This window comes from Balaenoptera physalus, assembly GCF_965194825.1.
Source record: "Balaenoptera physalus genome assembly, chromosome: 2".
Taxonomy (NCBI): domain Eukaryota; kingdom Metazoa; phylum Chordata; class Mammalia; order Artiodactyla; family Balaenopteridae; genus Balaenoptera; species Balaenoptera physalus.
In genome coordinates, this window is record NC_138883.1 from 26,363,446 (window position 1) to 26,432,869 (window position 69,424).

Genomic DNA, 69,424 nt, shown 5'->3' on the forward strand with positions numbered 1-69,424 from the left:
ATGACCATTGCAAGTCACTTCCTCTCTACCCCTCAGTTTCCCCATGTGTAAAATAAAGAGGTTGAAATAATTAGTTCAGTTTAATTCTTCAAACATATATTGCACATGTATTGCCAGGTGTTTGTGCTTAGTACAGAATGATAATTTAGACCCAGCCCTTCCGGCGAGGGTATTAACCTAACTGTAATACACTCTGAGGATGGCTTATTATTGATATAGACAGAGTGCTCTGGGGCCACGAAGGATGTGCTTGACTTGGCCTTGGAGAAGACTTCATTGTAGAGGTAACGTGGAGCCTGGATCTTGAAAAATGAGGAGGGTTTTTCCTTGCAGAAAAAGTAGAAGAGGACATTTTAGTTAAAAAACGAATATGAGCAAAATTCCAAATTAAGAAAGCTCATATTGTGTTTGGAAAAGAGTAGTTCATGCTGCCTAGAGCTTAAAATGTAAGAGGGGAACGGATGGGCTACAGACTAGGAGAGGTTGGTGGGACCGATTACCATAGCTTTGAAAGCCATTCTGGGTTTTTGAGGCTTTCTCCTGCAGGAGAACCGGAAGCAGGAGGCTATGATGATCAGCCTTGCGTTTGGTGAGATCACATTTGTGAGCAAGAAGGACAGATTGCTGATGGGGAGAGACAGGAGGTGGAGGGACCACTCGGGAAGTTATCGCAGTTGTGGAGGTGAAAAATGAGGAGACTTAACCATGCATTCAGGACTAATTTGCAAAGTGTTATGTGCTGGATATACTGAACTGGCATAGGGTAGGTGCTCAAAAAATGTTTGTGGAATAACCATTGCTGAGTGATGAGAAGCATGTTGTGGGAGAGGATGGATTGATCATCTGAGGGTTATGAGTCGGGTGATGGGTGAAAGAGGGTAAAGAAGGGAGTTGGTGGAGGTGTCAAAGCCGAAAGAGCAGCCAAATTAGGACACCAGTGACTTTTACAAGAGTGATTGTAGTAGAGTGGCCGGATTGGAAACTGAATTGCAATGCATTGAGTAGTGAAGACAACAAATGTAATGTCTTCTTAAAGGAGATTAGGGGGCTGAGAAAAAAGAGAGAGAAAGCAGTAGCGGGGAGTGAGAAAAATGGAACAATGGACCTGTCGGTTGTCTTCCAAGCTTCTGTTCCCCCACTTCTTGCTTCCTGAGAGAACCCCAACTTTGTTAAGGCTTCCATCCTACCCCCATGCAACCTTTTTGACTCAGAGTCCCTGGGATGGATACTGATTAATCTAAGCCAATCACGGTAATCTCATTCCTTTCTGCCATTGACAGGCTCAAGAACATAAGCTTAAGTCCATCAGTGCAGGACATTCCCTTGGCCACTGTTATTTATTGTCCAGGGATGGGCACTTGACTTTGTGGTCCAATCAGACTGATCAAGGAATGGCCATGCCTGCTACCAGCAACCATATAACCACCTTGAGAGAAGCCAGTCTGAGGACAGAGAGCTGAACTCTGATCTTAATGATACCTGGAGACTGTCCCACCTGCAGACTTCTCATTAATGTGAGATAATACATTTTATGATTGTTTCAACCATTTTAGTTGAGTTTTCTATAATGGTGCTGAAAGCATCAATGATGGATATCACTGGATTTTATTTTATTTTAGGGTTGGCAGAAACTCAGCATAAAGGGAGAAATTTCAGAGAAAAGAAAGAAATTAAAGACCCAAAACAGAGAAAGGAGAATTGATGGGTCAAATTCCCAGGAGAAGTGGGAATGGTTGTGCTCAGGACTGTTGGTGGAAGAGCTGGCTTGGAAAGAAATAAGCAAACTTCTGCCTTATGTTACAGAAGGGAAAGAGGTATGAGAGTATGAGCAAATTTGGAGGTACAGGCGAGTTGACAGAAGGATCTATAAGGACCCTTAGAACTTTACTGTCTGCAACTGCTTCCCCTCTAGTCAAGGAGGTGAGTGGCATCATTTGATAAAATCAAGCACACCTGGTGGCATGTGCAGAGAAGAGAGGAATCACCTCCCCTTGGAGGAATCAGAGAGGCATCTCCATAGGGCAGGAGGACTCTGAGTCAGTGCGTGTGGAGTTGGTGTAGAGGCCAGAGGGGTAGAGTGTCGGTTCTATACTTTCATTTCTACCATCTCAGTTAAATGCCACATCCCTGAGAAATGTACTGAAGGGACAAGGAGAGACCAGTTTGGCTGCAGCAGGGAGTTCAAGATGGAGAAAGTCAGGTTGGGATCAGATCCTAGAGGACCTTGTGTGCCAGGCTGGGATTATTAACTTTAGTGGGCTTTGATCAGTGTTTTTCACACTTGAGTGAATAAAAAACTTCTTGCTACTACCTAGTTTTGACTTAAAACTTGTTATTAATATAATAGTACCTAAATATATACAGACATAAAACTAGGTGTACACTCCTTATGCGTATGTCTTTTACATGAATCATGAAAGTAAACCCAATTTACAAATTAACTACAAAAGGGCATAAAACCAATAAAATTCCACATTAAGTTAGTGGACTAGATAATGATGTTTGCTGAAACTAAATTGCCGCTCACAAGGCAAATATGAAATTGACTGTTACTGAGAGTGACGTGCTGATAAATTGGCTTCCACAAGAAAAGAAAGCCTGTTTCATGGTGTTTGCTGATTTCCATGGTGTAAATATTCTTACTTTGGCTGCCATCATAATCATTGTGTTTAACAACTGGCTCGCAAAATACCTGAAAATTTAACAATTGGCTCTTGTGAGCCACAACAGGCTGGTTCCAGCACACCATTGCTCTCTAGGTTCTTTTGAACTCACATGCCTATTTTTCTTTTTGTGCTGTAATAACTCAGTTGCTCCATCCCTTTCCTATTCTAATTCCTACAAACAACATGTTTGTTCAGGCCCAGTGAAGTAACACAATTTGATCTTTACTTAGATGAATGTATCATTTACATATTAAATTAGTCATTATTCTTTTTTCTTCAACCCAAGACAAAATGCAAGTATTCCTCACAATCCAAATCTATTCAGTTTCAAAATCCATAGAGTGAGATTTTATATAGTAAGTGATGCTGAATTATCCAAAGCTATTTGGTTTCTGAGTTTTGGATTACAAATACCAAGAGTTCAGATAGCAGAGGATATTAACCCCATTCTTAAAATTTTGGAGTTTATTCAATTCCTGAGTTCAAGTGGCAAGTATTTGGATAGCAAAGGATACCTGTACTTTTTGGCACCAAAAAATTGTTGATTAATATAAACATGAGTACTAAACTATCATGACAGTATTTTCTTATATAAGGTGGGCTTCTGGATGATCCAGGATATGCTTACATTAATTTTTAGATAATCATGGAAGTTATAGCACAAATTTAAGAATTTGTGTTTGGTGGGAATGCTTGTAGCTGCAGGTAATCAAAAACCAAAAGTGGCTTAAACCTTGGATATTTATTGCTTACTTATTAAGAAGTCCTAATGTAGACAGACTTCAGATTGGTCTGCAATCTCCAAATGACACCAGACATCCGGGTTCTTCTGCCTTTACCATCCAAGACTGTTGGCTTTTTAGCCTGATGTGTATTGCATCAAGGTCATAAAATAGATGCTGTGGTCATTCACATCAAAGATAAGCAGGAAGAGGTAGCTCCAGACCCATCTACCTCTGATGAAGATAGTTAGTTTCTCTAAGATCCCTCTAGCAGTTCACCCACCTCAACAGCCAAAAGTTGATCACATGGCCACCTCTAGCTACCAGAGAAATTGGGAAATATATGGCTTTCCATACTCTATAGTGGAAGGCAGCAAGGGGATCATAGGGGAGGTATGGGAATGACTTTTGCATGCCAGTGAAGACAATCTCAGTGAAATTTGTAGGACCTTTATTTGTAAGTCTGTGGAATACTCAGCACCCGGGGACCCAAGCTTGGGAATTTGTACCAGGCAACTACTCACAGTTCCAGTCACTGGTGTTTTGGGAGCATTTGTACAGGACATAGAGTAGATGCTCTGGGGGAGGGGATGACCAGGGAAGGGGACACACACACACACACACACACACACACACACACACACACACAGCCTCTGCCTTTGAAGGACTTAGCTGGGTCGTTACTAACACATCACTGTGTGGGGCTAAAGGTTTTAGGGGTGTCTGGATTCTTCATGGAAAACTTCCTTGTCTTGTGTGTAGTTTTCTGTCTTTGAATCATGAGGATCGACCACTGAAGGTAGCACAGAAGAGGTTCCAGGGGCTCAATTTCACTGGAATAAGAAATTCCGATGATGAGCCCAAATCATCTGTCAGATGTCAGATGTCCCACGTTGGAGAGCCAGCTGGAGGCCACGGAGCCGCAGGCCTGTGGTAGACTCTCTTGAGGCATGGGGATGGCCGGGAGATAAAGGAGCTCTGGGGGCGCTGTGGGTACCCTGGTCCCTTGCACTTAGGGGCAATGGAAGTCCCATTGGCCTGGGAGTTAGGAGACCCTGGTTCTAGAAGAAGTCCCAGATGAGTCCTTTCCCCTTATTGGATCTGAGTGACCTTGCACAGGGGCTGACGCGCAACTGGTGCTCAGTAATGCTGGCACAAGCTCACTGATCTGTAAACTCACACCTGTAATGCTCATCTCCTAGATTTTTGGTAGAATGCTATATATGGAAATAAGTTTAGAATTTAAAAGCACTATAGAATCTCAAGGTATTTTCACAGTTATAACAGGGGAAGAAGGAAGGAAAGAACTTGTCCTGGGCGGGCGGGGTCTTCTGTGGGCCTGGCACCATGCCAGACATTGTCACATAGCCTCTCTCTGAATTCTTACGGCAGTAATCCCAGCTCAGGAATATTATTCCTATCCTTGTAGCTGGGTTCGCTGGGCCTCAGACAGGTAAAGTAACTCTCCCCAAGTCTCATACCCTATGAGAGGCAGAGCTGGGGTTTTGGAAATTCTGACTAAGAGCCTGGCCTCAGGAGAGGATAGAGGATAGAGGAGGATAGAGGATAGAGGATAGAGATTTCAGGGAGAGTTAACATCAAGAAGGGATACCAAGAACTCAGAAGCTGGGGGAGGCTAAGCAGGAGCTGGATAGGCCCCAGAAAAGTGTGGGGACTGGTTATAATAAACTGAGATGGGTGCAAACACTGAACATGTTCCCCCAGAGCAATTTCTCCAAGCCTCCGCCCCTGTCCTCCGCCTTCCCCTCCCCGCAGCCCGAGGCTGGACTGGACTGGACAGAGCCAGCCGTCAGCTCGCTGCCCGCCTCACCTCTGGACTCCCCACTCCCCCCCGGCCCTTCTGATGGCTCCTCTTGCTTTTACTTCTCCTGCCAAGTTCTGTCATTTAAACCCCCCTAATTTAATAGGTTTGTCTCATTACTTTGATTAATCATATTAACTCATGTTAATTAAGAGAGAGATTTAAGCAATGACAGTGGTTAATGGAATCAGCCCGTGTTCTTCTCTGCCTTTTGTTGGGGCCACTGACAGGCATGGGGGGAAGAAGAGGGAAAAATGGGAAACGGCACATCAGCAGGACCAAGCCCGGGACGAGCCAGCAAGTCTGCAAAGTGGGAGGGGAGAGAAAGGTATCGAGGAGACGATCAGTTACCAATTGGAGTTTCCTGTTAATTGAATGTCTGATTTTATTAATGATTTTATTAATGTCTGAATTTATAAAAGTCCTTAAGAAAAGAAAAGAATTTAGTCAGTTCAGCAGTTAACTGTGAAAATTAATGCCGAGGATATAAGTTAACATGGCCATTTTATTTGTCTCCCTTTTTTTCCCTAGTTGTGGAGATGAAATTGAGCCCATCACCTCAGAGGTCTTTTCCATCTCTGGATTCTTTATTTGATGCTGAAGAAGCAGGCGGCTGGGCCCACAGCCTCAACCTGACTCTATTAGGAACAATAAACACACCTACTGTGTTCCAGGCTCTGTGCTGAACAGCTTAAATGCAGCTTTTCACTGAATTCTGTAACAACATGCCGAGGTCCCCTTTTCCAGTGGAGGAAGCTGAGTCAGAGATGCTGTGTCACTCGTCCAAGGTTTCAGAGTTTGAGAGCCTCGGATCTGGGTGAAAGTTTTGGGGTCAGGGGCCGCTTCTGTCTCATCATGATGACTTCAGGTCTTGGGAGGAGCTGTGACATCCTGGCACAGGCCCTGTTGGAAAGGACCTTATCTGGAGAACTTGGAAGGGGGTCGAGGCAGGTGCAGGTGCAGGGCTTCGCCTCAGCTGACAAGTACTTTTCTCCCTGTCTTCCAAGTTGTCCCAGGGCCAAGAAGGGTTGGTGTTATGGATTGAAGTGTGCCCCCCAGGAAGATATGTTGAAATCCCAAACCCCCAGAACCTGTAAATGAGACTTCATTTCTTCATATTCTGTTGGTCACATCTATTGTGGATAGACTATGGTAAGCAGAAGGTAATGTGACAAGAATAAAAGATAATTAAACTGTTTGTATTTGCAATCTTTCCTATTTTCTTTATTTCCCAAGAAGGAATTATTCTTTCTGTAAACAGTCAGTTATCTTTTAAATAAATAAAACTAGATAAAACAGAGTTCTATGTTTACCTAAATATTTACCACCTCCAGCAATCTTCTTTTTTTCCACGTAGTTCTGAGTTTTCATCTGATATCTGATATCATTTTCCTTTGGCCTGTACAAATTCATTTGACTTTTCTTGCAGTATAGATCAGTGTTTATTTGGGTGAAAAAGTATTTTTTTCTTCATTTTTGAAGGACATTTTCACTGAATATAGAATTTAAGTTACAGATTGACAATTTTTTTTTCAACATTTTAAATATGTCATACCATTGCCTTCTGACTTTTAGTGTTTCTGACAAGAAGTCTATAGTCATTCTTGTCTCTATACCCCTGTGTGTAATAGATCTTTTTTGTCTGACTACTTTTAAGATTTTCTCTTTATAGCTGATTTTCAGAAATTTGCTTACAGGTGTCCTAGTGTGCTATTTATTGTGTTTCTCCTGCTTGGGGCTTACTGAGTGTTATAGGCTGAATGCTTGTGTCTCCCCTGAATTCATATGTTGAAGCCCTAACCCCCAATATGATAGTATTAGGGAGTGGGGTCTTTGGGAAAGAATTAAGTTTAGATGAGGTCATGAGGCTGGAGCCCCAGTGATGGAATTAGCACCCTTGTAAGAGGAGGAAAAGACACCAGATCTTCTCTTTCCATACACACACAACAAGGAAAGGCTATATGAACACACAGCAAGAAGGCAGCTGTCTTCAAACCAGGAAGAGGGCCCTCACCAAGAATTGAGGCTGCCAGCATCTTGATTTTGGACTTTTCAGCCTCCAGAACTGTGAGAAATAAAGTTTATTGTTTAAGCCACCCAGTCTATGATATTCTGTTGTAGTGGCCTAAGCTGACTAAGACACTGAGCTTCTTGGATTAGTGGATGTATAATTTCCATCAAATTTGGAGAAATTTTGACCCCTGTTTCTTCAAATACATTTTCTCCCTCTTCCCACTTTTGGGATTTCAATTGCATACATTTTGACTGCAAATTATATTTTCCCACAGGTCACTAAGGCTCTGTGTGTGTGTATATATATAACTTTATTCTTTCTGTGCTTCAGTGAATATAGTTTCTACTCCTATATCTTTAAATCTTTAATTATTTAATTGCTATATTTTATACTCTTTTTTCTTCTGAAGTATCTAATCTGCTAAACAGGCCACCCAATGGAGTTTTAATTTCAAATATATTGTTTAGTTCTAGAGGTTCCATTTAGTTCATTTTTATATCTTCCATTTCTCTCTCCATTATTCATGTTTTCTTTTTAAATATTTGAGGATATTTATAATAGCTACTTTAAAGTCTTTTAAAACCCATCATCTCTTCATTTCTGTGTCTGTTTCTATTGGCTTTTTTCTTTTTCTTGGTTATGGGTCACATTCTTGCTTCTTTGAATGCCTAGTAATTTCTGAATGGCTACTGGACGTTTTGGATGTTACATGGTTTAGTGTCTGGATTTTATTGTCTTCCTTTGAAGAGAAGAGAAGTTTGTATTGGTAGATTTTTAAGTTACTTGTGGATCAACTTGTTTTTTCTAGACTTGTTTTTAAGCTTTGTTAGGACGGGTCTAAAGTAGCCGTTATTCTATTAGCTATATTTTTAAGCTATTACCCTTCTGGGGTCTTTATCGAATGTCCCTGATATTAATAGGACACCTCCCTGCCCTTTGTGATCAACAGTCTCAAGGAAGACCCTAAGATATCTAGAGCTCTTTCTCTGTATAGCTCCTTTATCTTTGGTACTCTGCCCTTCAAATTCCAGCCACTTCAACCTTCTTCAACTCCAACCTCAGTTTTCTCAATTCAACAAGATTGTTGTTCTCTGCTTGGGTTTTCCCTCTTTGAACTGTGGTCTGGAAAATACCTCCAGGCAGAAAAGTAGAGTGGTTGTTTCCTTCCTTGGTCCTGTGATACCTGTTATCTGAAGTCTGAAATCAGCCATTTCATATATTTTTTAAGTTTTTTAGCAGTTTTTAGCATAGGACAACTTCATCGTGGTCATTAAGGTCACTGAGCCTGCCTCTTCCACATCTGTAAAATGGGAATAGTGATCTCAGACAGTTGTTGTGAAGCTTAGAAACCTCTCTACAAAAATTCACCATATGAATCCTCCTTATTTAACCTCCTGACTTCCTAAAGCTATCCAAGGTCAGCCTGCATCTTCTCCAGCTCCACCTCTTGAGGGACTGGAAGTGAGAGACTGGCAATGTGGCAGAAATCACTGTAGTTTTCACGAGGACCTGTGAAGGCCCTAGCTTGAGGATATAATGCAGAAATGTCTCTCCAACTTCTTCAGGGCCCACACTACTTTATTTGACAAGAGACTATATGCCCCATTTGTCTACTTTATCCATATTTTCAGTGACGGCTAAAGGAGCTTAGAAGGAGAGATGGGAAGAAAGGCACTGAATCCCATGAAGTGCCATGTTATCAGCCATTTCAGAAACAGAAGTGTAGGTACTCTCATTTCATAGTCCTTGCTACTTCAGAGGATTAGTCTATCTGGAAGGCCCTTCTGGATCACTGGCAGCCCCCAAGACAGTATTTGAGAATGACTGCTCTATAGGATATATTCAGGGGCACAGATCCAGAGTATTCCTTCCATCATAGAGCCTGACCCCAAGGAAAAGCTTAGAAAATGCACATTGAATTATTTTCTACATCTCTCCCAAAGGTCCCACCCTTGTGGTGTAATTCTTGCCTACTTTATCTTAAAGATGACAGTGTTCTAAAACTTTTCCCTCAAATTATAGCCTTTTATAGATAGTATGGAAACTTCTCCACATCTGGGGGAGGCAGGGGGAACCAGCATCAACACATGGTGAAGAGCATATGAACAGATGGGACAGAGAAAAGGAGCTGATAGAGTTTCCAGTGACTTCAGTAGCGTCCACCAAGTTACAATATGTGACTAGGTGTCACAGTCTGGTTTAATAGGTAGAAATATGAACCCAGAGGAGAGCTGAAGGCCTTTCAGCCCCAATGGTCATGTTGTCCTGCTCATGATGTTCTCCACTTTTCCTTCACAGTACTTCTCAGTTGTAATTGTAGCAGGATGGTGGTCTCTGCCTCTTTTACCCTCTTCATCCCTGCCCATCCTCATCTGTCAGGATTAGTAAGAGAAAGGCTTTTCTGTCTTACAGCTGCTTCACACTGAAGACTCTAAAAGGTGAATTCATCTCCTTCTGTAAGGATGCACTTTAGCCCCCGGGGAAGGAGCCAGGGATTCTGACGGCAGGGGGCGGGGTGGGGGGGCGGGGGAGGGCGGGGAGTGTTGAGGTGGGGTGGGTAAGAGAAGAGAACAAAGACACAAGCTAGGAATAAGAGACTCCAAGGTATCCGTCTAGGGCAGAGTTTGCATGGGAGGAAAGGCAAGCTAATGCAGAAAGTGAAGACATGTTTTGCAGCATCCTCTGGGTCCCCTGTATGTTTGGGTTTGGCTAAATCACCCATCTATTTTCTGCTTCTGTAAATTTGACTGCTATAGGTACCTCATATAAGAGGAATCACACAATTTTTGTCTTTTTGTGACGGGCCTACTTCACTTACCATCATGTCCTCAAGGTTCATCCATGTTGTAACGTGTGACAAGATTTTTTCCGCAGGTTTTTAAGATCAGCTTACACATTTTATTATTCTATTTGTAAGTCATTTTACAAATCTTGTTATTCTTATTTTAGCAACCATTTTAAGGGGCTCTTGAATTCTATTTTACCCCATTTCAAAACCTAGTTTGTTAAATACTTCTGAGTATTTAAAAGTGCATTTGTAAATGTAATACGTTTTATTTCCTTCTTAAGTACTTCCATTCCTCACTTAACAAACAAAACCTTCCGAAGTACTCAAAATATCCAAAAACCTATGAAATTAAACTAATAAAATGAATATAGTTCCTCTTAAATATTCCAGCACTTAAAAATGTAAAATATTATATTTTTCACAATGTAAAATCCCAAGTCTTAAATCAATTATGTAATCACACATTTTAAATTGGAGTAGAAAGTTGTCACTCTAAAGGCAAAAATTCCTTAAATTTTGCAAATAGATAGGATATTAAATTTTTGAAGATTCCCTAATGCAAATATATTAAAATATAATTTTCATTTCCTTAAACGTTTCCCTACTTAACTACAAATTTTCCTGGAGTTGAACAAGGTGTGTCCCTTGGAAAGCAGTGACATCCCGTTAGCTGAGGTTATTGATGATTGAGATTTCGCCAGGATTCTACCTGGATTCCGATCCACGCCCCTTTTGGGGTGCACTAAATCTTATTTAGGGTTGATATAATGTCAATGCCACCACAACTCAAAGGGGATAGTGGTGAAGTCCGCTACCCATATATCCACATTACACGCATTCCAGAAAGCCAGCAACTCCCAATTAGGTGGTAGAGAGTGCATCTTCCTTTTTTTCCCCCCTTTGTCTCTCAATTTTGTATATGTTTTCTTTTCTAAGTAAGAACTTAATGAAATTCTGCATAATTTTTATATCCTTCCTATCTCTTTCATGTATACAGCTCATGTGTATTAATGTAATATCCTATTGAATGTTGAGTATTTTGGATATCTCATTTGGTTTCCTCTGCTTTGCAGTTACATTATGTGATGCTGTTTTACTGGCACAGATAAGGAAACTGAGGCCCAGAAAGCTTAGCTGGCCTCCTCTAGGTCTCACTATGAATCAGGCATATGGCCAAGATTTGGTCTGTGTTTTAACATGCCAGTGGTCTCTCTACTCCTCGTTGCAAATGACATAAGTTAGGCACTTACAGGTCAGGATAGAGAGTTTATATAACTCCTTTTAAAATAACTACTCCATCAGTCAATCAACAAATATTTATTGAGCTTGTGCTCTGAGACAGGCTCCTACCACCGTGGAGCTCATAGCCTGGAGGAAACCCATGTCGGCTGTTGGCAAAGAACAGGGAAAGGCACTCTGGGGAGTCGTAGTGAGGAGACATAACTCACTCAAAGGGGCCAAGAGGCTTCCCAGAGTGGACCTGAAGAAGGATAAAAATTCACTAGGCTGAGGTGTGTGGTCAAAAGCATGGCTGGAATGGGGCTGGGGGGAGGTCTGTGGAAGCTTTGTTCTCAATGACACTTTTCAAATTTTTCGGAAATATATTGATATGACAGTTAAGATCATGAAAAAGAAAGGTCAGAAGAAAGAGTGTGAAAACCTGTGTCTTACAGAGAGAAGCTAGTCAAATGGTGAGTGCTTTTTAACGTGCTCATTCACCTGCTAAGACGGCAGGGTCCTATTCCCGTCAACTCCACCTTCAGGTTGACCTTCCCAGATGTTAAAATGCTCAGTGCCGTCTCCTGCCTCAGGTTGGCAGGTGGAGAGAGACTTCCCTACAAAGGAAGAGCACCATGGACATCTCTCCCTCCCTTCCTTTCTTTCTCCTTCCCCTCTCTTTGGCATCACTTTTCTTGAGCTTCTACTAAGTGCCAGGCACTGTGCTAGGGGCTGGGTTACAACGATGAGCAAAAACACAAGTGGTCCTTATCCACCAAGAGCCCATGGCCAGGCCTCGATGAGATGGTTATTAAAATCCCTCTACAAAAGATCTTGGTGCAAGGGTTTTTTTGTTGGTTTTGTTGCTTTCTTGTGTACTCTCCTCGTGAACTTAAATACACATAAAACTCAAACTCACCTCCTCCATCAAATATAATTCTTTGACCTAAATACTCCTTTAAGAAGTTTCTTCTTATAAAGTTTCCATGTATTCTACCTTCAGATTTTAAGGCCTCATTCGTCAGATAGATAAACACACACACGAGAGCATGCATGTGTATTAAAGAGGCCACTGCATGGAAAATAGATGAGGAAGAAACGTCAAGAGAGCCTTATCAATCGGGGTATCTTATTATCTTTAGAGAGAATCCCAACCCCTGACTGCAAGCAGATAAGGGAGAGGAGAAGCAATGATAAAAGAGGAATCGTAATATTTTACTCTGTATAAGGCCAGGTGGTGAGTTGTATATCTACAATAGTTTCTGGGGTGGAATTCCTATATTCCATTTAGATGTCCTGACATGTGTGGACACGTGTGTACCCAGCGGTGTGTGCGGCTGCCCCTGGTCCCCGGTGAGTGTGTTGCCTGTCCTATCGGCACACAGCCCTGCTGTGCATGTGGATAGCATCCACTATCTTCTGAGCCCATCCATATGCATGTGTGTCTATATCCCAGCAGCGGTCGGCATCATTCATTTCCAAAACCAGCATGCATTCATTTTCATAACTTTTTGTTCCATTACAATATTAATGGGACTATCAATGGGAAAGGACAAGAGAAGCATTTTTAATGTTTATCTGACAGTTGCAAATTTCACTTGAGGTTGTTTACTGGGATCTGATTGTTGGCAGAGAGGAGCAGGAGAGGCGGCAAGATTAATGGGATCACAGGAAGAGGAGATGTATTTATGGGCCTTCTGAACGCCATCTAAGAGTAATAAAAAGTCCTGCCGCACCCTTCCCCAAGTGAGACTTAAGAAGTTTTAAGCGCTGAGAAATGAGGGATTGTTTTAATTAACTTCCATCTAATCCAGGTGGCCTGTTCAAAGTGAATCATGTTGCATTTATGTCTCCGTCTATTAAAAATTAGATGGCCCTCTCCCATCCCCCACCTCTCATCCCTCTCTTTCTGCCTCCACCCCCGGCCCCCCTCTGGCCTTGGATTGCTGTCACTCTGGCGTGCCATATTTTTTCCCTCTTTCTTAAACTCCTATGCAATCTCAAAGGGAGAGAGGGTCTGGCAGGGCCTTTGGCCAGAAGGACAGGAGAAAAGGAGAGGAGGATTCCAGAGGTTTCTAGGGAAGGGAGGTGATGCTCGGCCTTGGGCTGGAGAGAGGGGCTTCATGCTTCCCCCCATAGCTTTTCTCTCTGCTTCTGGCTGCTTGAGTCTGAAGCAACATGGCAATGGCCCCCGAGATACCCCAAGAACCTTGTGGAAGGTTTGTCCTTTGTGGGACAAAGAGATGCATGGGATGACCCATCCCCGAGCCTTCCAGGAAGAGACCTGGCTGTGGGGAGAGACCTTCCCAGGAACAGACCCCAGGGACACTGGTTTCTTCCCAGGCCTGGCTGAGCTCTCCTTCCTCCAAGGGTCCTCTGTGGGATTGCCAGCTGAAATACAGAAATCCAGTTAAATGTGGATTTCAGGTAAACAACGAATAGTTTTTTAATATAAGTATATCCCAAATATCTCATGGGCTATACTTACACTTTAAAAAAAGTGTTTGTTGTTTATCTGACATTCAAATTTCACAGGTATCCTACATTTTTATTTGTTAAACTTTGGTGACTGTACCAGGGAGAGAAGCCCCACCCCTTGTAGGTGTTATGATCCCAGATTCTGGCACTGCGTTGCCTACATTCAGAAATGAATTGCTAGTTATTTTGTCTCTCTGACCTGTTTTTCATCTATTAAAGGGGGACAACCACCACCTATTTCTAGGCATATGATAAGGATTAAATTAAATTAAGTGTGCCAAATTCTTAGAACAGGGGTGAGATATTTTGTTTCTGGGAAGGGCCAGATAGTACATATTTTAGGCTTTGCAGTCCAGATGATCTCTAGCGCAGCTACTCAACTCTGCCAATGTAGTGGGAGAGCAGCTGTGACTCTACGTAAATACACAAGTGTGACTGTGTGACTGTGTTTCGCTAAAGGTTACAGAAACAGATGGTGGGCCCCATTTGCCCAGGTCTGAAGTTTGCTGAACCTTGACCTTGAACAGTGCCAGCATAGTGGAAGTGCTTCTAAGTGCTAACCATTGTTATTACGCATAGTTACCCGTCTCCAGGCCAGGGCTGCTAAGCAGTGTGAATTGACTGTCACAAAAAGCTCTCCTTGCCTCTTACTTGCCTGCTTATGGATGCCTGAAATCCTGGTGAGACATTCCATCTTTTGGTCTAAATAGCTCTGGAAGAAGTCACTCTTTAGGTTTCACCCTTTAGTTCAAGAGCTCATACCAGCACTAACCAGCATTTAGAGAACACAGACTCTGCCAGCCCTGGGTGCCGTTCTCTGTCATTCACCCTCACACTCTTTCATAGAGGAAAGCGCTACTATTGCAGGCACACCTCTTTTTATTGCTCTTCACTTTACTGCACTTTGCAGATACTGTGTTTTTTCCAAGTGGAAGGTTTGTGCCAGCCCTTCATCAAGCAAGTCTATCGGCACCATTTTTCCAACAGCATTTGCTCACTTCCTGTCTCTGTGTCACATTTTGGTAATTCTCACAATATTTCAAATGGTTTCATTATTATTATATTTGTTGTGGTGATCTGGGATCAGTGATCTTTGATGCTACTCCCATGATCCTCTGAAGGCTCAGATGATGGTTAGCATTTTTTAGCAATAAAGTGTTTCCTTTTTTTTTTTTTAACATCTTTATTGGAGTATAATTGCTTTACAATGTGTTAGTTTCTGCTGTACAACAAAGTGAATCAGCTATACGTATACATATATCCCCATATCCCCTCCTTCTTGCGTCTCCCTCACACCCTCCCTATCCCACCCCTCTAGGTGGTCACAAAGCACCAAGCTGATCTCCCTGTGCTATGCAGCTGTTTCCCACTAGCTATCTATTTTACATTTGGTAGTGTATATATGTCAGTGCTACTCTCCCAATTAAAGTGTTTTCTAATGAAGGTACGTACATTGTTTTTTAAACACAATGCTATAGCACACTTAAGAGACTACAGTATAGTGTAAACATAACTTTTATGTACATGTACAGGGAAACCAAAAAATTCATGTGACTCCCTTTATTGCAGTATTCATTTTATTGTGGTGGTCAGAAACCGAACCCACAACATCTCTGAGGAGTGCCTGTATGTGCATCTTATAAAAAGCAAGCTGGAGTTTGGGGCTGTGAGTAACTCATCCTGGCCACACAGCCAGTCAGGACCAAAGTGGGCATTGGATCAAGGCCTCTGGCTCCTGCCCACTGTTCCTGGGCTGGGACAGAGCATGTCAGGGCCTGGCAGGGCTCGAAGCCCCTCAGTTTACCAATGTGGAGATTAACGATCATCACGTCCCAGTCAGGAATGAAATGGTTCGGGAAGACAAACCTGAGGTCGGCAGGAAGGGATGAGAGAGATGGAGCCAGAGGAAGAGAATGGGCTTAGAAAAATTGGAAGAAAGTGTTCAAAGAAGTCAGTTTTTCCCAGAGCAGTGCTACTACCCAGCCTCTGTTCCCCGAGTCAGGTGGCACCCAGGGCAATTTTTTTTTTTAATAAATTTATTTTATTTATTTATTTTTGGTTGTGTTGGGTCTTCGTTGATGTGCGCGGGCTTTCTCTAGTTGCGGCAAGGAGGGGCTACTCTTCGTTGTGCTGCGCAGGCTTCTCATTGTGGTGGCTTCTCTTGTTGTGGAGCACTGGCTCTAGGCACATGGGCTTCAGTTGTTATGGCACGTGAGCTCAGTAGTTGTGGCTCGCGGGCTCTAGAGCACAGGCTCAGTAGCTGTGGCACACGGGCTTAGTTGCTCCGTGGCATGTGGGATCTTCCCGGACCAGGGCTTGAACCCGTGTCCCCTGCATTGGCAGGTGGATTCTTAACCACTGCGCCACCAGGGAAGCCCACCTAGAGCAATTTTCATCACCTACCTTCTACCCCCTAGGGTCTGTCTGGAGGGCCAGGTCCACAGAGGGCACAATGCCAGGTTTTTCTCAAGTCTACATCCCTGGACTAGGATGCTTGTACCCAGAGCTTCTGCCTCTCTCCTGCTCGCCCCTCCTCCCCAAATCACACTTGTCTAAAGTTAAGAGCACCATGTGAAACCAGGAAAACAAATGGATGCTGCAGGTCTACAAAAGAGGTCTGCAGGCTGACCGCTCCCCAGCCCTGTGTCCCACACTGAGTCTGAACCTGCAGAAGGAGCCCTGTGCCGCGGAGGACGTGGACTCTGAAGTTGGACAGAGCTGCCAGTGCCCAAACCAGCTGCGGGCCTCTCCCTGTCCGTGTTCTTCTTTGTGAACAGATGTGAGAATTCATTAATTCTGAAGCTACTGGAGGTTTTAAATGAGAGGTACAGGGCCTAACCCACCCGGGAGCACAGAGCAGGAGCTGCGGGGCTGGTTCCATGCCTTTCCTTCTCTCACTATAGATGCCATCGGGTAATGACCTTGGATGAGGTAGCTCCAAACTTGCCGACCAGATGCCTGAGTCCACTCTGTGTGCCCCCACCCAGGAGCCCAGGGCAACAGGAAAGGAGGAGTCGAAAATCTCGTGGGGTATATCTCAGAAATAACTAAATTTCCTTGTCAATTGCATTATTATGAACTTTCATCAAATCTTTTAAAAAAAAAAAAAAAAGAAAATCTCGTGGGTAGTCCTTCCCTCTGTCATTAGGTAGCTGTATGACCATAGGCCACTCACTCAGCTTGTGCCTCAGCCTTTTCGTCTGTCAGTAGGTAATTAGAGGGACTTCCCTGGTTGTGCAGTGGTTAAGAATCCACCTGCCAATGCAGGGGACACTGGCCCTGGTCCAGGAAGATCCCACATGTCGTGGAGCAACTAAGCCCGTGTGCCACAACTACTGAGCCTGCGCTCTAGAGCCCGCAAGCCACAACTACTGAGCCCACGTTCCATAACTACTGAAGCCCATGCGCCTAGAGCCTGTGCTCCGCAACAAGAGAAGCCTCCACAAGGAGAAGCCCACGCAGCGCAACAGAGTAGCCCCCGCTCGCCACAACTAGAGAAAGCCCACATGCAGCAACGAAGACCCAGCACAGCCAAAAATTTAAAAAAAAAGGTAATTAGAATATCTTCTCAGGAGATCCCAACAAGAACAGAGGGGTTGAGGGAACCACAGGTTCTGAAATCAGACCAAAAGTTCACAGCCGGCTCCACCTGTAACCACACTGTGTGCTTCAATAGCCTCCGCTGTGAAATGGTCATAAGAACAGCACTGAACTCTCAGGCCGTTGCCAGGGTGATGTGTGCAAGGTGCTCAGCCCAGTGTCAAAGAGTAAACTCTCAGTATACGTTAGCCATTATCAGGATTTCACTCCTTCAATATCTATTTGTTGAGCACAGACCACCTGCCAGGCTTCGGGCCGTGTGTATGGGGTGAACATACACATGTTCTATCCTGGAGGGGTCCTCTTTGTGTGGCTCTCAAGTCGGCCCCCTTCCCCCATCCCCGCCACGCCAGCTGCCCCTGCTGGCCCCTGTTGCAACTTCCATGCTTCCATCCTTCCCTATGCAGCTCTATCCTGTCCACGACAGAGGAATCATCTTCCTCAAGACTCAGCCCCCTCTCTCGAAATACTCCTTTGGTGACTAGTGGATCAACACTCCTGGAATCAAAGGGCTGTTCAGGAAAGTGAGAGACCCCCCCAATCAGGGAGGTTCCTATTTACTAAACACTGCACCATCCCTGCCTTGGCAAACCTTCTTCATACCCTAATGGCAGCAAAGAGACCCACACCCCACTTTCCCTACAGATTTCCTACATCTGTGGTACTTCACAGACCTCTCGAGAATTTCATCCCTCCACATCCCCTCAAACTCTGCCACCGTCAATAATCTCTTCTTTGCCCAGATGCTGGCGTCAAGGTCAGGGTTCTAGTCTTGGTCAATATCCATCTCTGATGAAAACATGGGGGCATGTTGACTTTCTCCTTACATTTCTGTGCATTCAAAGTCATGCAAATAGGTATGCAATTAGGTTGAGAATCGAACTCCTAGCCTAGGTGTAAACAAATGATTTGCTAAATATGTATTGGGGTATTTAGCCCCAAATATGTAGGATCAAAATGTCTAAAGTAGGAAGGGACATTAATGGTAGCCCTTGTCCACTGTGTTCACTTGACACATGAGGAAACTGAGGCCCAGAGAAGTACGAATATTGTCTATAGTGCCTGTAGTCATCATCCGGGGACTTTTTCCAACTTCCAGACCATCAGCGCAGGTACACATCTCCACCTCCACCCCCACCCCCGCTCCCACACATAAGCAGAGCGCGATGTTTGTCACTCCTTGGTGTTTACTTTAATGGCTATTTTGACTGGGCACTTGATCTGCCTCATGATTAGATGATAATATGCACTGGGGTGGGGTTTGGCCATCAACTCTCCCTGGGCACCTAGTCCAGGGGTTTTCAGAAGGTGGCTGCTTGTTGACTGACTGATGCAGAGAGGGTCTCAAAAGGCCTGCAGATCATGGGCCATTTCCAACCCCCAGAGCCCTGTCTCTCAGCTGGAAATTGGCCACAGTGTCCACTCAGTGTTTGATATGGGTCCATTAAGCTATTTCAATAAGCTAAGGGGTGGATGTTTCCTATGGGAAAAAATGGTCACACTGGGCCACTTTCTTCGATAAACTTTGGGACAAGGAATAACGTTTATATAGTTGCAGATGTGGGGCACCACGGAGAACCAACAGTTCTTCTCCATTTTATATAAGGGACTTGAGCATTCTAGGGTTTGGTATCCACAGGGGTCCTGGAACCAATCACCTGTGGATACCGAGGGGCAACTGTAATATGAGGTTTTGCATGTGATTTTCCTTTTGTTTTCATTACAAATTTTTTAAATGAAATATATCGTATATATAAAGTAATAATAATAAAATGAACACCCATCTACCCACCTTAAGAAACAGAATAACTGTTATCTTTGAAACCCCCATGTGTGTATGAAATTCCCAACGCCATCTGAGCACTCCCACCCTTAGTCCATTACGGCTGCTATAACAAAATACCACACACTGGGTGACTTATAAATAACAGAAATTTGTTTCTCACCATTCTGAAGGCTGGGAAGTCCAAGATCAAGGTGCTGGCAGATTCCGTGTCTGATGAGGACCTGTTTCCTGGTTTGTAGACAGCCATCTTTTCACTGTGTCCTCACATGGTGGAAGGAGCAAAGCATTTCTCTGGGCTCCCTTTTATAAGGACACTAATCCCATTCACAAGGGCTCTGCCCTCATGCCCTAATCATCTTCTGAAAGCCCCCATCACTTTTCAGGTTAGAATTTCAACATAGGGATTTTGAGGGGAAACCAACATTCAGTCCATAGCACGCATCTCGTGGAAGTTTGTGTTAATCATTCCTTGCCTTTATTTACAATTTTACCACATTTGTAAGCATCCCTGAACAATGTATTATTTAGTTGGCATGTTTTTGAGCTTTATACCAATAGAACTATATTCTATGTATTCTGCAATTTGCAGTTTTCAGTCAACATTATGCTTTTGAATTTCAACCATGTTGATGTATGGCTATTTTTAGTTTCACAGTTGTGTGGTTTTCCATTTTATGATTATGCCAACATTTATTTACCCATGTTGCTGTCAATGAACATTTGGATTGTTTCCAATTTTTGCTATTATGGTCAAAGTTGCTGTGAAGATTCTCATTATATGCATCTCTGGGGCGCATGTGCAAGTTTCTTTACCAGAAGTACTGAGAGTTGAATGTTGGATGGTAGAGTTCAGCCTTAGTAAATATCACTGAATGGCTTTTCCAAAGTGGTTGTACCAATTTACACACCCAGTACCATCAACATCCTCATAACACTTGTTGTCAGACTTAAGTTTTGGCCAATTTAATGAGCGTAAAATGGTATCTTGTTATGGTTGTAATTTGCATTTTGTGGATTATGAATGATTTTTTTCTCTTATGCTTATAGAACGTTTCTTCTTTCCTTTAATGTGTGTTTCCTTTTCATATCCTTTGCCAGATTATTTCTTGGGTTGTTGTTTCCTATTGAGTCCTATGCCTTCTTTATGTATCCTAGATATTAATCCTCTATTAGTGACCTGTGTCACAAATATCTTCTAGTTTGTGGCTTGTCTTTTCATTCTCATTATGGCATATTTTGGTGAACAAAAGATCTTGATTTTAATGTAGGCAAATCTAACAATCATTTCCTTTATGATTTTTACTCCTGTGTCTTAAGAAATCATTCCCTCCGTTGGGGGCATACAGATATTCTCTTATTTCCTCTATTTGCTTCTTGTAGGAAGATGCCCCGAGGCTCCCACCAGCGGGTTCTCTCCCATCTCATGCTGAACGCACCTCCTTCACAGCTCTTCCCCTTCTCTGTTGCAGTGAGCAGTTTATTTACATTCATCCCACTGGGCCAGGAGCAGGAACCTTCTTTCACCAAGTTCCAGTTTTGCAGCTCTTTCAATGCCTGGCACACAGCTGTCTCTCTTCTCTATGGCTTCTTCATTTCTTGCCTTCTTAGCTCCTGTTTTGTCTTTGCCTCTGCAGCACTGGGTTCTCGGCCATACCTGCACACCTTGCCAAGCCCCTACTCCAGGCTTTCTGATTTAGTCATTCTGGGTGGGGCCCTGGCATTCATGTTTTTTAAAAGCTCTCCAGGTGATTTTATGGGCTGTCAGGGCCAAGAACCACTGCTCTGCAGTTTGTGAAGAAGGCAGCCTCCAGCATCTGCCCTCTGTGAAGCAGACCCACTTCTCACCCTCCTCTGGCTTCTGACCTCAGCCCCAATCCCAAATAACAAGCCAGGAAGGAATGCTGGAATACTGCACTGCAGGCCCTGGAAGCCCCCAGAAGGTGGTCTGCCAAGAGCCCACCCTGTCTCCAGCCCCTCAAGGCCGCCATATTGGTGGTTTCAGTTGCTGCTGATGGGAAAAGAATGAATGGGGGGGTGTGAGGAGGTTTGGAAGGGGCGAGAGGATATACGTACCATCTGCGAGAAAGGCAGAGGGAAAGAGGGAGAAGCAAAAGAAACACATTTTGGAAAGCGCCAAAGTTTTGACAGGAATCTGCCTCCTTCCCCCCACCCTTTCCCATCTGTTTTGGAGAAATGTAAATGTGCCTGTGTTCCCAGGTGACTGGCCGGCGGGTTGCCTCTTTGGAATTCTGTGAACTGGCCATCTGTCGTCCTGTAATAAATGATAGCTATAAAAGAAAGTGATTATGGTGCCGATAGGGGGAGAGGCATTTGTTTATATTCTTATAATATGTATCAGATTGAATAGAAATTATCACTTAAAATTGACAAATGGAGAGCAGGGTTCCTTGGAGAGGGAGTCAGGGACACAGCAGCAGTGACGGGACCATGGGCAAACTTTATTTGACCAAGTGTCAGGGACCAGCTCAGCCCCAGAGGCTCCCAGAATCACCAGGTCCCTGAGGGCTGGGACCCAGAGTTCAAATTTCTCTGGATGTCTTGGGTGTGCATTTGGCGGATGTGACTTGGCCGGTGCACATGAGGGTCATCCGTCCCCACCTGCTAGGGAAGGAGGAGGGGGTGTGTCTTTGAAACCAGCACAAAGCTAGAGTTGCTTCCCCTATGTCTGTGGGGGCTACTTGACCTTGTGACTCCTATGTATGCCCCCCAATGACTACCCCCTATTTGATTTTCTCCTTCCAGCCAAGATTTTCCAGTCTCAGGAGTGAAGCCTGCCAGCTGGGTCTCTAATCTTCTGACTTAGGCTTTCTCTTCCACCCATCCTTGTCCCCCAGCGTGCCTTGTTTTCTGTCCTTCAAGAGCAGCATGCTTCTTCAAAGGTCACTGGGGGGCTTACTTCCCTAGCGTGTGGCACCGCATTTCTGGTGCAGCCCAGAGCAGCCTAAGGAGTGGCCAGGGCTTGCATCTTCCAGAGAGAAGCAAAAGGCTTGAGTAGCTCAACTGCATCCTCATCTCCTCCCGCTCGCACACTTTGGCTAAAACCTCCAGTATCTTCGGCTCTTAAAAGCACTATTTTTTTCCAGGTCCTAAGTTAATAAAATTTGATGTTTATAGAATGTCAACCACTTTTTCATACCCTACAGGTTAGGCAAGGAAGGTTTTATTTCCCTCCATCTTCCAGTTGGGATAATTGAACATCAAAGAAGAAGTTACAGCACCAAGGTGACATATTAAGGAGGGCAGAATGACCCACTATTCTTTCCTTGCAATGGCTTTTTACTCCCGATTAAGACCTTTAAGGTAATCAGGTATCTTATTATGGTTTTCAAATGCTCTTCACATTCTTCCCTCTTTTTTGATAATTTGACTATATTTATATACATTTATATAAACATAAAATTACATTTGTATACTAAGCATATGTTTCTATATATTAAATATATTTACATTTTTAATGCTCATCTCCAGCCTTAGTCAATATTACTCCAATCATTTTTATTGTCTTAGTTCATTTTTAGTAAAGTCCTTAGGAGGGGTTCATGGGGATTTCTTGGATGTTCAAAAGTTTGTCTGTAGTCTTTATACTTGACTGTCAGTTTGTCTGGATAGAACATCCTTCACTCACTTTTACTTTCGTGGCATAGCTTTAATATACTGATCTATTTAAAAAAAATTTTTGGCACAAAGTATTGCTGTTGGAAAGTCTGATAACAATTTGATTTTCTTTCCCTTATAAGTGACTTGGCCTTTTGGGGGGCATTGGACTGCAGTCCTTTTCCTTTGCCCTTGTCTAAGGGAGCTGTGCGTTCCTGAACTGTTAGGAAGGGGATATGGGAAAGATAGCTTTTCTAGCTTTCTGCTCAAGACCTTGCTCTTTGGTTGTTTTCTTGAAATGAAAAAAAGATGACCTCTTTCTTTCTGAGACCTCTGCTTCCCTCCCCGACTTTTATCTCCAGTGCTGTCCAGTAGAACTCTCTATGATGATGGAAATGTTCTCTGTCCGCACTGTCCTATACAGTAACCATAAAATGGAAGCCACCAGCCACAGGTGGCTGTAAGAATTAGGAACATGATGGAACCCTTGTACATGGTTGGTGGGAATGGAAATTGGTGCAGTCACTGTGGAAAACAGTGTGGAGGTTTCTCAAAGAACTAAAAATGGAACTACCATACGACCCTGTAATTCCACTCCTGGGTATATATCCAAACCAAAACCAAAAACAAAAACATGAATTCAAAAAGATACATGCACCCCAACGTTCATAGCAGCATTATTTACAGTTGCCAAGATATGGAAACAACCTGTGTCCGTCAACAGATGAATGGATAAAAAAGATATGGTTGATCTATATATGAACAATGGAATACTACTCAGCCATAAAAAAGAAATTATGCCATTTGCAGGAATGTGGATGGACTTGAGGGCATTATGCTAAGTGAAATAAGTCAGACAGGAAAAGACAAATATTGTATGGTATCACTTATATTTGGAATCTAAAAATACAACAAACTAGTGAATATAACAAAGAAGAAGCAGACTCACAGATATAGAGAACTAGTGGTGGGGGAGGGGCAATATAGGGTGGAGGAGGGGTTGGTACAAACTATTGGGTGTAAGATAGGCTCAAGAATGTAGGGTACAACATGGAGAACATAGCCAACATTTTATAATAACTATAAATAGAAAGTAACCTTTAAAAATTGTATAAAAATTTTTAAAAATTAATTAAAAATAAATAAAAATAAACAAAAGAATTTGAAACATGACAAATGCAACAAAAGAACTAAATATTTAAATTTAATTTTAGTTAGCTTAAATGTCAAAAGCCATATATATGGATAGCGGCTTCCATCTTGAGCCACGCAGAATTCTAGACTTTATCTCTCTTTTGCCCCTGCTGTCCCAGTCCTCCTCAGTTTGAAGACTCCAAGTCCCTCCTCTGTGTGCGGTTCCGTCCTGAAAAGGAACCCTCATTTGTGAGTTTCAACAGTTGTCAGATCTAGACTGCTCCAGGGCACCCTCCCCTGCTATTCAGGGCCTGCTGAGACCCCTCCCAGCATCACTGCTCGTTTCACGTTGGCCTGTCACGCTTTCAGGCCAGCACCTGCTGGTGGTTTGAAGGGTCTCTAGCTGCTGCAGCCATCAGAAGCAACTTGTCTTGTCTCGGCTCCCTCTGGCACAGTTGCTGATACTACACAGGCCTACTGCTACTGCGTGCTCGTCCTCGCCCACTCATATTTGGGTGTTCATGGGATTTCTCCTCACCAATTTTGTTGTAGAGGTTGCCTATGGAGTTTTTGGTTTTCCATCCTGGTTCCTCCATCTATTTCCCCAGGAGAGCTCACGAAAATTCAACCCTAGCCTGACCTTGGTGGCATGGTTCTGTTTTTATTTTGAAGACCTTGCCCGTGTGTGTATCTCAGAAATACAGCCGTTCTTGTGGATTTTCTGGTGCTTAAGTCCCAGCAAGAAAAGCTGCATGTAGAGGCATACCTCGTTTTATTGCGCTTTGTATGCAGATGCTGTGTTTTTTGTTTTTTTCAACAAATTGAAGATTTGTGGCAACCCTGTGTTGAGCAACTCTATAGGCACCATCATTTTTTTCCAACAGTATTTGCTCACTTCACGTCTTTGTGTCACATTTTGGTGATTCTCACAATATTTCAAACTGTTTCATCATTATTATATTACATCTGGGATCAGTGATCACTGATGTTACTACTGCAAAAAAAATTACGACTTGCTGAAGGCTCGGAGGATGGCTAGCATATTTTAACAATAAAGTATTTTTAAATTAAGGTATGTACCTTAGTGCGGCCGGGCACCGGTAGGGGGGTGGTGGGCGGAGCTGCAGATGGCAAGGTTCACTGCGGGGGGTCAGAGGGAGCCGGGAGCTGAGCAGGGCCACCGGAGCCTCGCTAGGGCCACAGCGGCAGCGGTTGGGCGCCCCCAGCCCCGGCCGGCGGCCAGAGAGCGCAGAAAGGGGGCCGGGGGCACCCGCCCCCGGCCGGCAGCAGTCTTGAACCTGCCCCGCCCACATCATCCGCCTGGTGTACAAGGAGGCGACGACACTGACAGCTGACCCACCTGATGGCATCAAGGTCTTTCCCAACGAGGAGGGCCTCACTGACCTGCAGGTCACCATCGAGGGCCCTGAGGGGACCCCATATGCCGGAGGCCTATTCCGCATGAAACTCCTGCTGGGGAAGGACTTCCCTGCCTCCCCACCCAAGGGCTACTTCCTGACCAAGATCTTCCACCCAAATGTGGGCGCCAGCGGTGAGATCTGCGTCAGCGTGCTCAGGAGGGGCTGAACAGCTGAGCTGGGCACCTGGCACGTGCTGCTGACCATCAAGTGCCTGCTGACCACCCCTAACCCCGCGTCTGCCCTCAAGGAGGAGGCGGGCGGCGCGCGCACCTGCTCACAGAGATCCCCGGGGCGCAGGCGGGCCCAGCAGCGGGAGGGCCCGGGCCGGCCGGTCCCTGGCCAGCGGGGCTGCGGCCTCCATGCCGACCCCATGGCCCCTGGGCGCCCGGGAGGGGCCGAGGGGCCCATGGCCAAGAAGCATGGGTGAGCATGATAAGAAGCTGGCAGACAAGAAAAAGACGGACCAGAAGCGGGCGCTGCAGCGGCTATAGTGGGCTCTCCTCCCTCCCTCCCCCACCCACTCCCCACCTGACCCCAACTCTGTCTCTAAGTTATTTAAATTATGGCTGGGGTGGGAGAGGGCACGGGGGCACTGGGACCTGGATTTGTTTTTCTAAATAAAGTTGGAAAAGCAGCAAAAAAAAAAAATTAAGGTATGTACATTGTTTTTTAGACATAATGCTATTGCACGCTTACTAGAACTATAGTATAGTGTAAACATAACTCTTATATGCACCGGGAAACCGAAAAAGCCATCTGACTCACTTTATTGCTATGTTTGCTTTATCGCAGTGGTCCGGAACTGAACCCGCAGTGTCTCCGAGGTATGCCTGGTGAAGTGCTTGGTATTCAGGAAGCACTTAAAAAGTAGGTGTTAGATGAATGAAGGCTCTCAACAACTTTGGGTCAACTTCAGACCCTTGAGGAGATCCTAATAGTGTAAGCAGAAATTCTGGGACCCTGAGGCAAAATGGCAGAAATGGACCTCTTGTTCAATGATACTTTAGTAGCCAGGACTGGGTGGCATCCACGACTTTGAAGCAAGGCAAAGGGGCTGACTCTAGCTAGCTCTGTGCTGCCCTTGCGCCTCGGGGATGCAGATCAACAAGCAGCAGAGCAAGCTGGATCAGAGACCCCCAGCAAAAGAAGGGAGGCAGTGAATTTAGGATTGAGCACCAGAGGAATCGAGAGATATGACTTAGAGTGAACTATTTATTATGTGCACGGCCCCGCAAAGGAATTGTGGACAGAAAAAGTGAATGGCTAAGCGAATGAATGAGAGACCCGGGAAGCCTTTCTTGGTGAGGAGACAAACCTTGAATGGGCTGGATGTGGCTCTAGCCACCCTGGTACTGCAGTTCTCAGAATGCTCTCCTGTGTGAAAGTAGCTTCAGGGGGCTCTTCCAGGCATTGACTCCTCCACCCCCGAAATCCCATACCTCTGAGGAAGTTTGGCCTATAGCTTCATCCTGAGCCTACTTGGTTTTGATCTCTACTTGGTGTTCTCTGCGGAGATGGACCGTCTCTGTTTTGCCCTAGTATGGGAGGCTCCCGATTCCGTGGGGGTGGGGTTCCCCCTCCTCCCTTAGCCCTGGGGCTCCACCCCGCTTCTAAGCCAAGATTTCACGAGAGAATCAGATACTTTTCCCACATTTGCAAACACGCTTGACTCAATCTCAACTAAGAAATTCACTGATGAGAAAGCACGCTCATGTATAGAGACCTGCAGAACGCACGTGGAAGCCAGGGACCCACAAAGTCTTCGCGTACACTCACAGGGAGCCCGGAGCACCGGCTTCCAGAGGTCATCACTGCTGCCCTCCACCCAGCACTGGCCTCTCCTTGCCCCTAGGCCTCAGGCCCCAATGGGGAACCTCAATGCTACCGTCTTTCTAATCTGGTGTCCTTCTTTCAAACAAACACATCAATGCACACAGCTTCTCCTCAGCACACCCTCGCAGGTGTCTGAGCGGGGGACACCTTTTTGGGGCCTCTCCTGGCCCCTTGGCCTTCTCTTCTCATTCATTTCAAAGAGCTGAGATTGGGGAAGTGGTGCAGGAAGCAGCCCACCCCTACTCCCCTGGGAAGATATAGCCCTTCCTTATTTCCTGCAAGAAGTGGCCACCATCCAACCCAAGGACCAGGACATGAGGAGCCAAGAACCCCCGATCTCACGTGGGGCTGCACCAGCAATGTGGTACACACTGTATCCCAAGGATCGTGAGACATTCCAGGCATGGAACACCCGCTGGACACGGACTCATAGGAGAACTGCAGAGGTTTAGGGATGAGAATTATCCTAGGGCCCTCCTTCAACCCCATCCCAACACAACAGTGGCCTTTTGAGACTTTATGAGGGTTAGAGTGTGTGTCATCCTCAGAAGCATGAAGTGAGCCGTGCAGATGGGTAACATCAGTGGCTGCCCGTATGACCACAGGTTGCTAAACAGTCCTGTTTCTGGTGGTCTTCTGGGGGCTTCCCTCCCTTCCTGACAATGGGATATTGATGTCTAGGAGCTTGTGCTCTGCACTGGTTTCTAGAAAGCCTTTTTTCTCATTGCTTTGGTGAAGACAATCATAAGACAATCACTCCCTGACTTGGACTCACAGACACTCTAGTCCAAGGGACAGGTCGTGGGGCCTCTGAGGTTATTTGAAATCTCCCAGACATGTCCCCAGCCACACCCACCTTCCACAAATCACCAATTCTGGATTTATCAGTTTAAATTTCTCTAACTCTTCTAGAATCTATTTAACTTTTCAATCTGTATCAGCTTGGATTTGTTGGGTAGTAATTAACAGAAACCTGAAGCTACAGTAGTTTAAACAAGTTAAGGGTTTGTTTTTCTATCAGGCAAAGGGCTTATGGAGACAGGAGGTCCAGCCCCTCGATGTGGTCAGTGTCTCTGGCTCCTTTAACTTTATCTCAAGGGGACCTCAGGGCTGCAGAATGGCTGCTGCAGCTCAGGTCATCATACCCACCTTCCTGGCATGAAGAAGGGGGGAAAGGATGAGCTTGCCAGAAGAGTCAGTCCCTTTTAAAGAGATTTTCTGGAAGACCCGCACAATGACCTCCTCTAACATCTCATGGGGTATCCTAACTGTGAGGGAAGCTGGGAAATGTAGTTTTTTAGCTGGGCACATTGCCATCCTCAACAACATAAGGATGTGTTAGTAAAGAAGTATCTAACGACAGCCAAACTTGTTGAGCACTTATTTGATGCTGGTTCTGAGCACACTACATACATCACTGAACGCCCATAACAACCCTATTAGATGGAAACTATTATTACCCTTATTTTCCATAAGAGGAAACTGAGGCATAAGGATTTAAGTAATTTTCTCAAATGGCAGAGCCAGGATTTGGATCCAAGCCATCTGGCTCTAGAGTCACAGCCCTTAACCTCCAGGCAATGCCATACCTCAAGGACGCAGGGGAGGCAGCCCAGTTCCACCAGGGACGGCAGCTGTCACCACAGGTCATAGAGAACCCGCCGAGGGCATTTGATCACGGTGATCCCGAGGGCCACTGTGGGGCTACCAAGCTCCTCCCCCACTCCGGTGGTTTACACCTGGGACCCTTCGTCCCCAGAGCCTCCCTCTCCACCTCCACCTCCACAGCCTGTGGCCTGGTGAAAAGCTTAGCCTTTGGGGTCGGACAGGCCGAATGCAAAGCCATTCTTTGAGACCCGAGCAAGTTTCCCCACCTCTGAGGAGCAGCCCCCCACCCCCCACCCGTATCTCGTGCCCAGCCTCGTTAATTCCTGGTCCCCTCTCCTGTCCCCACCTGTCCTTCCTTGTCTTTCTGTCTATTGTTCTGTCTTCGCCTCTTTTTCAGTTCCCCCTCTCTGTTTTTCTCAAGCAACATCCCCCTTAATTCTTTCTTTAAAATAAAAGAAACACTCTTTCAACCAGGGCTTAGTGTTTTATAACACGCTGTGCTGCTCCCCTCCTTCCCCACCTGGCTCCTCCCTCCATCTCTCCCCGAATTCCCCACCCAACCCCATGGGTGCTGCTTCCCCCAGCCCCCCACCTGGCACACAGCCACCCCCTGAGCTCACCCGGGAGCCCGCCCACCAAGCCAGGGCCATAAACATAATGGAGCTGGCCTGGCCCCCTCCCCCGGGCTTGCCCCGCGGTTAGTCACTGTCGCCAACAGGCCCGGGGTCCCCAGCTCCCTTCACGGTGCTTGGGAGGAGAGAGCCTGGAGTGAAGGGGACTTTGATTTTCCTCCGAGGGCCTTTGCCTTCCTGTTCCTGCTGATCTCTCCTGCCCTGCTCTGGGTCCCCTGGCAGCTTGAAAGAGGTTTTGGCCCAATGAGTCTCTCTCCTTCACTCAGCAAACACTAATTAATTAACAAGAATAATCGATAGTACCAATAAAGAACTTGCAAGGGGTGGAGACAGCATTTTGGGAATGGAGGGCTGCACATTCTGTGATGGGTGGGCTGGGGCCCCAGGGCTGGGTTTCCTGTCTTCCCCCTGCATCTCCTCTGGCCCCACGAGGCTGTGATTTCTGGGTAAAAGTAACTTGCTCTGCTACCTAACAAATCTACACAGCTTGTCTCATTCATCCTCAGAGCAACTCCGCTTCATGGATGAAGAAGTGACCGAGTTTAAACAGCAGTGAGAGCTACACTCCTACCACAAGGCTCCCCTGATTTGTGCAGACAATCTGCTTGTTAAGACAGGATCATGAAGAAGAGTAGTGGCCACGAGCCCCCTGCAGGACCCTGCCCAGTCCCAGGTCTGTCATGCAAAGCTGTGCGTGGACTTGTGTGGCAGACATCACAGCACGGCTACCCAAAGCCATTTCAAAGTCCCCTCTGTTTCACCTGCTTCTCTCCATACAGGATACAAAGTCACATACTTTCCCAGTGTCTTTTGCTGCTAGAAATGGCCATGTAATTCGGGTCCCATCAGTACATGCAAAAAGGAGTTTGTGGAAAGCTCCAGGAAAGGTTTGTTGCCTTGGATGAAAGGGGAAGGTCTTTCTGCCTATTCTCTTCCTTCTTGCTTGGCATAGTGGTATGAGGATATAATGTTGGGGGCTGAGGCAGCTGTTTTGTGAGCACGAGGTGGCGAGTTAAAGAACCAAAGCCAACATATGGAAGGCTATAAAGAGCCTGAGTCATAGAGCAATGCCCCCAAGCCTCAACTTCCACTTCCAGACATATTATTATGGGAGGAAAATAAAGGTCTATTTATTTACATTTTGACTATAGGCAGAATAAATTCTTCCACCCCCAAAGATGTTCATGTCTTCATCCCCAGAACCTGTGAAAATAGTAGGTTATATGGCAACAAGGAGTAAAGGTAGCAGATAGAGTTAAGGTTGCTAATTAGCTGACTTTAAAATAGGGAGATTACGGTCCAGTGGTCAAGAAGCCGAGCTTCCACGTCAGGGGGCGCAGATTCGATCCTTGGTTAGGGAATTAAGATCCCACATGCTGCACCATGAGACGTGGCCAAAATTAAAAAAAAATAAAATTAATAAAATAAAATAAAATAGGGAGATTATCCTGGATTATCCGGGTGGACCCAGTATAATCGTATCAGTCAGGATTCTTCAGAGAAACAGAACTATATAGGAAATATATATATGGGATTGGCTCACAGGGTGGTGAGGGCAGGCAAGTTTGAAATGTATAGAGCAGGCCAGCAGGCTGGAGATTCAGGGAAGAGGGGATGTTGCAGTCTTGAGTCAGACATCTGCAGGATGGAAACCCAGGCAGGGTTCCATGTTGCAGACTTGAGGCAGAATTGCTTCTTTTGGGGAGATAGCTCCGTCTTTGCCTTTAAGGTCTTCAACTGATTGGATGAGGCCCACCCACATTATGGAGAGTAATTTGCTCCACTCAAAGTCTGCTGATTTAAATGTTAATCACATCTAAAAAATATTTTCACAGCAGTGTCTGCACTGGCGTTTGACCAAAGAAATGGGCTGGCCAAGCTGACACATAAAATTAACCATCACAGTGATCACATAGTTCCTTAAATTATGGAAGAGAGAAGCAGAAGAGTGAGTGTCAGAGTGATTCCATGTGATAAAGACTTGACTGGTTATTGCTGGCTTTGAAGATGGGAGGGGGCCATGAGCTTTCCTAAGGAATGTGCCGAGGAATGTCAGCAGCCTCTAGAAGCTGGAAAGGTCAAGAAAATGCGTTCTCCTCTAGAACATGGCCTTGCTGACATCTTGATTTTAGCCTGATTAGGCCCCTTTGGGTCTTCTGACCTCCAGAACTGCGAGATGACCAACATGTGTTGTTTTAAGCCACTAAGTTTGTGGTAGTTTGTTGTAGCAATAATAGGAAATGAGCACAGTCACTATCAGGTTTCTTCCAGGTCCTTGCTGGTCTCTGCAGCAGGGCAGAGAGCGGGGATCCCCCACACTCTCTTCCTTCCATCGGAACCTATTGGGGCTACTTTTCATCCCTTGAGATGGACTTTCGTTTTCCCACCTCTGGGCCTTTCTTGCTGTCTCTTCCTCACCCGCCATGGGAGGCAGCCCTCTCCTCCCCTCTCCCATTTCTGCTTTTGGAAATCCCATCCATCCTTCAAAGCCCAAGTCACCTCCCGTCCTGACCATACGTAGAGGCTTCCTGGACAATCTGACCCATCTTCCTTTGAACAACTCAGGCTGCTGTATCCACAGGTGATGATCTAAATGTTTGAGAACCAGGGCACTGGAGGGTCGGGATGTGCCCCAGCTGTAAGTGATCATAAGGCTCAGTGGGGCTCCCCAGCTGAAGAGCAACCCTTGGAGGCCACTCAACTGGCACTTGGCATTGGCTGCCTCGAATGGCAGGTATTTTTAAATTTTTTATCTTTCTGCTGTTCATGGTGACTAAATTGTAAGCTTGTTTGAATTTCTCACAGCACCTAGCCTAGTGCCTTTATCATGTGTATCTATTAGGAACACTTTTAGATGCAAATAACAGAAAAAACGATTATCAGTGTTTTCAACAAACAGAGGGTTATTTTTTTCTCCCAGAACAAAGAGTCTGAGAGTAGATGATTCTGGGGATGGTTCATGGGCTCAACAGCATCAGGACCAGCATCTCTGCATGTCTCTTGGCTTTCCCCTCATGTTCAAAATACAGAAGACAAGGAACAGTGACACCAGCCATAACCGTCCTTTCAATCCTGCTCCCCCCTTAAATCTTATTGGCCACGTGGTGTCACATGACCATCCTCAGCTGCAAAGGAGGCTCTGAATCTAAGTATTCCCTTTTTTAGCCTGAGATGGAGGCAGGCTAGGAGAGAGGGGCTTGGGATGGACGTTGTATTAGACAGTGAACCACCAGTGTCCACCGCACCGTACCTCAATGAATGAATGAATAAATGAATGAATGAATCTAAGAGAGGGTTTTCACCTGGACAAGTCTGTGCTGGAAAGGAATGCAGGGATCTGGTTTTCAGAGCCCCGTGTGGTCACTACCTCATCAGAGGTCAGGCCTTATGAGACTTTGCTCCCAACTTTCCCTCAGGCTCACCTTCCCTCCCTCCTCCACTAGGGCCCCTTGCAGGCTCCCCTCAATCGTGGAACCACAATACAGCTCTTCACAGCCAGAAGAGGCAGGCAGGGGTCCATCCGGTCTGCCGGTCCCTGCCCCCATCCTGTCCATACAAGATTGATAATGAAACCAATACCTTTCACCAGCGTAATTTTCATATTTAATGAGCGTGACTCAAAAACTATTACATTAATTAGTCAAATCCCACAAACTGTTAATGGTGCACGCGGTAATTAATATCGTATTCAATTAAAAAATGACCTGTTTCGGGGCCTCTCCCAGGTTAGAGGTGTGGGGACCTAGGAGTGTCTGCAGACGGGTTGGCAGAAGCCCTGTGGTTGCTGCTGCTCTTTCTTTCCCTTTTTCTTTTCCCAGCGCTTCGTGGAGAGAGAGAAGGTGCCCGGAGAGCGCGGTCCTTCCAGCACGGCTGCCCTGGCAGCCTCTGGCTTCCCCTCTGCTCGGCTGCTCTCCCCCTCGCCCCTTCCCCCTCTGCCAAGCCGACAGCCTACTTGCTGTGATTTATGGGAGGGCCTGACACAGGGCTCACAGACTGGAAAATTTCCAGTTTACACAAGAATTCCCTGAAAAATGAGCTTGGTTAATTTATTTCTTTCATTAACGAGTTTGAACTGTGAGATAATCTTTCTGGGCAGCACCCCCATGCCCATCCTGCATTGTTCACACACCCTGACGAGCTGCACCCTCGTCTGCCTCTCCTCCCGTCTAGGCAGGGCCCGGGAGGGCTGAGGGGGATCGCTGCCCGTTGGCCCATCTGCTGGGACTGGCGGCCTGTGGCCAGTTGGGGATCCCCTTGTCTCCCACCCTGTTAGTAACCAGGATTGAAACTGGGGCTAAATCAACAAGACCCCTTGGCTTCATGTTTGCCCAATGCACTTACAGAGGGTACAGCACCCTGCTTAGGCCCCGGGTGGTCGAGAGGAGTTTAAGTCAAAGTGCTTCTCAACCAGGAACTTAAGACCAAAGCGTGGAGATGGGAGCTATATGCAGCACACAAGCGGAGGGCAAGGCCTGAGAGCCGGCCCGCCCCTCACCTGTGTGGGCTGGAACGAGAGCATACAGGGCTCTCCCACTTCTCCTCCCCAAGGACACCCCAGCCGGCACTCCAAGCTTTGGCCCTGTGCCACACAGCTGCCTCTTGACCATCCATCAGGCATGGGGTGAGCACGTTGGAAGCTTGACCCACCTCCTAAGGGTGGACCCAGGAGAGAGGCCCACATAGATGCTGGAAGCCATTTAGGGCCAAGTGGACGGGGAATATACAGAATATGGTCTACAAAGGGGCACAGGCTTGGCTCCAGACTCCTTGTCCCATGGGGAGGAGCACAGCTGGAGAAGAGTGACTGTAGGAGGACAGGGACCCCATTGCCTGGGTGTAAGGGCAGATCTCGTGAGATTATGGTGGAAACAGAATTTAAAACCAGAGGAGGACAGGTTGAAGCCAGGAGGAGACGGCATAGTTTGTGGATGGAGAAGCTGGGCTTTGAAACAGGACTGCCTGGTTGGAATCCTGACTCTACCACTTTCTGGCTGTGCAACTACTGGCACGTTATTTAACCTCTCTGGTCTAAGTGTCTTGGTTTTAGGATGGGGATGAAAATTGTTTCTTCATAGGATTTTTGAGAGTCAGATAACCTATGAATGCACAGAGCCCACTCTCTGACACATAGTAAGGATTCAATTAGTGGAAATGATTATTATTATATTAATGGAAGCATTGTTAGGAGACTTAATGACAGTGCTTTGGAAACATCCAGCCTTGTGGTTGATATTGCAGACTCTGGAGGCACCTGCCTCCTCCGCTTACTTGCTATAGGACTGTGGGAAAACCACATGACCTTCCTGTGCTTGGTTTCCTCTTTTGCAAAACAGAGATTATAAAAACCGCCTCATAGGACATCATGTGCATTAAGTGGAACAAAGTATGTTAAGACTTTAGCATATGGTAAGCACTTTGACAAGCTTAGCTGTTATCTGCTAAGAGTCTGTTACCCGTCTAAATATTTGGGATTCATCATTACCATCGCCCTCCTAACAGTGCTATGGGATGGGTGTGGCAATGCGCTTGAATCCCAAGGGATCTTGTTAAGTGACTTTCTGACTCAGCAGATCTGAGGTGAAGTCTGAGATTCTTCATCTCTGTCCAGCTCCCAGGTGATACTGATGCTGCTGGTCCACGGACCACACTTTGAGTAGCAGGGTGTTATGTTACCTACACAACTGATGCGGAAATGGAATTTCAAAAAGGTCATACTTCATGTGCATGACTAAGACTAAATGACAGAACTAGGGTTTAAACAAAGGCCCTTGGACTCTAGAGGATCCCAAAAAACCTGTTTGAGATCTGAAAATTATCAATAAATAAGAACTTGATGGCGTTCTAAGTACTAACCATGCTTGGCCTGTCTCAGCTGTTTGTGGCACAGTGGAGGTCCCAGACCTCAGAGAGCTCCCCGAACCCAGCTCCCTGGATACATGTCTGTCTGAGTCCTGGGAACAGTAGGCTAACATATAATTAGTGCTACACACTTTTAAGTGCATTATCTCCTGTATCCTGTCTGCTTATTCTCTCTTTGCCGCAGTTGCCACCTCTGTAAAATGGGCATAATAACAGTTCTTATGTCCTAGGATTGTGGGAGGAGACATGAGTTCTTTCAAGCAAAGCACTGAGAACAGGGCTCCCCATGAGGGACATTGTGGCACAGAGGTTAAGCACATGGCCTCTGGAACTGGAGGGTCTGGGTTCAAATGCTGGCTGTGCCATTAGCTAGCTGTGTGACTTCTGGCAACTGAAGTTAATTACTGTGTGTCTTAGTTCCCCCATCTGTAAAAGGGGAATGATGATAGTTGGTGTGAGGATTCAATCTCTTAGAATAGTTTTTGTTTCATATGAAATGCTCGTTAAGTCATTATTATCATGCATCTTCATACAAAACCTATGACATAGTTACTATTGTCTTGCCTGTGTTTCTGATGTGGAAACTGAGGCTCAGAAACTTAATTTCTTGCCCGAGGTCATGCAGTAGACAGCAGATGTGGATGTGAAAGCAAGCATTCTGACTGTAAATCTGCCCTCACCTCCCCCCCCCAAAACAGTTTTTACTCCAAATCTCCTTGGGCAATTGGGTGCACACGCCAGCACTGTTGGGGGGTGGGGGGATGCTAAGAGGAATTCTTCCCCCTCCATGCAGCAGAGATGGCCCCGGCACGCGGGAGTCCCCAGGGCACAGTGTGTCAGCCGTGCCCATGACAGGAGGGGGCCTGTGGTGTAGGATGTGGCGGCAGTAGCTGTGGTGGGAGCTCCTGATGTTGGAAGGGTGCCGGGTTCTTTGGGAGGCCTGGACGATGCCCACCGCCTACGCCAGCCTCTGTAAGGGTAGGTTCGGGCAAAGGCAGCAATATTGGTGTCTGTGCCCACATAGCCCCCTTGCAGAAGCCACAGAGGCAATGGTGGTGAGGGTGAGTGCTCTCAGGGGTACCTGGGCGGCACCCAGCTGTGGAAGCAGAAGGGTTTTGCCACCTGCTGGCCAGAGGGCTTGGTAATGAGACCACAGGACACGTCTGTTAGGAACTCCCAGAAAACACCTGGATGGCCTTTGGCTGATAAGGGGTGTGGAGGAGAGCCGGAGAAGTACTCTCATTGCTGTTGATGCTACTGCATTTTCATCTCCAGATCCTGGCGATGGGAGGGAGTGGGTCTTTGAACACCCCAGTGAGCTGTGAATTCCTAGAGAACAGGAACCATACTTAATCATTTCTGTGTTCCCTGTAGGAAGTTATACCACCCTGTCTTACAATGAGTGTGACTCCCCTGTTTGTTGGATAAATTAATCTAAACCAGTGTAGGAAAGTGCTATGGACTGAATGTTTGTGTCCCCCCATCCCCATTCGTATGTTGAAGCCCTCATCCCCAGTGCAATGGTATTAGAAGGTGGGGCCTTTGGGAGGTAATTAGGTTTAGAAGAGGTCATGAGGCTGGAGTTCCCATGATGGGATTAGTACCCATATAAGAAGAGGAAGGGACCAGAGCTGTCTCTCTGACATGTGAGGACACAGCAAAAAGGCAGTCTACAAGCCAGGAAGGCGGTCCTCATCAGAACCCGGACTGGCATCCTCATCTTGGACTTCCACCCTTCAGAACCATGAGAGACAGGTAACTGTCATTTAAGCCACCCAGTCTATGGTATTTGTTCTAGCAACCTGAGCTGACTAAGGCAGAGAGGGAGAAGCAAAGGGCTAAAATTCTCTTGCACAAAAATGGCTAATACCCAAGCAGACACATTGATGAGGTACCCAGCAGTGCAAGGGGACAGGGATGGTTAGGGAGCTGTGGATGGCATTAACCTTATCAATTCTTCAACCCCATCCCTCTCTTCTGCCAAATGTTTCAGTGCCTCTTTTACCACTGTAAAATGCAATCCACAAATAATATTACCTATATAAATGCATATTTTAAGAATAATGTTCTAAGTGTAGAACAAGGAAGAAATCCAATAAAAGTAGTTTATTTAAGAAAATAATGTGACTTTAAGCATAATATATAGGAAAAAATATAAATAATTTATAACAAAACCATTTGTATTTTAATCTATTAATGATCAGGCACAATGACACTAGATGACACAAAGGAAGAGTCAGTTGGAGAAATCTGAGTAAGGTGTATAGTCCAGTTAATTGTATGGTGCCAATCAATTTCCTGAATTTGCTGCTGAACTATAGTTAGGTAAAATGTTTCCATTGGGGGAAGCTGGGTGATCAGTATCCGGCACCTCTCTGTACTATCTTTGGAGCTTCTTGTGAGTCTGTAATCGTTTCAAAATATGAGCTAAGAGTTTTACAGAGGAGTTGGAATCTTGCACCTATTTGTAGATTCACTGTGAATTCGGAAGTATAGACCAATACGTGCTACCAAATGAGTGAAATACTATGAGTGGTGTCCCCACTTTGTGATTTCATTTTCTGAAATAGTGAACAATTCATGGCAAGTCCTGAACAAAACAGAGTCCAATTTCACCTTGATTTACAAGAGTTGAATTGCTGGAAAGTTTGGTAATGTTAAAACTTTGCAAAAGATTGCTTCGTGTTTACATGTTAAAAAAAGTGTCAGGTCCAGACTCAGGTCATTCAAATCAGGTTTTTCAATTACATGAATGTCCAGTAGAGTTTTTAAAATTCACATGAGGTAGGACACGATCTTTGCTGTGCAGGATTATCCTGTGTGCTTTTGGATGCCAGTCTCCCTGGACACACCCACTAAATGTCAGTTGGGAAGCCCAATTATTGGAATAGCCAACCCCTCCCCCTCGCACACTAAGAGCCATTCTCATGAACTGGGTTCCTAACCTCTAGGCAGGGGTTATTGTCTTGAATTTGGGCCTGTAATGCCAAGCTTCCCTTATTCCTTCCACTCCAAGGAAATGGCTTAAATCCCCACTCCCTGCATATCTTTCCTCAACTCTGTATTCCTTTAACTGGTCCATGTCAACATCACCCTTATGAACGAGCCTTCTGAAGCCAGTGCCAGGAGCTGAATTCCTGGATACAGCTGATCCTCCTGAGAAAGGAGTCATCCTCCCGGCTTGGTGCAGAGGGAGAGATGAGACCTAGCCACAACCCCAAAGACCTTCCCTGTCGTGCAGCCCAGCCCCACGCTTGAGACCAGGGTCTGCACCACATCCTGCTCTTCAGGTAGCTCTCTGGAATTTGGAATTTGGGTAGGAGTTCCTACCATCATAATACACCCTCAAAGAATGAACTGCTCAATCAGCCTTCATATTTTCTTACTGATAAGACGAAAATATGGAAATGGGAGACAGATGTGACCCTTGGCAAAACTGATCTCAGGGACTTCCCTGGCAGTCCAAGGGTTAAGAATCAGCGCTTCCACTGCAGGGGGCTGGGTTCAATCCCTGGTCTGGGAACTAAGATCCCGCACGCCATGCACTGCGACCAAAAAAGAAAAGAAAACAAAAAACAGCAACAAAAAACTGATCTCAGACAGAATAAAAAATGCCTCAAACAGATAAAAAGTCTGAGCAAGTCACTTAACTTTTCTGAGTCTTCATGTCCTCAACTTATGTAAGGATCATGTGAAACTGTTTATATGAGAGAGATCTGTAAACTGTAAAAAGTTATATTAATATGATAAATTGCTATCACTGTTGTTATTTGAGCCAGTCCAGCGATCCATTTAAATATGGCAATGAATAAAAGAAGAGTGGGTGGGAATCCTGAGTTATAGGGACACAGAATACACATATTCTTCAAATCCATCGTCTAGACCAGGGGTTGAGAAATTGTGGCCCGTAGGAAAATCCAACCCCCAGCCTGCTTTTGTAAATAAAGTTTTATTGGAACAGAGCCACATTCATTTGGTTACATACTGTTTCGGGCTGTTTTTGCACTACAACAGCAGAGCTGAGTTGCTGTGACAGAGAGCAGATGGCCTGCAAAGCCTAAAATATTTACTATCTGGTCCTCTACAGAAAAAGTTTGCTGACCCCAGGTCTATACAGTCGACAGAAAGGTCTGTCTAAAGGGTACAACCATGTCCCTACCCACCCTTTCAGTGGTTCCTGACGGTGATGGAGTAAACATTTTAACCTGGAAGGCAAGACACTCCAGAGCCTGCCTTCAGCCCACAGCCAGCCTCACTCTTCTGTTCCAAACTGCATGCTTTAAAAAATAAGCTTCTTTCTTGCATTTCCCTTGCTCAGGGCTGTTTCTCCCCCCCTTGCCTTTGCCAAGAGCGCAGGCTGGCTCGGGATGGCTCTGGAAGGCTGAGGCCTGAATGCCTTTCCCAGCTAACACTCAGACCCCTGGAGGCCTAGGCCCCTCTGTCCTTGACACACGTGTTCAGCGTGTTCCTCTCAGCCTGGGAAGGCCCTGAAGGAGTAGCATCACTCAGGAACTTGGCTCTGGGGTGTGTAAAGCCTCAGCTCCATGCCTGTCACCCAGGAAGTAGCAATGGAGAGCCACTCTTATTTTATATCACTGCCTTTGGGCCAAGGCTCAGAATGCTCCAACTTTCATGGGGCCATGAGAATTCAAGGGGAGAAGACTCCCTCCCCCACTGTCTACCTGCTGCTGCATCCTCTCTGCCCTCTCTGGAAGATGGCAGGGACTTTTCTAAGGCAGGTAACACTGTAATTTCAAGTGCTGTGTAATGGCTCTTTAGTTACACAGACAGTTAATAGATTTTCTGAGAAAGAGGTTGAGTCCACGGTCATTCTAGACCTCCTACAGACTGGAGTGTAATTGCTGCTAATAGACAAAGAGGTAATTACTGTGTAACCTACCTTCTTGTTTCAAAGCAAACAATCAACACGTGATGTGCTCTTGGAGGGATCTGAAGAGCATTACTGTTGTGCCCGATTGTGCCCGAGTCTCTGCCCTGCTTGAAAAGACCCAGTGATCCAATCAGTTATAGGACCACTGACTCTCTGGCTGGGAAGGGACACGGAGGTCCTATGGTAAGCAAAATAGTGGCCCCCAAATGTGTCCACATCCTAATCCCATGAACCTGGGAATACATTACATTACATGGCAGAAGGGAAGTAAGGCTGCTGATGGAATGAAGTAAGGCTGACTTACATAAGTCAGCCAACTTTAAAATAGAAGGATTATCCTGGATTATCTGGATGGGCCCAATATAATCACTAGGGTCCTTAACTGTGGAAGAGGGAGGCAGAAGGGGAGGTCAGAGTGATGTGATGGGAGAAGGACTCAACCCACTGTTGCTGGCTTCGAAGATGGAGGAAGGGGACCACAAGTCAAGGAATGCAGGTGGCCCCTAGAAGTTGGAAGAGGCAAGGCAACAGATTCTCTCCGGAGCCTCCAGAAAGGAACACAGCCCTGCTGACATTTGGATTTTAGTCTAGTGAGATTCATGTTAGATTTCTAACCTATAGAACTGTAAACTAATACATCTGTGTTGTTTTAAGCCACTAAGTTTGTGGCAATTTGTTATAGCAGCCGTGGAGAACTAATGCGAGACCCTCATTTATTCCAGCTTTTTACTTGATATGGAAACCCCTCTGTAGCAAACCTGATTTATGGTCATCAGCCTCTGCTCGAGGACTTCCTGTAAGCAGGAGCTCACTCCTTAAGTCATAGCCCATCAGATACTGGTCAGCTCTCATTGTTGGAAAGGGCTTCCTCTTGGGCTCAAAATCTGTCTCTCTGCAAACACCCTCCCTTGTTCTCCACTTGTCTCGGCTGACAGAGTGTTCCATTCCTACCCTCACCTCTGTCCATAGCGATTGATTTAGGATGGAACATGACTTAAGCCAGAAAAACTGGAACCAATGAGACCCAATTCTTGGACTCTGGTGGGAGGACACCGTTAAGCAAGAGGCACTCTTCTCACGGGAGACCCAGGAATCCAAAATTCACACTAGCACCCCAGCGTGCGTGTCCTGTGTTGCATGTCCCACTGGTCACCCTTGGAGAAACACGGCATGGGTGTTTTCTGTCTGGACTCTCATATCTGACCCCACAAGTGCGGACTCAACACCAATCCCGAAGGGGGCTTTTATGCAGGATCTGATGAAGGCAATAGAAGGAGTGTTTCAGAAGACTAGAATCTACATGAGAATAAACTGTGGGTAGTTTTGTTAAACATAAAAATTAATGGTTTAGGGCTTCCCTGGTGGCGCGGTGGTTGAGAATCTGCCTGCCAATGCAGGGGACACGGGTTCGAGCCCTGGTCCGGGAAGATCCCACATGCTGTGGAGCAACTAGGCCCGTGAGCCACAACTACTGAGCCTGCGCGTCCGGAGCCTGTGCTCCACAACAAGAGAGGCCGCGATAGTGAGAGGTCCGCGCAGTGCGATGAAGAGTGGCCCCTGCTCGCTGCAACTAGAGAAAGCCCTCGCGCAGAAACGAAGACCCAACACAGCCAAAAATTAATTAATTAATTAATTAATTAAAAAAAAAAGAAGTCAACAACAGAGTAGTATAGAGATAGTCATTGAATATTAGTTTCATCTGAAAAGGTTTAAAAAAAATATATATATATATATGGTTTAACGATATTATGGGGTCCCCTTTTTTATGGTTTATGTTCTCACTGGAGGTCCTGTCAACTTACTAAATAGTCAATCAGGTTCCCTCTCTATCTCTCTGTCTCTGTCTCTGTCTCTTTCCATATCTGTCTCTCAGCTTCTCAGGCAGACACCCAAGTTATGGAGAACAAAGAGGGGCCCAGTCCAGGGAACCCCCCATTGCTCCCCCCCGCCCCAGCCCCTAGCCTCAGAAGGAGTGAAGGCTTCATTGCTCCCATGGGTGCATCAGGGCCAAGGTGCTCTTGGGAGCCCCTCCAGGGGACAAGTACCCTGTCTTCACTGGGGTACTTGTGCGTGTTAGCAATTGGGCCTTTGGAAGTTCCCCAGGTCTCTTTAACTTTGGAACTGAGCCCTTTCTGCCCTTTGGATGGAAGCCCAGTCCAGGTGCCAGCCATTCTCTCTCTGCTCTGAAGGGCAAACGGGAAGTTGCCACCAGAAGCCGGAGTGGCATCTGTAGTTTGGGGCCATGATCCCCTGGGACCTGGAGCTGGGACTTAGCAATGCTGCCCAGGGTCCCCACACAGAGGGTCCCCAGAAATATCTGTTGAATAAACGAATGGATGAGAGCAGAGAGGGAGGAGAAGGAGAAGGGGAGAGAAGAAGAGGGTGAGAAAGATTGAGAGAGAGATCTTTCTCATTGTTTCCTTTCCTACCTTTGGGAGTGAAGAAGTGGGAGGGAGGGAGGGAGATTTCTCTAGAAGTCCTTCATTCCATTTTATTCCATACAATAACCATTGTAAACGCCCACTTGGAATACAAGCATAATAACCATAGTAACTGTTCTTTCAACATTCACTTGGCCGGAGTAAACAGCTACTTTAACAAAATTCCTATCAAAATTACATGGCATGCACAATTGCTGAGCCTGCGCATCTGGAGCCTGTGCTCCGCAACAAGAGAGGCCGCGATAATGAGAGGCCCGCGCACCGCGATGAAGAGTGGCCGCCACTTGCCGCAACTAGAGAAAGCCCTCGCACAGAAACGAAGACCCAACACAGCCATAAATAAATAAATAAATAAATAAATAAACCCAAAGTTTAAAAAAAAAAAAAGGAAAGGAGAAAAAAATGTTTTAAAAAAATTACATGGCATGTACAGTAACTAAAAGATGGAAACAACTCAAATGCCCATCAAGGAATGATGGATAAACAAAATGTATATCCACGCAATGGAATATTATTTAGCTGTAAAAAGGAATGGAGCACTGATACATGCTACAATATGGATGGACCTCAAGATGTTAAGTGACAGAAGCCCCACACCAAAGGTCACCTATTGCGAAGTTCCATTTATATGAAATACGTATGCAGATAGAAAGCAGATTAGTGGTTGCCAGGGAAGGAGCGGGGAGCAAGGCCAAGTGGCTTCTTAATGGGTGTGGAGTCTCCTTTGGGGGTAATGAAAATATTTGGATAGACAGAGGGGATGGTTGCCCAACCCTGCAAATGTACTAACAGCCACGGAATTGTACACTTTCAAATGGTTAGTTTTATGTTAGGTGTATTTCACCTCAATTTTTAAAAAAGATTACATCGCATGAGAGCTTCCTCTTGCCACAGTGCCATTTGGCAGCCTCTCTGCACCCCATCCCCCATCTGTGAGGACAATCACCTTCTCAAAGACTTGCTTTACGATTTGGGGATAACCCCATCTGCGCCCTCACGTGACTTTCCCCTCCACTTCTCGCCTTAGGGTATTGCTAGAATTCTGCTTCCTGGGCTTTCTCTCATAGGGCTTTCTCCACCAGGCTCTCTGTAATCCCCTGTTCCCTGCTGCCCACTCCTGCCCTTTCAGTGGCCAAGCCTCAGCAGCCCCCTTTCCTTCTCCTTGAGCCAGTGTCCATTCAGTGCAGTTGAGAATGAAGCCAGGCGGTTCAGGGGTTAGCTGACAAGGCTGTCCTGCTAGGGTTTTGGTGATACCTATAGCCAGGAGTGGCTAGAATTGTACTTGTTTTTGATTTCCTCGTGTCCAGCTCTCAGTCGCCCAGTTCTACTTCAAGTGTGGTCTATGGCAGCAGCAGCTCATAAAGTCCTGGTACTGTGGGTCATTTCGGGCCCCAGGGACTCATAACTATACTCAAAGAGCCCTCAGCCCCTGCCCCTGAAGCTTCCATCACGGGGTCTCTCAGACACAGCTTCTGCCTTCGTCTCTGGACTCTGTCAACTCCTTCAGTAGCGCTCAGGCCCCTCCCCTTGCCCTCTGATGTTGCAGATGTGTGCTGTGAATGTGTGCGAGATGGGCAGGCAGGTGAAGGCTCCTGAGCATGCGCACGAGCAGCTCCGTGAAGCCTTCCATGTGCCGCGGGGCGGGAGGGCTTTAGTGGACCTCACTGCCGCAGGTGGAAGAGCGTGGCCCCAGTGACTCTCCCCTCTTACAGCAGAAGACACAGCAGCTGTCTCTAGGGCTGATGTCAATCACAAGCTTGTCTGGTTTCAAAACACATGCCTTGGGCTTCCCTGGTGGCGCAGTGGTTGAGAGTCTGCCTGCCAATGCAGGGGACACGGGTTCGAGCCCTGGTCTGGGAAGATCCCACATGCCGCGGAGCAACTAGGCCCGTGAGCCACAACTACTGAGCCTGCGCGTCTGAAGCCTGTGCTCCGTAACAAGAGAGGCCGCGATAGTGAGAGGCCCACGCACCGCGATGAAGAGTGGCCCCCGCTTGCCGCAACTAGAGAAAGCCCTAGCACAGAAACGAAGACCCAACATAGCAATCAATCTTTAAAAAAAAACAAAAACAAAAAAAAACACATGCCTTTCCATCACTGTACCTCTACGTTATGGGTCAAATCCTGTCCCCTAAAAAGATACGTTGGAGTCCTAAACCCTGCACCTGGGAATGTGACTTTTTTTTTGGCAGATGTAATCAGGTTGAGATGAGGTCATTAGGGTGGGCCCTAACTCCAATATGACTGGTGCTCTTAGAGGGAAATTTGGACACAGATACAGAGAGACGGCCATGTGAAGAGGGTGGCAGAAATTAGAATTAGGTTGCCACAAGCCAAGGACCGTCTGGGGCTTCCGGAAGCTGGGAGAGGCAAGGAAGTATCCTCCCCTGGGTCCTTCAGAGGGTGCCTGGCCCTACCAACATCTTGCTTGCAGACTTCTGGCCTCCAGAACGGTGAGAGAAGACATTTCCATTGTTTTAAGCCACCTAGTTTGTGATACTTTGTCACAGCAGCTCTGGTACACTGACACACTCTTCCACGCTACACATCCCTAAAGAGAGAGAGAACAGACATAATTGGAAAAGCTCTCCACATATGTGAGGATTTTTAATTGCTTCACAGAATTGTTGAGGATCGGGAAGTTTACCCGTGAAAGAAAGAGGTTTGGAAAGTGTTAAGCACCAATCCCATAGATTATTATGAGATAATTATTACATTATTGTAAAAGCAGAACCAATTCTGATTGTCTGGCCCTTCTTCTCCCTTCCACGCTCATCTGATAATTTCTTAACCACTTACATTCCTCTTTCTGTCAGTTCCCGTCTCCCTTCTTCCACTACACCCTGCAAACATGAAGAAGCGACGTCCCTGACAGCCCAGTTAGGGACTCGGGGTGGGTTAACCCAGCTCTGAGGAGGCGCGCTGCACACAGTTAACTTACCACCGGGGCTTGGGAACCCCTGTCTCCCTCCTGGTGTGTGTGTGCACTCATGTGTGCCCCCGGAGCATAGGGAGAGAATCCAGTGATATTTCACACAAATGAGAAATGTTATTCTGCAGATTAAAGCCTCGCCGAGCCTGGTTTTGTCTTTATTTATGCTTTTCCATTTCCCTCTGCGCTGACATGGGTGCCCACGCCAGGGAGCACCGAAGGACGTAATTGGCGTGGTGAAGGATTGTTGAGCGTCCCGGATGCTCCCTCACAGGGCTACCCCCCTTCTCTCCCCCATCTGTCACCATCTAATGTGACAAAGTTTTTATCGGGCATTGAGGCACAGGAGATTAAAAGTAAATACTGCAATCAGGAGGCAGCTGGGGAGAAAATGCAGCGCATTTCACAGTAAGCTGCGCGGCTCGTCAGGGTAGCCTTGTGGCTCCCTGAAGCAAGGGTGATGGGGGAGGGAGAACTCCAGGTGGGGGGCTGGGGAGAAACATGGGCCCAGGCAGCTACACTTTCACACTTCGGTCAGTAATAATAAAATGATAGCAGTCACCATATATCAAGTGCCTACTATGTGCCAGGCTTTTGGACCAGGTTCATTTGGGTACATTTTCTGATTTAATCTTCACAATGATCATGGAAATTTGGAAGAGGCTCCTCCTTTAAAAGAATCAAAAGGCCAGAGAAGTTAAGGAACACACCCAAGGTCACTCTGCTGGTGAGTGGCCCAGGATTCCCTCTCTCCTCCCACCCCTTCTTTCATGAATAAATAGTGGAGGCTGGATTTGCAAGATAAATTATCACAGGGGAGATTTTGTTTTGTTGCATCTTCATTACTATTTTGCACTAAACCACAAGTTTCCACCACTAATTAACTGATTTAATCATATATTTGTTCATTTAGAATCTAAGCTCTATGTTCTGTCTTTTGTTTTGTTTTTTTTTTTATACTTGGTATCTCCAGCACTTAGAACATTGCCTGGCATATAGTAAGTGTTCAATAAATATTTGCTGGATGCTTGAATGAATGAGTGAATGAATGAATATTGGTCCAGTACCTCCTATGCCCTAGTTATTAAAGTGTGGTTCCTAGACCACCAGCAGCATCTGCATTCCCTGGGAGCTTGTCAGGAATGCAGAATCTCAGGCACTACCCTGATCTGCTGAATTAGAATCTGCATTTTAACAGCTTCCTCAGGTGGTTCGTGGGTTTTCTGAAGTTTGAGAGACATTGGCATATACTAAGACCCTTGTCTTGATGGCCTAGGCTTTCTGGCTTCATCATCTTTTGTGAAAGGGATTGAACTTCACGCTTACTTCTGTGACAGTGCTTTATTCCATACATCATTAAATTCCACTGTTAAATCACTACCATTAGATGGTCTTTCAGGGTGGTCCAAATCAGCCATGGATGGACATCTGCAAATCCCTTCTCCCTTTGTCTCCCTGGCCCTTGCCTTTTTCTCCTTCTGCCCTCCCTACAAGTCCCAGCCTTGTAATCCTGGACAATAGTGGATCCCTGAAATCTTCTTAACGGGCACCACCCTTAGCCACAGTGCTCTCTCCTGAAGAGTTGATCCCCTCTCATGGGGAGAAACAGAGGGGGCGAAGAAGAAAGAGAACTCCATCCTGCCGAACTTTGAGCCAAATAAACCTTGACTGGTAGTGGTCCATTGGAAAATGTGGTTCATTTCCATTTTACAGTTAGAGAAATTGAGGCCCAGGAGGGAGGAAAAGCTCCAGGAAGACTGATGACACCAAACACTGAGTCGTATAGGGTCCTTGATAGGAAGATAGAGCACTGGGCCAGATAATGCCTACCTACTACGAAGCAGTTTCCCTCGAGGAGCCTCTGTGTTGTCCTTTCCTTCCTGCTTCAGACCCGTGGGCTCCACTGCCTTGGGGGCAAACATGCTCGGCTGTGACAGTCTTATGCTCCATCCTCTAACATTGCCAGTCTCTAGCTGCCAGCCTTCAGATACTCTAGGATTTAGAGTCACAAAGCATGAAGTCAGTTACTCAGTAGCATGCATTATCACATTACCACAAATAATTTTATCAGGTACTATAAATTTAAATGTGTTTTCCACATTTTTTTATATTTCCAAAATCAGAGTGTAACTTACAGTAGATAAGTACATATGATAGATTGCTTTATTAAAAAAAAACTTTTACTGAATTGATGGTGTGTGTTACAATTGATGGCATTATAGAATTGAGGGAATATGGTATTAAGGCTCTAGTAGAATGGGACACAGCGCAGGTACATTTAATGATAAGGAGCTTAGGAAATGTGGAAATGAGGAGAAATTAATAATCACTGAATAACTATAATTAATACTACTTACTGTTTTATGCCAATTATACATTTTCTTCTCTAATTCTTAAATAATCCCACAGGAAGATAATGTGACTTTAATCATTTTAAACATATGTATATTGTGGTCTCCACCCTGTGGTCTTTTCCTTTAATAACAGTTTTACTGAGATATAATTCACATGCTATAACATTCACCTTTTAAAGAGTACAGTTCAGTGGATTTTAGTATATTCCCAGAGTTGTGCCTATAGTCTTTTTATCTGAATTTCTTGAGGATCTGATTTTATCTGTTCTGTCTGCTAACTTTCAGTCATGGTGGATTATTTCCCCATGTGCTTTGTAATTTTGGATTGAGAGCTCATTTTCAGGTAGGCTTTATGTGCGGAAATACTCTGTTGATTGGTTAGAGGATGTATCCCTCTAGAGGGGGACCTGACCCATGGGGTCCAGCAAGAAAATTGGTGGCTTCCCCGCCTGGACCTCAGCATCCTACCCAGGAGGTGGGGCAGCCTGCCACACATGGTTATTGAAGGAGACCCGAAGACCATGAAGCCTTGTTCAGATGTCTGTGTGTTCACATTGTCGTCAGCAGGACTAATGCTGCTCCCAAACTAGAGTAGAAGCTCCCTGAGGGCAGGTGTTTATCTTGTTCACCACTGCTCCTCCTGCATCTAGATCAGTGCCAGCTATGGTGAGTGCTCAACAACTAGCTGTTAGAGGAATTGGTCATTCCCTGGGGATTAGGATATGGACATCTTTGGGGTGCCATTATTCACTCTCCCACAGGAAAGATCTTATAAATAATCTTTTCAACTTTCTTAACATAAAAAAGAAACAGAGGTCCAAAGAGGTCTCCTGGCATGCAGCCTCATGCGCTTTCCATTCTACCTATCACCTCCACCTGCTTACATGCTCGAGGTAGACTAGAAAATGAGTAACTAGAGTTCATCTGTAGAGCTGTCCTGAAAGAGGAGAGATGTGAGTGGAGCCTGAAATGAAAGGAAGGACAAGGCTTGCTGGGTGCAGAGCTCTAGCAAGAGGAGCAGTTGGGAAATGTCAATAAACTCAGGAGTTTCTAATAGTCCTGAATTGGGTACCTAAGCCAACGATGGAAGGAGTGATGGTTCTGTTCAATTTATAAGCATTTATTGCATTCTGATGGTGTACTGGGTGTTGTGCTGAGCTCAGCCACAAGAGAAATAAGACCTACCACTCATCTAGAGAAGAGACACCTGGAAGGGGGTATTATATGATGGAAAATAGGCACAAGTTTTGGAATAGGACTGGCCTGAGTTTGAATCCAGTTCTACTTACAGGAATTTTAGGAATTAATTGACACGAATCCCCTACATTACATGGTGAGCATCAAAAACTATGCTTTAATTTTTCCCGAGTCCTGGAACCAGCACCTAATTGTGTGACTTTGAAACTGACAGGCTTCCTGAGTCTCAGTTTGCTTACCTTTGTAATAAGGAGAATATTGCCTATTTTGGAGACTCAAGGGATGCTTGCTAAGCACTTTTATGCTCAGCTCTGGCCATGTTTGCAAGGGCCCAGCAGGAGGCTGTAGGCAGCCAGAGGCAAGTGGGGACTGGGGTGCCCCCCAGCCCTACCTGGATGCCTCAAGGGTGAAGAGGAGGATCTGCTGTGTGTAACATGTTTATAGCCCTGGACCCGAGTTGGGAAGTTCTGCCTTAGAAGGTTGTCAGGAGGGCTAATGATATGATCCATGGCAGTGCTTCTCAACCACTGCACTACTGATATTTTAAGCTAGATCATTCTTTGTTGTGGGTATCGTTCTGTACTTTGTAACATGTTCATCAGTGTCTAAGGCCTCTACCCAGTAGATGGCAACTCCCAGTTGTGAAACCAGAGATGTTTCCAGACATTGCCAAATGTCCTCTGAGGGATAAAATAGTCCTTGGTTGAGATCTATGGGAAAGAATTCTGTAAGCCTAAATGTGTAAGATATCATTCCTTTTTTTTTCCAGTGAAAGTCATTTTTTTAGGACACACTTTATTATTTTTTTGAAGTATAGTTAATTTACAATGTTTTGTTAGTCTTAAGTGTACAGCAAAGTGATTCAGTGATACATATATACATATATATTCTTTTTCAGATTCTTTTCCGTTGTAGGTTATTATAAGATATTGAGTATAGTTCCCTGTGCTGTACAGTAGGACCTTGTTGTTTACCTATTTTATATATAGTGATGTGTATATGTTAATCCCAAACTCCTAATTTATCTACCCACCCCAGGCCCCACCCCATTATCCCCTTTGGTAATCATAAGTTTGCTTTCTACGTCTGTGAGTCTATTCCTGTTTTGTAAATAAGTTCATTTGTATCATTTTTTTAGATTCCACATATAAGTGATGTATGATATTCGTCTTTGTCTGACTTACTTCACTTAATATGATAATCTCTAGGTCCATCCATGTTGCTGCAAATGACATGATTTCGTTCTTTCTTATGGCTGAGTAATATTCCATTGGATATATTGTATACCACATAAGATATCATTCTTGTAATGGTTTATTATCATTTTACTGCCACATGCTGAGTATATGCTACCTTGGAGGCAGCGTATGTTCCTTTTAACTAGGGCCCTATGGAGAGAATCTGAGATCAAGGTTAAGTGGAATTTGGAGAAAGCCTCAGCAAGCAAGTGAGGAAAGTGCTATTTATCAGCTGGACAGCACTTTGTGGGCGGTAAGCAGTGCCTGCCTCGCTGCCTCAGCCACTGCAGACTGGCTGGAAGAGGCAAGAGACCCAGCTCCAGTCTCAGCTCCTCCACCACCTGCTGGGTGACCCAGGCAGGTCCCTTTCCTCTTTAGGTCTCTGTTTCCACACTAGGTGGACTCTGAGGTCCCTCAACATGTCCGTCAGTTCTGACCATCAAAATGGCCATGGATGGGGGAGGGAGAGCCTCCAGCAGGAGCTGGGAAGGCGGCCCACATCTGTAGCAGTTGGGAACCAGGCAGGATTTTGAGCCAAGGCAGTGGGGCCACCTGGGTAAAGAGTCACCAAAGCTAATTAAAGGTCAACTGTGGCCCCATACACCATGGGCAGAAGACACGGCCTTTCCAGGCTTGGTGATGAAAAATGCTACTTAAAACCAAAAGAGAGTACTGTTTCTGCTTCCCAAGGAAGAAAGAATAATTCAAATGAGTACAGAAATAAATCTCTCTACTGCTTTCTTCCTCTAGCTAACACGTGTAGAGAAAGAGAAGAGAAAGACAGAAAGGTCCAAAGACCTGCCATGTTTCCTGTTGCTGAAGACAGGTCCTGCAGTAAACTGTCTTTGCAGAGCAGGGCAGTGAGCTTTGGAGGATCAGGTGAACCCAGAGGAGAGGCCAACACGGGGACTAGATTGTTCTGCATAATGAAGTGAGGAAGTTGACTTTCTAGGAGAAGGTGGAGGAAAGACATTGGGGAAAAGGGCATCCCAGTGTCTTAAGGTCACAGGTCGCTGATGTGACCAAATAAAAACTCCTCCAAACTTTCAATAATGTTTGCTACACACACAAATGTCTTGTGTCCATGATGGATTTCATCTGTTTCTTGCAAGGGTGGGTATTAAAGAATGGAGTTGTATGGAACAAGGTCAACCCAAGTGTATTAGATTCCTAAGGCTGCTGTGAGAAAACATCACAAACTGGGTGGCTTAGAACAACAGAAATGTATTCTCTCATGGTTCTGGAGGCTAGAAGTCTGAAATCAAGGTGTCAGCGGGGTCGTGTTCTTTCCAAAGGCTCTAGGGAAGAATCTTCCCGTGCTGCTTCTTCATTTCTGATGGCTGCTGGCAACCCTGGGTGTCCCTTGGCTGGTAGATGCATCACTCCAATCTGCTCCCATCATTGTATGGCTTTTCTTCTCTGTGTGTCTGTGTGTCTGTGTGTCCTCTCCTCTTCTTATAAGGATACCAGTCATACTGGATCTAGGGTACCCCTAATCTAGTATGACTTCATTTTAATTAATTACATATGGCGAGACCCTATTTCCACATAAGATCACGTTCTGAGGGTCCAGGTGGATATGCATTTTGGGAGACATTGTTCAACCCGGTACACCAAGTGGGAGGCACTATGATCCGTAAACGGGATCCTGGAGAAAGCAGAAGGGCCCAAACCTCTGCTTCCCCCACCCCCGCCCTTACACCTGCATCACACGCCTGCAGGGTGTGGCCTTCACCTGTGCAGTGGACTCTGGATCAAGCGAGGCAGACCCAGAGCTCTGTCCAAGTGGCTGCTGCACATACTTAGTGGCTCATGGTGACTGACCTCCAAGACCTTCCATCCAAGGGTCCTACTGGCCCTCGGCAAAACATCCTCTTATTCTGGGTGTGTATTAATAGTGAGGATTTGTTGTCTGTGGCCTCTGCCCTTGGCTTCCATTCCCCTTCTTTGAGTAAACAGCACTCAGATTCACTTTTGGGGACCCATCTCCCTTACTCTCAGGCTATACAGGGCCCTGTCCAAGACTTCAGAGCCCGGTCAATCAGCATATTAAATACCCCTGGTCCCAAAGGTTGGTTCAGGATGGGCACATTTTCCAAATCAATGCAATTAGAGTGATTCCCAGAACTTGTACAGGAAGGGAGAATTCTTTCTTCTGGTTTTGAACCCACAAGGCTATGGACTGGACCTCTGGCAGCCATTTTGCCATTGTGAGGTCAGGACTTCTCCAAGAATGGAACTAATATAGAAAAAGTGGAGTCAAGAGACGAGCAGAGAGAAATTGGGTTCTGATGGTATCAATAGCCCCCAGATCAAGCTGTGCCTGAAGCTCTACTACTGGCCTTTTTAGTTATCTGAGCCATTAGATCCACCACCACCTCTCCCCTTTGCTTAAGTCATGAGCTTGGGTCATATTTTCTATCGCTAGTAAAGGAAGGATATTAATTGCAATTCATCTAGAATGGGTCTATCAGGGACTTCCCTGGCGGTCCAGTGGTTGAGACTTCGCCTTCCAATGCAGGGGGTGCAGGTTCAATTCCTGGTCAGGGAGCTAAGGTCTCACATGCCTCGGGGCCAAAAAACCAAAACATAAAAACAACAGAAGCAGTATTGTAACAAATTCACTAAAGACTTAAAAAAAAAAATGGTCCACATCAAAAAATCTTAAAAAAAAAAAAAAATAGAATGGATCTATCAGACTCCTTGTCTGGGTTTTATAATTTATCTAGTTTTGGAAAATATTTCTTTTTATTTATCTTTGGAACCATGCAGATTCAGAAGTGGATGGCACGCTCCCAGAGTGTCATTGCAGCACCCTGGCAGAGTAGACAGTCTCAAGAGCTTTTGTGGAAGTGCAAGCCCATCAGCATCATGCCTCCATCAGCAGAGATTTTTTTGAGTGCCCATCTTGTGTTCACCTGGGGAGTGGCTTAGATTAAGGTGGTGGCAGTGGAGATAGAACAGGTGGCATCGGGAGGGAAAAATCCATAGAACTTGGTGTTGATTGGCCATCAGTGATGGGGGAAAGGAGGTGTCCAGACTGGATCCTAGGCTTCTAGCTTGAGAAATGGAATGACTGCCACACTCTGAATGGGGAACACTAAAGGTGACCAGTGTCTGAGGAGGAGGGGCGATCATGAATTGGTTTCATCCTTGTTTAGCGTACCGTGCCCTCACAACTTCCATGTGGAGATGGCAGATAGGGAGCTGGACACACAGCACTGAGACTTGGAGGAGAGGCCAGACTAGAGTTATCTGAGTGGGGGTCGCTTGCCTACCGGGGCAGCTGAAGCTATGGGTGCAGGGGATTGGCTGAAGGAGATGATATAGGGTAAGAAATAGAGGCCGCTGGATGGAGCCGTGAGGAGTACCAGCAGGGGGAGGCGCTCACAGCCAGAGTATCCTCTACCTCCTCCACTGGGCGCCAGAGCTCAGCTCGCAGCCGCTGAGTCCTGACCCCTGAACTTGACTTCCTGGTCTTGTTCATTAGAAATAAGCTCCTTAAAGAAAGGGACTGGGTCTGCCTTGCGCACCACTGAGAAAAAAGACTACTGGTGTGGCCCACATTTCCTCTGCACTCACCTCCCCTCTGCACTGATAATCTCCCCTCTGTACTCACCCCTCCTTTCTGCACTCAGCTGTCCCCTCTGCACTCACCCCTCTCCCCTGCACCCCCTCTGCACTCGCCCTGTATGTACTCACCCTGCAGGTACTCACTGCAAGTACCTGTGACTCTGAGGACTTGCTTGGCAGGGAAGCATGCTTGGTCTGCTCAAGGGTTAGACTGGGAGTGCCAGGGAGCTAAGGCCCCTGGGGGCACCCCTCAGCCCTCGCTTTTGATCACTGGGAGCTGAGGGTAAACATGGGGCTCCTGGAACAGCTGTGCACACTCTCTCCAATTCCAGTCACCCAGTGGTGACTTGCTCATTGCTGCTCTCAAATCCCCTCCCTTCCCTTCCTAGTTTCACTCCCCACTCCCCTACGGAGCTTCCTGGAATCGTGTCCCCAAAACCCCCTTGTTCACATCTTATCTCAGGCTCTGCTTGGGGGGTGGGGAGGGGGCTGGACCCAAACTAGGACAACCACTGAGTGCCCAGGACGGTGCCTGGCTCACAGCCAAATAAGGACTTTTTGAAGGAATTCACGCATCTGCACTCCCTGCCACGAAGAGGCCGCCAGTGAACTTTGGTTGGAGTGAGAACCATTGATCCCGTCGCTCATCCACCCCAACCGCTACCACGTGCCCGTGCACACACACTCAGAGTCTCTGCCGTGGTCACCGCCGGCCCCTCCCCCTGGTCAGAGGAAGCCAACGAGGAGCCCAGGTCCCCGTGGCCCACTGGGGAGCCTTGGCACCGGACACAGCAGCAGGGGCGGTGCCGTGGAGCAGGGCCCTTGTGTTCTTGGCAGTGGCCTTGGGTCCACCCACAGTGTCCCCTGATCATAGGGGCTTCATCCTCACCCAGAGGCTCCTAAAATATGGGCAGCCCAGTGGTCTCTGTGCTAATGAACTGGGGCTAATCAGCTGTGTGTGTGTGTGTGTGTGTGTGTGTGTGTTTAGCTTCCATGAGTGTACGTGTACCTATGTTTTTTTGCTTCCATGTGTATTTGTGTGTGCACGGAGGCTTCTGTCGTTATGCCCCTAATGGAAATACTGCCACGGATCACAACTCTCAATTAGCTCCCGGGGCGATCGCTGTGACAGCCAGTTACAGAACAGCAAGGCCTAAAGGAATGAACTAATTTGCAGTACACGGCAGTTAGAATCATCGTGTTAGCCACAGACTCAACAGCCAGAGACCCTGAATAGAGGAGCTGAGACCACTGGTCACCAGCGGGGACCCTGGAGGCACCTCCCCTGTGGGCCTGACCTGGGAAGGAGATCAGAGGAATGTCGGGGACCTTTGCTGAGCTCAGGGCTATGCAGCCTATCAACCACTCTAGGGCTGTACCACCCACCCGCGGGGGCAGAGGGCTCTGGCTGGCACACAGCCAGACCAGAGGCGCAGGGTGCCAGGAGCTGCTAGAGGGGGGTGAAGCCTGTTCTCTTTCCCTGCAAACAGGACCTTCTATTGTCTCGTTTTGGCTAGAGTGGAGTCAGGACTCTTCAAGGATGGAGTCTTTGGTCAGCGGGGGGAAGCCCTAGGGCACATGGAAAGGACAGAAGCCTCCCTCTCCCCTCCCGAAGTATCACTTAGGATTCTTTCTTTCTTTTTTTATTTTTAACTGAGGTGACATTCATATAACATACAATTGACCATTTTAAAATGTACAATCCAGCGGCATGTAGTGCATTCACAATGTTGTGCAACTACTACCTCATTCCAGCTACGAAACGTTCATCACCCCAGAAGGACATCTTATCCTTTAAGTAATCACTCCCCATTCTCCCCTTCCCCCAGCCCCTGGCAGCCACAAATTTACTTTCTGATTCCATAGATTTGCTTATTCTGGATATTTCATATAAAAGGAATCATATAATACATGACCTTTTATGTCTGTCAGTGTGTCAGAGCTATGGGAGAAGACACACACACACACACACACACACACACACACACGCCCCTGAAACACTTATCTTTATTATGTGTGATGCACTCTGCCATCCTCTATTTTATTCCTTTTCATTAAAAAAAAAAAAAAAGTGTGGCTCAACCACCCCTGAATTGATTTTATGGTCCACACATGGGTTGTGACCCACAGTTTGGAAAGCACTAGTGAATCCAAAGCAGAGCCTCAGGGACCCCAAGGGCTTGTCCGAGCTGAGCAGGGCACACTCCCTCTTCTAGGCCCTGAAGGTCTCCAAGGTTTCTTTAAAGCCAACTCACTATGCATTTATCTATAAGCTAAGTTGTCTGTCCAGCCTGTCTGAACTTAAGGAACCAAGCTCAATATGATCTTCCCTGCTTGTGTGCACAGATGCTCATGGCCATGTGGTCTGAAGCAAATAACTTCAGGCTCCACGGGAAGCCTTGGGGTTTGGTATTTGTGATGTTTTTTCTGATGTGTCAACTTGGCTAGGCTATAGTCCCAAGTTATTCCATAGAACATTAATCTAGGCTTTGCTGTGACGATATTGTGTAGACGTGATTAAACTCCATAATCAGTTGACTTTAAGAGAGATTAGCCTTGGGAATTCCCTGGTGGTCCAGTGGTTAAGACTCCACGCTTCCACTGCAGGGGGCATGGGTTAGACCCCTGGTCGGGAAACTAAGATCCCACATGCCATGTGGTGTGGCAAGAAAAAAAAAAAAGAAGAGAGAGAGAGATGGAGAGAGAGAGATTAGCCTTGAAAATCTGGATGGGTCTGGTTTTTGTTTTTTAAGTTCTCTCAGACTATTTATGTTCTTATTTATTATCCATGTTATTTTCATTTTCAACTTGTTGTATTTACATTTTTTTTTAAATTAAAGATTCAACAACATACACAGGCACATTTATATGAAAAGTAAACTACAGACCATCGTACGGGAAGCATAGACACTAACGGATTAGCAAAAGTTTTGTCCAGAGAACCAGGTGAAGAGGCAGTCTAGACCAGGAGTCAGCAAGCTACAGCTTTATCCTGCTCTTTGTAAATAAAGTTTTATTGGAACACAGCCACACCATTGGTTTACCTATCATCTATGGCTGTTTTGTCCTACTCCACAGAGTGGGGTAGTCGCAACAGAGACTCCGTGGCTCACACAGCCTAAGATATTTAATATCTGGATTTTTACCGAGAAGTTTGCCAAGGCACAGTTTAGATGAACAAATGCTGAGAACCCAAACCAATGAACTTACTGAAATAGACGAGAAACTCGATGCCTGTTAATTCAGGCTCCCACACAGGACTACTTAGAATGGCCTTGCTTCTTCCATGGGGGTTAGCTTGTGAAGTCAACATGTAAAGGAAAAATCACATACAGTCAAACTTATCCTGGAAGGTCCCCTGAAAGTTGTTATGTCAGAGATTGATCTATTTCTCACTAAGCCCAGCGCAGTCAGTTTACCAGCACCTACAAACCTGTGATGAGCATTTCAACATTTATACATGTAAGGTGCAAGGAACTGCTATAGGCAACATCACCAGCCCTGAGACCTGTGGGCTCAAACCTGCAGTGTAATCAGCTGCGATTCTGAAACCAAATCACATATGTGCTGGCAATGTTTACAGGAAATAAATGATTAAAAACCCTAGACTAGCATTCCCCAGAAGCTCTCTCATTTGGAAAATTGCAAAAGGAAGTTGAAGAGAAGTGGGAAATGTTTTGCCAACATGAAAACTAGAAAAAAAACCCTCTTAAACATGTGTTGAAAGAGACTATATTTTGTATCTATATCCATGTCAATTACCTCAATTATTAGTGAGTGCAATAAACACCATCTAACTATGAGTGATTAAAAAACTGATTTGAAAAAACATTCCAAATATCTTTGAAATGCTATGATGTGGTTAATGGAAAAATGAGATACTATTTCATACCCATTGGATTGGTGAAATATAAATTGGATTACACTAAGTGATGACCAAGATATGGGGAGCTGAGAATGCTTACACATTGCTGGTGGGAGTAAAGTTAATAAACCCACCTCGAAGAGCGATTTGGGAGTGACAAGTAAAGGTGAGATGTGTACATCTAACCACCTAGCAATTCAGCTTCTGGTTAGATACCCTAAAGCAGCAATTCTCAAAGTATAATCCCAGACCTCTAGGGATCTTTGAGCTGCTAATCCTTGTCTTTTTAAAATTCTGTGTGATGAAATGGGAATTGCACATAAAAGCCCTTCTGCTGAATACTCGAGTACAGTTGTCTAGAGGAAAAACACAGCTGAAACTATCTTGAGTCAAAAGATGAGCTAGCCAGTTTTTTCATGGAATGCTATTTTTCCTTTAAAGAACAACTCACAAACTACAGTTATTTGGGGAATCCCCTGGCAGTCCAGTGGTTTAGGACTCAGTGCTTTCACTGCTCAGGGCCTGGGTTCAATCCCTTGTTGGGGAACTAAGACCCTGCAAGCTGCGTGGCGTGGCCCAAAAAAACAAAAACAAAAACAAAAACAAACAAACTATGTTTATTCAGGCTTGGCTATTTGGCAGATATTTTCTCAGAAATAAAGTGAGCTTCTCACATTAAGGATAAATTTTTGAACTTTTAAATTTATTGCCAATGACAAAATTTGAACTTTTAAATTTTAGGAAACTTATGTCTGTCACCATGAGCCTGACAGCTTCCCACACATAAAGACTTTTGTGATAAGATCAGAGGTGATATTAACGGATTCTTGCTATTGTATGATGAAGTGTGTCAACATCTGGAAGATCTACAGGACTTGGTGAACCAATATTTTCCAAATGATCAATGTATTATGCTACAAAAATCATGAGTAAAAGATCTACTCAGAGTACAAGATAGATCATTGCCTTTTAATGTACAAAAAGTTAACTGATATGGTTTCAGATTTCACATTGCAACTGATCTTAAGAAATGAGGCTTGTTGAGTTTCGGTGTATTTTCAAACAATATCCACAATTATCTGAAAAGGCTACTAAATTACTCCTCCCTTTTCTATAACTATGTATCTACGTGAGGCCAAATTTCCTTTATAGACTTCAACCAAAACCATATGGTACAACAGATATTAGATTTGTAAAAAATGAAAAACAGTGCTACTCATCTTACTATATTTATTTTGAAAAACATTATTTCCCATAAAAATATGTTATCTATATTAACATGCAATGGTTTACTATTGTTTTAAATTAATTAATGAGTACCTATTTTTTAAATTCTCAGTTTTAATTTCTAAACTGGTAGCTCTGATACTTATTAATAGATATAACACTCTTACACAAAAGCTCTTAGGGTCCTCAATAATTGTTAAGACTATAAAGACTCCTGAGATCAGGAAGTTTGAGAAGTGCTCCCTTAGAAATGAAACTCCCACAAATACACAGGGAAATCCGTATAAGGAAGCTCATGTGTTGCTGTCAGAAATAGCAGAAAAATTGGAAAGAAACTGAATGTCCTTCAGTTGGAAAATAGATAAATTGTAGTTTAGTGATTTAATGTCATATTAGTTAGCAGTTGAAATCAATGAATTAATGAAATCAATGAATCCATATATATATATAAATATGAAAAAATCCATGTATTTATAAACATGAAAAAATCACAAGGTTTAAAAAGCAAGTTGCAAGAGACTATCGAAACAATTTGACACTATTTGTAATTTTTAATTGTAAGACAAAATTGTTTATGGAGGCATATGTATAGTAAAGATAGTAAAAACATGCTTAGGGATGATTTACATCACCTTCAATATACTGATTTTTTTGAGTACAAGTAGGAGAGAAAAGGTAAGAGAGCAAGGTTTATACTATAACATTACAACATTTCTTAAAAACTAAAAGTTCTAAAGCAAATAAGTTAACATTAGGTACATAAGAATTTGTATTGTTTTCTATAATATTCTGTATGTTTCAAATATATCATAATTGAAAACAAAATATTTTTCTTCATTTCAATAAATGATTTATTTCCAAATAGAAATATAGAAATTTTTTTGTTGTTCAGTAAGTGTGCTTCTCCTCACTCCCACTAAATCTCTGTTGAATGTGTGCTTGAAGATTATCAGCATAACCTGTGTTAATTCTAACTCGGCCTGGGGAGTCCTCACGCTTTTGTCTGGCCTTGTGCATGGGTATAGGGAGAATTCTCACTTTCTCTGTATTGTTTTAACTTTTTACTACAGTAATGTTTTATCAGGAAAAAAATTAAATAATTTCCATTGTGAAATAGCACAAAATTATGTCCTTCTGTTTTCACATTTTAAATAATATTGAGACCATGCTCTTTACCTCACTTTAAAGTGATTTACAGTGATCAGTGTAAACTGATTTTTCTCATTTAACCTTTAATCATTTTCTATGTATTTTCATGGCTGCCTAATATTCCATCTTACAAAGTGCCATACATTTTGAAAAAAATCACTCTGATTTTTAGTCACTTTGGCTGCTTCCAGCTTTTTGCCATTATAAACAATGTTGTGATGCATCCCCTTATACATAATCTCTTTTTACTTTTGATTAGGAAGGAGCTCAGAACATGCCATTCCAAAATATGCCTCTCTGGCATATTGACTATTTTGAGTTAAAGGCACTTGAAAAACAGGGAATATAAGAAAAATCTTGACCTTCCTTCTTTTTCTTAAAAGCAGGAGATGAAACTCCCATATGAAAGATGTTCTCCCTCTACCAAGGAAAGTAACATTCTTATCACCGAGGACAAAAAGTTGAGACCAAGAAAATTCTATACAAACAGACCCTGTTAAAATAATTCTTCTCTTCAGTTCAACCTAATATGAAAAAGCAAGGGCGTTTTGCCAGTTCTTTGGGTCTTCCTTCCTTATGAAGGCTCCCGAGTCACATAAAATGTTTATTAAGTAACACTGTATTCTTTTCTCTCTGTTGATCTGTCTTATGTCAAGTTAATTCTCATGCTCAGGCAAAAGACCCCTAGAGAGTAAGGTAAAAGTTTGCCTCTCCAATGATTTTCTGAAGTCTTAGCTGTGTCACTTCTCTTTGGCAGAGAATTTAGCCTTTCTGAGCCCCAGGCAGAACTGGAATGATTCCTAACTAGGGAAGATTTTGTCCCTTGCGGGACATTTGGCAATGTCTGGAGACATTTTGGGGTTGTCATATCTGGAGGAGGGAGAGGTTGCTGCAGGCGTCTAGCGGGAAGAGGTCAGGGATGCTGTTAAACATCCTACCCTACACAAGACAACCCCCGGAACAGAGGATTATCCGACCCCAAACTTCAGTAGCACTGCGGCTGAGAAACCCTGGAATAGAATGATCACTAGTGTCCCTTCCGGCCCTGAAAATCACTGGGGGCTTCTGGAGGGCCTCACAGACTGGCCAGGGCTGGAGAAAGTGTTGTCTCACTTTGAAGCCCTCGAGGGGGATGCGTCAGTCAGACAGAGCACAGGAGGTGTTTACAAGCTGCGGAGAGTCCTCCAATCCCTGGAGGCGATTGTTTAACGTTTACGCCCCGCCCTAGAGATTTCAGGGTGGGGCCCAAGGATCTGTGCCTTTAACAAGTGCCCCACGTGAGTCTAGTTACGGGTGGGTGGTTCCCACCCGCCAGACTATCAGAATCTCCCAGGGGCTTTCTAAGCAAGGTTGGGGTGGAGTCCAGGAATCTGGGTGGTTTGTTGTTTGTTTGAAACTCCAAAAAGGATTCTAAGGAAATCATCTTGGAAGTTTACATCTTCAGCTTTGGGGAATATCTGTGGGAGTTACCTGTGCACACATTCTTTCATCATTCATTTATTCATATTCAAGGATTAAAGAGATGCTTAGACACAGGGTCTGCCTTGACTCAGGATTAGTAGGGAAGGATCCATTAGCAACTCATTAGCAATTCAACTGCCTGCGACCAAGGCAGGAACAAAATTCTTGGAGAGCTCAGAGGAGGGAGGGACCCACTGTGCCTGAGGGCTTCATGGAGGAGGCAGACTTTTGCAGTGGGTCTTCTTAGAGGATGAGAAAGAAACTATAGGAGAGGAAACCGCACCCTCGACCCTAGGAACAGTTAGTTGAAGGAGGCCCCTTGGCACAAGAGGCAACAGGAACAAAATGAGAATGGGAGGGAATGTGCCCCCTCTGGACTTAGCATTCGACGCAGCTGCATTTTTTTTTTTAAAGGAACATTTATTTATTTGTTTTTGGCTGCGTTGGGTCTTTGTTGCTGTGCGCCGGCTTTCTCTAGTTCTGGAGAGCGGGGGCTACTCTTCGTTGTGGTACGCGGGCTTCTCATTGCGGTGGCTTCTCTTGTTGCGGAGCACGGGCTCTAGGTTCGCGGGCTTCAGTAGTTGTGGCACGTGGGCTCTAGAGTGCAGGCTCAGTAGTTGTGGCGCACGGGCTTAGTTGCTCCGCGGCACTTAGGATTTTCCTGGACCAGGGCTCGAACCCTTGTCCCCTGCGTTGGCAGGCGTATTCTTAACCACTGCGCCACCAGGGAAGTCCCACAGCTGCATTTTTAAGCAAATCGGAAACTGGGCAATACGAACAATATGAGTTAAGTTTCGCTTGTCCAAAATTTGAAATAATGCAGCTTTTAACTTTATGTCTATAGGAAAATTAGTCTTGAATTCTGTGAGTTTGAAATTAGGAGAGGTTTTCCAGGAATGCATCTCTCCTTAAAAACTGGCCTGCCTGGAATTGAGCACCTGCTGCGTGCCAGGACCTGTGCTCGGAGCTCCAGAGAGGCAGAGGTCCAGCCCCCACCTTGAGGAGCTCACGGCCAGGTGCCCATGCCCTCCCCACCCTGTGACAACCTTTGATCTGAGTCAGGCCAGTGGAGAGCCACAAGGAAGGGAAGGGAAGGGCCAGGAGCGCAGCCAAGGGGCAGGCTGGGATCAGGCGGGAAGGGCGGTGGATTGTCTGGGGAACCACAGCGGCATTTCAAGGAGGATCCCCAGGGCAGAGAACAGGCACTGGGCAGAAGAGTTGGAGTGACCGTGGGCTAGAAGCCTCCCCTTCCCACCACACAGACACCACTGCTCTTCTCTGAGCTTGACTCTTGGTCGCTTAATTCATCAGTAAATATTTTCTGAGCACCTACTCTCTGCCGGGCGCTGCTCTATGCACCAGGGACATATCAGTGAACAAAACAGGCCAAAGTTCCTGTCCTCGTGGAGCTTACATTCTGGTAAGAGGAGACAGATTGTTACAAGTCCAAGCTCGCTCTGCTCGCCCCACGCCAGGCCAATAAATCAATAAATCGGAGACGAGGTGCTGAGGCAAGGAATACGACTTCATTCGGAAAGCCTGCAGACCGGGAAGATGGCAGACTAAAGTCTCAAAATAACCATCTTATCGGGGCTTGGATGCCAGTTTCTTTTATAGCACAGAGAGGGGAAGGAGATGAGGAAGTAAAGTAAACAGGCCATAAGTTTTGCAAATATCCCCTGGAATGGCCAGCCTTGGGGAGGGGATGTGTTAATTTCTTCTTTCTTATAGCCATCCACAGGTGGACCGGGTGGGGATGTTTGCCTGAACAAAGGCACTTTGGTTTAACATTCAGGCAGAGGGGCAGGGTTCCCCGAGGCAGGCCATTGTGTATAGACAGTATCCTTTTAGAGAACAAAAGGAGCGGAAAGCAAAGGTTAAAGTAAAAGAAACAGATCCAACATGTAGTCAGATTTGTCTTCTTGCTACAAGATCATAAGCAAAATAAACACAATTTACAAAGCGTGGCGGAAGGTTGTTAGCGCACTGGAGGAGAGTGCAGACGGGCACGATGAATGCTGGATAGGTGTGTCTGTGGGCACACTTAGGCACACATTTTAAAAGACTGTCAGGGAAGGCCTCACTGAGGATACGACGTTTGAGCGTTTCCTTTGAATCTCACGTAACTGTCTCAAGTCTCACGTACACGTGTACGTTGGCAGGAGGGAGCATCTTGCCAGCAAGGTTATGCATCCCTCTAAGGGGCAGAAACCCCCTCGCTTGTCTCTACCCTTGTCCACGGGGCCAAGCGTAGAGCTGGCCCCTCGTGGGTATTCAAAACTACTTTTTGGATAAACGAATGAAAAAGAAATGAATAAATAAATAAAAAATAGGATGAAAGGGAAAAGAGTTCCGCCATCCTGCCAGCTAGTCCAGATGTTACAGAATCTTCACTGCCCTGGCCCAGCCGGAGACCCCCCCACCTCATCTGGGGGGAGAAAAGGCTGAGGCTTGGGAAGGGGAAAGCCCAGGGTGGGGTGGGGAAGGGTCGGCAGGGTGGGGAGGGTGAGGAGGGATGGGGTGGAGTGAGGTGGAGGGGGCGGAGAGGAGACAGAAGAGCCAGAAGAACAGGAGTCGAGAAAACACAAGATCAATAAGAGCAGCAGGAGGTGACAGCAGCCGGCCAGGGAGTGCTCCTCCCTTGATTAGAATTCATGAACTCTCCTCTTACATTAAGTCTTTATATGACACCTGGCCTTTAATGCAAAGCTGGCTGCGAGCATTAAAAATTAAAAGCCGAAGGTAGGCTACATCCATCTCTGATAGCGCAGCTCCCCTCCTATCTGAGGTCTGCACAAAGCTATTACACATTGATAAATTATTTGGGGTAATAGCCAAGATATTACATTGTTTCTGAGTGAAGGTAAAATCTCTCCCTGACACGGGCATTTATCAGGAGCGCCTTTCATCCTATTTATTATGGGCCAGGTGAGCAGGAGCTACAGCTGGCTGGGGTGTGGGCTGGGTTCCCTTCTCTTCCCCCCGCCTCCCCTCCCTCTCTCTCTGCCACTCCCTTGATGGGGCATTGATGAGCTTGTGACAAGTTAATTATTAACTTAAAGATCTGCAGTTCACCTTAAAAGAGGCAGGGGCTCCTGGGGAAGAGGGAAGTTTGGTTACTGAACAATCACAGCATGGCTCCGTGACCCCACCTTGGTCCCGCCTGGCAAACCTGAACTGTACTCTAAGCCCATCTCAACCTGCTCAGTCACCTGGGGGGAAATCCACAGAGCTAGTGCCCGGCTCCATCTTGCCCACCCCCACCCCTCCCCCACCCCATTCCGCCAGCTGGCTGCCAATCAGAGTTGCTGAATGATTGTTCTGCCAAGGGATGAGGGCTCGGAGGTCTTCACCCCGAAGCCCCCTCCCCAAAACACACACACCGAAGGTTCATCCTGAGTCTAGGCTGGAAGCCCCACCTCCTGCTGTGGAGTTCCCAAACTGGTAATAACTGCTCCTCCTGCTCTTCCCGCTCCTTTTCCAACCTCCACACCCTCACCCCAAACTCCTCAATAGTGTCCTCTGTGTTGACAGTTGAGAAGACAGCCTTTGGAAGCTGGGTTTGACGGTGGGCAAGTCATTTAAACGCTCTGAGTCTCGATTTCCTCGACTGGAGTAGGAACAAAATCATCACCATCATCATCACCATCATCCAACCTCTCGGGGTCGCTGTTACAAAGGGTCACATCAGGACTGGCTTGGCATCTATGTGCGGGTGTGAACTGACACGCGACCCTGGAGAGGAACAGCTGCAAATGTGGGCCATCTGGTTTGGGGCACTTGGGGACCATCTATCCACAAACCCTTTTGGAAGAAGCATCCCCTCCAGAGTGCCTTCTCGTTTCCAGGCACTGTGCTAATCGCTGACTCGACAATAATGAACAGAACGGCCCCTTTGCTGCTCTCCAGCAGCTCACAGCTAATGGAATTGGCTAACTGTCCCCAGAGGGGAGAAGCAAGTGCTCTGGACGGTTTTTGTCTCCAAGGGTAGGTTGGCTACACTGGCTTTCCAACCCTGGCTCTGAGTCAGCTCCAACTCCTATCAAGTGCTTGGCACATAATCGGCACTCAGTAACCATCTGTGGAATGGATGAATGGAGGACTGAAGTGAATTTTGAGTCCCAGGTGGACAAGTGTGAACTTGCTGAGTCTCACTGGGCCCGAGGGGTACAATCAGCTCTGCTTTCTAGTAATCAAAGGCAGCCAGCTCAGCTCAGGGGAACCGCCCATTTTCAAGCCCCAGCCAGGTAAGATGACCTCCAGCAAAAAGGAAAGTGACCTTTGTTGCTGGATAGCAACTGGGTGCTCAAGTCCCCACTGCTGCTGAAGGAGCCAGACGACTGGCTTCTTTCTGGAATTTCTGCCTAATGACCAGACAAGCAGGGACCCCACCAACCAGCTGGAGGAGAAGGGGGAGGTCACCACAGGGCACGTACTCCCTCTGAGCCCAGCTTTCCACTGAGTCCGGGAGGTGGCCCGGTGTGCGGCACTGGTGGGGGCTGGAGGAGGCCTGGGATGAGGTATGTTGTCGCAGTCATGCTCTACAAGCCCAGCCAGCAGCTCTCCGGGCTCCATCTCTCTAGCCAGCCCTCTTGAACTCAGCTGGGACCATCTAACTGCTTCTCAGGTTTGGCGTCAGCCCTGCTTGCCGTCTTTCCAGTTTCCTGATTCCATTCTCTGCCAGCCAGGACCAACCCCACCCTGCCCTGCACCCAACCTTGCTTCCCAAAGCCCAGGAAGGACCCCTTGGCCTGGATGATGGATGAACTTGGGCATCTCCCAGAGTGTCGGACCTGTTTGGCTACGCTGAGGATTCAGTCGTCAGGCTGAACCAGCTCCTTTCTGATGGATGTTTTCTTATAGGGGAAGCAAGAGTGATTCTCAGCCGCTATTGGGGGCTGTTTCCTCCTCCCTCTGTGCGATTCTGATATCCCTGCTGGCTGAATTGAGAGACCCGCTGAGAGTGGGTCTTATTCAACAAGTGTGATGAAGCAGAATAAAGACAGAGGTGCTGCTCTAAAAAGTTGACTGCGTAAACCAAAATGAAAGGGAAAGCCTTCCAAGATTAGCTCAATGACAGCGTGATAGTAAGTCATCATCATTATTATCATCATCATATTAGCAGCTAACACTGAGAGTTCACTGAGTGCCAGGTGCTGTGATCAGTACTTTGTATTCAGCCTCTCATTTAATCCTCATAAAACCCCAGGAAGTCAGTTTTACAGAGGCTCAGAGAGATCAACAGTGAGGGGCAGAAATGGGGTTTGACCTTGAGCCTGACTCTAGACCACATGCTCTTAACCATTACACTGGAAAGGACCTTCGTGACTAGCTATTCCATCTCTTTATTTCTACATGAGGAAACTTCATTTCTTTATTCCCCAAAGAGGGAAACCCATTGCCTAGAATCAGTGGCAGAGCTGGGACTGTATGCTAAGTGTCCTAATTCCAAATCCAAAGCTTTCCTCTACTGTGCCACACTGGTCTCCTCTCCTATCCCGTGTCCCTCCAAGGCCAAGGGAAATCATCAAGGCAGGGAGGGAACCCAGAGCCAGGAGAGCTGGAGTCTGGATATGAGTAAACATTGCCAAACAAACCAACAGGCATAGACTTGAGCTCCAGGGAGCTCCAGGAAGCTGGATTTAAAGATGGAAGCCAGAGTCAGGAGCCAAAAGGCAACTGGAGGTAGGGAGTGTGCAGGTACCTGAGGGCCCAGGTGGTGCAGAAGTCAAGAAATCAGAGAAGACAGTGGCTGTGAGGCCCCGGTGCTGAGGGCACTTTGGAACAGAAGCCGGCAGAACCAGGGGTCTGCTGAGAAAGGAAAGATCCCGACAGACTTGAGATAGAACCACCAAAGGAAGGCCAGAAAGGTGCCAGCAGCAGGTAAAGGCAGAGACCGAAGGGACAGTGAGGCCCAGTGTGAGAAGGAGGAGGGTGTCTAGTTACTAACAGGAGAGAAAATAGAGGCAGCCACGTCTGAGGGCTGGGTGGCAGTGACAAGAAGCGCAGAGCTGGGCCACTGCCTTGCATAGCCTGCTTGGGCGTGGCAGCAACCTGACCTGGGGCCACATGCGGGGGCTTCGAGAACTTCTTGGGTAGAGTTGATAGTTGCGGAAGGAAAACGATGTCAAGAGCACCTTAGAAATTTTTTCCGAGCATCAGATAAGTATTTTCCTTTTGTTGTTTTCACAAGCAACTGCTATAAATATTTAACTGGTATGAATCACTTTTTTGTCAGACTGGCTTTTTTCTCCAATGGAAATTTGTGTTGAGGCTGGACCACATGGGAGGCTAAATCTTTAAGGGTTGTATATTTATTCAAGAAAAAAAAAGTTTAAAAAATAAAAACATGTTACTGGTATACCTACACCTGTTCCTAGAACTGCTTCTTCTCTGCACAATATCAATTTTAAACTGATTTTTTAAAAATAAATGTATTTATTTTAATTTATTTTTATTTTTGGCTATGTTGGGTCTTCGTTGCTGTGTGCGGGCTTTCTCTGGTTGCGGTGAGCGGGGGCTACTCTTTGTTGCGGTGCACGGGCTTCTCATTGCAGTGGCTTCTCTTATTGCGGAGCAGAGGCTCTAGGCACATGGGCTTCAGTAGTTGTGGCATGCAGGCTCAGTAGTTGTGGCACGCGGGCTTAGTTACTCCGTGGCATGTGGGATCTTCCCGGACCAGGGCTCGAACCCGTGTCCCCTGCATTGGCAGGCGGATTCTTAACCACTGCGCCACGAGGGAAGCCCCTACACTGATTTTTTTAAATGTTGGCGAGGAAGGGTACATGGTATAGGACATTGTTTGTCTTGATTTATCTCTCATGAGGCTTGCCAGGGTCCTCAAAAGACTTTCCATCTCCAAAAGGAGTGCTCCAGCCAGGTGGGAAGTGTGCTCGGGACTTCACACTTTTAAGGACAGTGGACGGGCCAGGAGAGAGACTTCCCACATCAGATAGCAGAGGAATCGCCATCATTCAGGATGCACAAGCAGGCCAGCCTTGCATCTGAGGTCTTTGCTAATTCTGCACATTCCTAATCTCTGTAATATTTCAAGCGGCTGGGTTTTAGACTTGGCTATTTAGAGTTAATATTGCTATGGGGGTGGGGTGGGGGTAAGGAGGAGGGGTGACGAGTTTCTACAAACCCAGTGCCTCTGCACCCAGAACCTGGTAAGGGGGCAGTGGTCAGAGGGAAACAGAGGGAGAGAAAGATATCAAGTGTAGTAATCAGAATGAAAAATGGAGCCACGGTTACTTTAAACAAGAGCTAATTCATCACAAGAACGAGTGGATAAGTAGCTGAGTTTCAGGCGTTCAGTAAGTTCCCCGTTCTGCTCCAAAAATTATTCCACCCCTGTCTGCATGCTCCCATAAATCATCCCTTCTTCACATCAGCTCCGATTACCAATTACTCCTGCCTGTAACATGCTTTCCTTGCCCAACACCATCTGATGGGGCCTTGCCATTTAATTTTACAAATGCCTTTTTTCCCCCACTTTTCCTTTCTTCTTTCTCCTCCAGTCTCTCCCCTCCCCACCCCCATTCTCTTGCTCTCTTCCTCTCCCTCTGTCATCTCTTACTTGCACAAAGCCCCTCCCCAAACCCCAAACCCCTGCCAACCTGGCCCTCTGCAGTGGTCCCTTGGGAAGGGGAGGGAAAAGCCGCCTCAGGTAGCACTGGCACTGGGAAAGCCTGCGGAAGGTGTGAGAAGGATGCAGGTCTCAGCCCTCTGGAAATTGCCCCATAGGAGACCATCCTTAGCCTGCTTCCTGGTCTTCAGACCTGGGTGGAGCTTGAGCCTAGGGTTCTGACCACCTGTTGGAAAGGGTTATGGATTGTCCCTAAGAGGGGAGCTTTACACTCCCCTGGCACCTGGCATGATGACAATGGTCGCTGTAAAT

General features: G+C 45.9%; 1 pseudogene across 1 annotated transcript; it reads left to right on the forward strand.

Moving 5' to 3' along the window:
• Positions 1 to 25,142: 25,142 nt before the first annotated feature.
• Positions 25,143 to 25,767, forward strand: LOC309656007 (ubiquitin-conjugating enzyme E2 S pseudogene; annotated as a pseudogene). The gene has a single exon. The product of its transcript is annotated as a ubiquitin-conjugating enzyme E2 S pseudogene (transcript).
• The last annotated feature ends 43,657 nt before the right edge of the window (positions 25,768 to 69,424 follow it).